This window comes from Podarcis filfolensis, assembly GCF_964270895.1.
Source record: "Podarcis filfolensis genome assembly, chromosome: 8".
Taxonomy (NCBI): Eukaryota; Metazoa; Chordata; class Lepidosauria; order Squamata; family Lacertidae; genus Podarcis; species Podarcis filfolensis.
In genome coordinates, this window is record NC_139611.1 from 81008177 (window position 1) to 81078836 (window position 70660).

The following is a 70660-nucleotide window of genomic DNA, read 5'->3' on the forward strand; positions in this document are numbered from 1 at the left end:
CCACAGTGCCTTTGAATCTGGCCTACTGCCTCCCATTCTCAACCCTGTCCCACCATGCAACAATAATTACGTTTAGATAAGAAGCTTCCATTTTCTGTTTTGCCAATTGCTTTCTGTGAAGTTCCTGTATTTTCTAAACAGTGAAAATGAAGGTGAACTTTTCATAATAAAACAAAAACTAAGCATTTCCCCCTTTTTGTTTTTGCATGGCAAGCATTTTCTTTGAACATGGCTGTGTACACATTGCCATACACAGTGGTACCTCAGGTTAAGTACTTAATTCGTTCCGGAGGTCCGTACTTAACCTGAAACTATTCTTAACCTGAAGCACCACTTTAGCTAATGGGGCCTCCCGCTGCCTCCACCACGCAATTTCTGTTCTCATCCTGAAGCAAAGTTCTTAACCTGAGGTACTATTTCTGGGTTAGCAGAGTCTGTAACCTGAAGCATATGTAACCTGAAGCGTATGTAACCCGAGGTACCACTGTACTCTGGCAATCCCACAGCTGGCATCTGAAGCCATGTACACACGATATCAGCAAAAACTGCAAGGTTTTTAGTGGGGGCAGTTAGAATAAGATCTATGATTTGATTATTGATGTAAACCCCCAAAATGTATTTTCCATAGTTAAGTTTTTAACTTCTATCTTCAGTACATTTTATTTTATTGCTATGGCTAGCCTCTGATGCAAATAAAGATTCTTCTGCTACATATTATCAGCCACAATCCATATCTATCATGTAGTTTCTTGATAAATGCTGCTGTTTGATGTGTCTTCCCTCATCCCAGCTTCCATCCAGTTTCAGGATGTAAGCCATGGTTAAGCTGAGGTGTGTACATTTGAGACAGCCATTGTACATGCACAGATGACAGCTTTATGAATGGGATTTGGAGGGATCACAGGCTCAGGAAAACCAAACAGATAATGCTCCTCAGGTGAAGACATCCCTGCCCCCTCTCTAGTGTGTACTGCCATGTGCAAAAGCAACTTGAAATGCAGTAGGTAGAAGGAATGAGCTCACTGTAGTTTAAGCTGCTAATGACCCCCAGCTTTAAGTCTGAACTTTACAATGACCTGGAGAACCAAAAGTTCTAAAGGTTTCTTTTCCTTTTGTTATTGCATGACAAAAAAAATTCAGGACAGTCCACTCTTGTTCGCGAGAAAGTTAAAATCTTGCTATATAAGGACAAGTTGGAAGGAGATGCTAGCAAAAAGGAAACAACAAGGAACTCTTGAACTTCCTCTCCAGGTCATGTGAAAGTGCAACTCTTGCAAGGAAAATGAAAGGTGAATTACAGTAACTATCCATGGCTCGTACAGTGGTACCTCTGGTTACATACGCTTCAGGTTACATACGCTTCAGGTTACAGACTCCGCTAACCCAGAAAAAGTGCTTCAGGTTAAGAACTTTGCTTCAGGATGAGAAGAGAAATCGTGCTCTGGTGGCGCGGCGGCAGCAGGAGGCCCCATTAGCTAAAGTGGTGCTTCAGGTTAAGAACAGTTTCAGGTTAATAAGAGACCTCCGGAACGAATTAAGTACTTAACCTGAGGTACCACTGTATTGGGTTATTTTGGAAATAACTGCAGCCCTATCTCCCTAAATCCAGAAGCAGTTGGGCTAATTGCCTAGCCAAAGTGGAGTTTCATGCACACAAATGCACACAAACACAATGGACAGTCTGTGATGATCACTTACAACAATCCTGCCAGATCCCTGGCAGTTTCATGTGGTCAGCAGACATCTGTCCTGAGTGACCTGGGTCCATAAAATCCTTAAACAGGATGCACCATCCATGGGCAAAAAACAGGGGCATGTGGTGGAGTCCCTCAGTAAAGGTAAAGGGACCCCTGACCATTAGGTCCAGTCGTGGCCGAACTCTGGGGTTGCGGCACTCATCTCGCTTTATTGGCCAAGGGAGCCGGCGTACAGCTTCCGGCTCATGTGGCGAGCATGACTAAGCCACTTCTGGCAAACTAGAGCAGCGCACGGAAACGCCGTTTACCTTCCCACCGGAGTGGTACCTATTTATCTACTTGCACTTTGATGTGCTTTTGAACTGCTAGGTTGGCAGGAGCAGGGACCGAGCAACAGGAGTTCACCCCGTCGCGGGGATTCGAACCGTCGACCTTCTGATCGGCAAGTCCTAGGCTCTGTGGTTTAACCCACAGCGCCACCCGCGTCCCGGAGTCCCTCAGTAGAGGACCCTTAATGCAAGAAGGTCTTCTGCAAGGAAGTGACCTTTCCTCTCAACCAGCAGTTTCCAATGGTGCAGCTATAAAATACAGCCAGAGATTAGGGGCCACTCTTGCAAGTCTGCAAATCTATCAGCTTTTGACAACTATATCTGCTCAGAATTCCCATAAATTTATTTATACTCCTAAATATTCCATTAGTTGTCTCATCTGAAATACAAAGTGGCAGAGACTAATACAGCATTTTATACAGAAGAAAAACCATAAAGGGCAGCTGCCAAAACTGTATTTAAAAAACCAAGCAGTGGATTATGGCAGCACCTAGCAGAAAGAGTTGTTATTAGGCAACAAAATTGTTTAAAAATGGTTTAAAGAAGATCCAATACTGGAGGGCAGAATAATTAATCATAACGAAAAAGCTTAAATATGTGTCAGGGAACTGCCATCGGAACTAGCGGAGGAAGCAAGGCTCCACAGCGATGCTGGAGAGGGGCCAAGCAGGGAGAGAGGCAGGTCTCCGGCTGGGGAAGAAAATCAGCGCAACACCAGGGGTAGAGGGGGGCCGATGGGGGAAGCAGAGAGGAGGCTCCAGGACTCTTCACAGGAGACCAGCGAGGAGAGCACAGGTCCTCCGCTGCCCACACCCACCCTGCGCAGAAGACTTCCGCGCAGGGAAAGTAGGCGGCGACTTGGCGTCAAAGAACTTCTTTGCTGGAAGAGGTTTAAGAAACGCCCACTGACGGATTCTGCCAGCGACTGAACAGCCACGGAGTGGATGGCTGTCCAGCGAGAAACGGTTTAACCAGCCAACCTAGCCCAGAGCGGCGGTAACTTACGCACAAGCAACCCCTAAAGCCATTACAATATGGTTTAAAGAAAACTACTGGGAACTTAAATTTGAAATTCTTCCCTTAGTATAAGAACCTAGTATGAAATTAAAGACAGAATATCCATGGGTCTGTCATCCTTAACTTCCCCATTTTATAATGAATTTCTAAATCTGGAATAAATGGTAGTTAAATACTTCAAGCAATGGGAAAATACTGGTTTAGAAAGCATAAAGATGTTGCGGGGTCATCATTCTGACAAGGTTGAGGAGGTTGTGAGTGCGATGAAATGAAGGAGACCTCCACTCTTCCAGTATTTCAAATTAGAGGTGTGGTCTCCTTTCTGATACAAAAACATGTGGAAGTCAGGAAAGAGAACAATTGTGAAACTCTATTATCTCTTAGTTGGATAAAGATGTAACTTCAAGACTGAATTTCAATTTTAAGACTGGTTAAACTTGGATCGGAATCAGATAGAGAAAACAGGTGCAAGATTTGGATCAAAGAATAACCAGGAAACAATGGAACTGGATTTGGAATAACTTCTAATATAATTTCAGCAGACCTAAAAGAGAACCAACGGTCCATCTAGCCAGTGTTCACCTCCTTGAGTTCCTTAGAGAAAAAAGGTGGGATATACAGTCAGTGGCGTAGCGTGGGTTGTCAGCACCCGGGGCAAGGCAAGTAATTTGCGCCCCTTAATCCGTGGATTTTAGCACTCGAGTGCGAGCGCGCCCCCCCCAGATGTTGCGGCCGGTGCGGCCGGCCCCCCCTGCACCCCCCACGCTACGCCACTGGGGCTGGGGGCGAGCGAAGGAGCCAAAGACCCCCCCAAAGGCTCAGCAGGAATTTATTAAATTTATTATTTGCGGAGCCCCCGCGGGCCGAGGCAGCCGAAGCCCCCTCCCCTCGGGCGCCTCCCCGCCCCCTCCTCTCCTTGGGCTGTAGGTGGAGTCCGCGCTCCGAGGCGCTCCAGATCCGGGCTTGGCGAGCGCCTCTCCTCCTCCCGGCCGGGTCCGGGGGCTTCCAGCCGAGCTCCGTCCTCGCCCCCCCTCCCCCGCGGCTGAGACTTGCGCTGAGAGCCGGAGCCAGCGGCGCCCCCTTCCGACGGGAGACCCTCGCCCGCCCGCCGGCTTCCTCTCGGAGGGTTTTGGGGAGGGCAGGGCGCGTCGAGGCCCCTCGGAGCTCTCCTCCCTCCCAGTCGGCAGAAGCAGCCGCTGCCTGTGGCTGGGCCGAGGGGATGGCGCCGGCGTCGGCATCGGGGTGCGGAGGCTGCCGGTGCCCGGCCAGGCGTCGGTGGCGGCGTCGGCGCTGCTGCAGCGGCTGCTCCTCCTGCGAGCAGTGAGTGGAGCGCAGCCGCAGCGGCGGCGGGGGGGGGGGCGCGCTAGGGCGCAAGGCTGGCGGCGGCGGCGGGGAGCCCGGCGGAGGAAGGAACTTGTCCCTTCCCTCTGGACTCGCGCCCCCCCCAGATGTTGCGCCCGGTGCGGCCGGCACCCCTGGCACCCCCCACGCTACGCCACTGTATACAGTGGTACCTCGGGTTAAGAACTTAATTCGTTCTGGAGGTCTGTTCTTAACCTGAAACTGTTCTTAACCTGAAGCACCACTTTAGCTAATGGGGCCTCCTGCTGCCGCCATGCTGCTGCCACACAATTTCTGTTCTCATTCTGAAGCGTCTGTAACTCGAGGTACCACTGTATTAGGTCCATAAACTACCATATAGCATACAGTCATACCTCTTGTTACGTTCGGTTCAGGTTACATCTTTTCAGGTTGCATCCCGCGGCGACCCACAAGGTACCAGAATGGGTCCCTTCTGGGTTCGCTGCTTGCGCAAGCGCAGACGCTCAAAATGATGTCACGCGCATGCGCAGAAGCAGCAAATTGCAACCCACGCATGTGCAGGCAGAGGTTGCGTTCTGCTCATGTTGCAAATGGGGCTCCGGAACGGATCCCGTTCGCAACCAGAGGTACCACTGTATATTCAACACAAAAAACAGCGACAATTTGTTGTTGACAAAGGACAGCTGGACATACAAAGGGCCCCATTACCAGTAGCTTAGAGCCTCATCAAACCTAAATCTGGCCCTGCATCTAGCCCAGCATCCTGTTTTCACTGCGGCTGAAGAGTTGCCTGCATGGGAAACCAGCAAGCACAAGAGCCCTCTTCCCCTCCAGCGGCTTCCTGCAACTGTGGTGCTTTGTTGTTGTTTAGTCGTGTCCAACTCTTCATGACCCCAGAACACGCCAGGCCCTCCTGTCTTCCACTGCCTCCCGCAGTTTGGTCAAACTCATGCTGGTAGCTTCGAGAACACTGTCCAACCATCTCGTCCTCTGTCATCCCCTTCTCCTTGTGCTCTCCATCTTCCCCAACATCAGGGTCTTTTCCAGGGAGTCTTCTCTTCTCATGAGGTGGCCAAAGCATTGGAGCCTCCGTTCCACATTTCCAAGAACTCTGATCGCTTAATGTGGCGGCCCCTGCCCTTTAGAACTCCCTGCCTATTGAGATCCAGAAGGCGCCTTCACCGCACTCCTTTCGGTGCCTGCTAAAAGCATTCCTGTTTAGGCAACGCTACCCAGATGCTTAGGGACGTGGGTGGCGCTGTGGGTTAAACAACAGAGCCTAGAACTTGCCGATCAGAAGGTTGGCGGTTCGAATCCCCATGATGGGGTGCGCTCCCGTTGCTCGGTCCCTGCTCCTGCCAATCTAGCAGTTTGAAAGCATGTCAAAGTGCAAGTAGATAAATTCTCCGGCGGGAAGGTAAACGGCGTTTCCATGCGCTGCTCTGGTTTCCCAGAAGCAGCTTAGTCATGCTGGCCACATGACCCAGAAGCTGTACGCCGGTTCCCTTGGCCAATAAAGCGAGATGAGCGCCGCAACCCCAGAGTCGGTCACGACTGGACCTAATGGTCAGGGGTCCCTTTACTTTTACCTTTACCCAGATCCTTAGGAAGGCATCGAGTCATAGACTTCTAAGAGCTGGAAGGCACCCCAAGGTCATCTCACCCAAACCCCTGCAATGCAGGAATCTTAACTAAAGCACCCATGCAAACTCTGCTTAAAAACCTTCAAGGAAGGAGAGTCCACAACTTCCGAAGACCATTCGAACGGCTCTTAATGTCAGAAAGTAAATCGACAAGGTCATTTTAATCTGTGCTAGCATGTTAACTTTGGCATGTTTTAAAGTAGAATTGTAGATTTTTGGTTTCTTTGTAATTCACTTTGAGGGTGACTGTTTATGATGAATCGGTGTATAAATTCTATGAAATTAAGTAAGTATGTAATGAATGATGCTTTACAGGGTTAAAGGAAAAATGGCGTTAAAAAAGTATAAAGATAGAAGTAATCTACATTAGACACAACAATTTAGAAGGAGTAAATTTTTTGAGGTCTTAGAACAAAGAAAGTCAATATGTGTATATGTATGTAATGACTAGATTAGAATGATACGGTTTTATTTGTAGATGCGTGCTTTTTTGTTTTCTTTTTTGTGTGTTCTGTTTTTCTTTCTTGTTTGTACAGTATTATTTTGGATTCAATGTTTGTAATTTTTGTTGTAACTCTGCATTGAAAATAAAAATAAAAATAAGGAATTAAGTGCGTCTTTTGGCTCAACCGTTGAGCTTTCCCTTCCCTTTCTCCCCCGCCCCGCCCTTTATAGCTCCACACACTTTGCTAGCGCTGAGGGAAACGCGCTCTGCACCAGCCGAGCGGCCCCTTTTATAGCCTCTCCTCAGCTCAAAACTTTTCGACGGTTGGGCTCGCGAAGGGAGGGAAGGCGAAGACGGCGAGGCGGAGGCGAGAAAGGATTGGCTGAGAGAAGAGGACGGCTCGCGCCAGCCTCCAGCCGCCAGCGCGCATGCGCTAAGTGCTGCTTTTTTTTTAACCTCCAAACATAAATCGAAGAGCTGCTGCGGCACGTGATCCGTCGGTGTCACGTGACCAGCTCAAAGGTGGAGACGCTTCTTCCTGATCGAAAGGTTGAGTTTGGAATTTTTTTGGAAGGGGGTATTCCGTACGTAAGGCAGGAGGAGCAGTATTAATAATAGCAGCAGCTGCATATATGTATCTATATAGACAGAGAGTAGCTGCAGTTTTGTGTGCATTTACTTCAGGATAAAGCTCCCTTGGAGTCAGTGGCGCTTACTTCCGAGTAGGCATCCGTTGGGTCAGGCAGTGAGAGAAAAAAGGGAGAGGAGAGGAGGGTGGGGAGGTGCTGCGGCTGGTTCTGCAAGGGGGTCTCATCTTTGCTTGAGCTGGGTTGGCAACGCATCCAGTTCAAAGACTCCTGCATTTTATGGGGCTGGACTAGATGACCCTTGGGTTCCTTTACAACTATACAGTTCTCTGATTCTATGAAGTGGGGTGTATGTATGTGTGTGTTGACGTTTCCTATCTGCATTTAGCACCTGGAGTACACACTGAGCAGCCACACAGGTAGCCTGGCCACAGTCTTTCTCGCTATTATTATTATTACTAATATTATTTCATCAGTTGCTTTATCATGCCCAAGGCAACCCAGAGCAACTTAAAACTATTTAAGTGAGACGTATGGTATCTCACCGCTGCGGTGAGATGCATTTCCATTTATGTTACAGTAGGTTTTTATAAGCAAACAGTTTAATAGATTTAAATTAGCAAATGCTACATAAATCTTGTTTGTGGTGGTGTGTTAAAAGTAACAACCCTGGGGTAACCCGTGTGAGAGGATTGGGTAATGGTATGCTATCGGGCTGCTGGCATTGTGAGTGTGGAGGAAGTTTCTGGGCGAACTTCCAGGAGCCATATTTCCACGGTGGGCAGAGTGAAAGTGAGAGGCATAAACAGAGTTTGAGGACACCTTCCAGCCGGACAAAAGGAAGATGCGAAGCTGTGATGTGAGAGGCTTGGAGGGGCACATTAGCCTCCCAAGTCTGAGGTTTCCTCACCTCTGTCTCCAACAGTGATTAGACAGCTGTTCCTGAGAAGATGACAGAGGGGATGATGGAGGGAGCCACCCCTCTTATCTTCTCTCATCTGTCAGTACATAGATGGAACTGGTCTCTGGACATGGAGGATTCGTGGAGCAGTTCCCTCATTTTTTGTATAGCCCCCCCCCCCATCAACCTCCCACATCAACAGCGCTGTCTGTACATCCTATTCTTAATTACTGCTCCATAATATGATATAATCAATTGGGGTTATCCTGGTAGGCTTAGCTCCGTCACAAATTCTCAAAATTGAAGTTGCTTTTGTTTCTTTAGGTAATGCAGACATGGCCACCCGGAGGTACAAAACTGTTGTTCAGGGAGAAGCCTCAGAGACTGATTCAGAGGAAGAGGTTTATCTGTCCTCCGTACCCCAGGCTTCATGTCCCAACCTTTCCGGCGTAAAAATTGCTGGGGAGGCCTCTGAAACAGATGAGGAGGAAGATGCAAGCCCCTGTAGGCCGAAAGCAGAGCCTAAATTGATCAGCACAGACTTGCCGCCACTGATTGTTTTCAGGAATGAGGATCTGGGGTCCCCCACAGCGGTTGAAGAGAAGCCTGCCCTTCGTATCAGACATCGCGGCCGCTACAGCACTTTGCTACAGCAGAAGCTGATTGAGAGCAATGCCCGCTTGTACTACGATGTCAGCAGCACCGTCAAGCAAGTGTACCAGACTGCTATCAAGGAGATTGGGACCATAACTGGACAGCTCAGTAACTCCCAAAACGGCATCATCAGCGCATCACACAACATCCGGCTTGTCCTGGAGGACTTGCGTGCTGTTGCAGAAAAGATAGACATCATCACCAGCTGCAACCTGCTGCCTGATATCCAGATAGAACTACCTCCAGTAAACACCTAGCTGGTTCTAGAACAATAGCTAGCCAATTAACTGCTTTTTGCAGGCAGTTAAAGGTGTTGAGAGAGAGAGACTGCTGCAACCCTGGCCATAAGGTGCAATAAGAAACTGGAATAGAAGCTTTTGACTCAAAACTTTTGATGCCTAGTGTTTCAATCACACTTGTATATCCTGTAATAATCTTGCCTAAATAGTCCAGCATGGTAGAGTCAAAGAAAATTAAACTGCTCTTGGTAAATCTTTTGTTGTGCTTCAATGTATATTGAATTTTTAAAGCTAATGCTTACCATATTTATACTCGCACCAGCACCCTAAAAGCTTCCATTTCATGTAAAGAAAAAACTAGTCGATGTCTGTCCACACATACCTCTGTTCATTTGTGACATGTGAATAGTCTGAGAAAGAGAGGGAAAGCCTGCCCACCTACAGACATATTTAATGTAGGTGATTAAGCAAGTGACTAGTACAGGGTGAGTCCTTTAAAAGAGGCCCTGCGGATACAGAGTTCACATGTTCCATGGGGCCTCTTTTAAAAGACAAGCTTGTGATCCATGATGATGGTGGTGGAACAGGACTGGTTTGAAATTAGTTGTGTCTTTATAAAACACAATCCTCTGAATACAGAAGGCTGAGTATTTGTGGAATTCAATGAGAGAGTTGTGTTACAACTTGTGTTAATTGTGTGAGCTTGTTTCGTTACTTCATACTTTTGCAGGTGGTTATGGAGTCTGCTCAGACAAAAATAGCACAACTATATGGAATACCATTGAATGCTGCAGTTTCAAGTATCATTCCATCTTTATCTTCATTGGCATTTATTTTTCATCAAGGAGGCATATGAGCATAATTTACATAACTGCAAAGTATGATTAAGGGTACAAGGGAAGAAGTAAATGGTTATCTGAATTTGAGACAAAAAAATTCTATCTGCTGTCCAGTTAGTAAAATCTCCATTCAACATCTTTATTCAACACCTGTATATTTGCATCAGTACCAGAAAAAGGGTTTTAACAGATTTCGCAAGTATGGCTTCCCTACCCACAGGTATCCCACAAGGTTACCACATTTTTTTCTGCAAGTGATCCTTTCAGACTATAATTCCCAGGGTTCCTTGTAGGGAAGCCATAATAGTAAACATTAGCCTTGCTGGTCAGGTATGCCTGACGTGGTTTGAAGCAGCGCTGATCCACAGGGGGGGAAAGGCACTACAGAAACGTATTTGCTTTTCTCTTTCAAGATAGCTTATTTAAAATGTTGTGTAAGAAGAAGAGAGACTCGTCAGTACTGCACACAGGAGAGGGTCACATCTCCAGCTATTTCCAGGTGGTCCACCTGTCCTGAAGGGATTCGATGGGTATAATTGAATATCACAATTCCATTCACAGTCACCTGATAGTTATTCTTTAGGTTGGTGATCTCCATCTAGTGGTAGAAAGTAAGAAATGTTTTATTTTGAGTTTTCAAACCATAATAATCGATGCACAACAAGAAGCATGGAGCAGGTTTTATCCATTATATCAGTTTCATTAGGGTTGCCATACTGTTGTTGAGGGGTTGGTTTTTTTGCAGAATCACTTCTGACATGGGTTGCTATACATCTGGATTTTCACAGACATCATGGTGATTTCTGCCCGGACACTGTTTCTGACTGCCAAATCCCGGCTATGTCTGGGAAATTCTGGATGTATGGCAACCCTAATTTTATACCAGTTTAATGATTTCCTAAAATGAAGCAGTTTGTTGAGAGTGCCAAGAATCCTGTCAGATGTATAGCACTACTTTATAAAAGTACAGTGGTACCTCAGGTTACATACGCTTCAAGTTACATGCACTTCAGGTTACAGACTCCGCTAACCCAGAAATATTGCTTCAGGTTAAGAACTTTGCTTCAGGATGAGAACAGAAATCGTGCTCTGGCGGTGCGGCAGCAGCAGGAGGCCCCATTAGCTAAAGTGGTGCTTCAGGTTAAGAACAGTTTCAGGTTAAGTACAGACCTCCGGAACGAATTAAGTACTTAACCCGAGGTACCCACTGTAACTTGAGGTACCCACTGTATAGCGCTCTGGTCCCAAGCAAAGTCCAGCCCCTTAGTCCCCATTAGGCTAATCTGGGGAGGGGGCAATCTCTCCCTTCTTAGCTGCTTAAACGGCATTGTTTGAGACAGAATGCTGGAATTGATGGTCTGATGTGGAAAGGCCAGTATAAGCCAGTAAAATGGCTGCAGGAATATAAACACTGCTTTCCTTGATCAGGCCAAAGGTCCTTCTTCATGTGTTTTCACCTGCACATGAGCAGGAGGAAGCGGCCAGTTCCTCTCTGCTAAAAGGGCAGGGGGCAAGGAAAGTGCTGGAAGGGTCTTTCCAAGATCAGCTGTTGAAACTAATAGCTGCCACAGAATTTCAGAAGCTTCTGTGTAAGCGTTTCAACCTAGGTTGGTATTGTTGATGAGGTGTGCCTTCTGACAAGGATCTGAAATGTAAACCAGTGCAAATGCTCATTCCCCAAAGGTATTTCTTACATGGAAGGCCTGGCCAGAGGAGAAAGGCATGGCAGTCAAGTGCCTCTCCTCAGAGCCCCAACTGCCGTGGATGAAGGTGTTCCGGACTATTGCTCCCTCCTTCAGTCGGGGGTTGATGTGCAGGGCGATGTTGCCGCTCATTGTGTTTTTCAGGTTCACATGGAATCTGGGAGGAAGGAGGCGACAATGCATATTCCTGGGGTCTCCAAAATGATACAACACGACTTTTAACCCAGCATAGATCTTAAGAGAACCAAGTCTTCCTGATCCTTTGCCAATTTAACTGCAAAAAACTGCAAAAATGACATGAAAAGAGCAGGAAAATGGCTAGCAATTCAGGAGCCTTTGCACAGACCTTTGAGGGCTGTGGAGAGTTAGGAGTTTGAGAAAGGAGGTTTGGAGGGAGCAATTGTGATGGAGTTTGGCAGATTCTTGGAGGAGTTTGGTTTTTAGATGGTGTTCCCCACTATATACAATTTCACGCATACCTGGAAATGTAACCCCTGCCTACAAGAACTTATAAAATGGGTGGGTGGAATAAATAACTTCTTCACAGCTTTGCAAATAAATCTACTAAAGTTACATGTCCACTAAAAATGTTTACTAGCCTGGCTGCTCCCAATATAAATATCTAATGCTATCCTCTTCTGTACACTTAATTTGGAGTGGGCTGCATTGAACTCACTGGGATTTAGTTCTGAGAAAATATGCATAGGATCTGTTAGTTGCATGTGGCCAGAAAGAAAAAGTTATTTTGATCATTTTTGTTCTTGCCATAGCCTTGAGGACTCTCCATTATTTGCCACAAGTGACTGGGTAAGTGACTATTTACAATCTGCTGTTTCTTCGAGAAATACACAAAACAAATGGGTATTTGAGAGTACTTACCTGATAAACATTCTTCTTGAGCCTGCCTTTCTCTGCTTCTTGCTCTACAGCCATCTTAAATAATTCACTCTTGCATCTGTTTGGCCTAAACTTCTTGATCTGGCTTTTATTTCACTCATGGCTCATCCAGACTACCTTTTATGCCACATTTCTAGGCACAGGTCTGGGATTTAAAGCGCAGTGTCCAAGCAGGTTTTCTTTTTCGTCCCGGTGACTTCCCTAGGGAAACCTGCGCTTTACTGCTGATTACGGCAATCAGGTTTTCTGCAGATTTTTATTTGCTCTGATTCAGCAGTAAAATGCGGATTTTCCCAGGGCAAGCACTGGGATAAAAAACAGAAACAACCAACATCACTCTGACACACAGCTTTAAATCCCAGATCTGTGCCTGAAAAGCGCAATGTAACAGAAAGTCTGGATAAGCCCATGATCTTTTTAGACCTGAGTCTGCCCTGGATCAGATTTGTATTACCACACTGGTACCATCCCTTTCCTCCAATATACAGTGGAACCTCGGGTTATGTACCATCCTCCTTATAAATGCTTCAGGTAATGAGCTCCACTTATCCTGGAAGTAGATGCCCCTAGTTGCAAACTTTGCCCTGGGATGCAAGCAGAAGTCGCGCGCCAGCAGCGTGGCGGCAGCAGGAGGCCCCATTAGCAAAAGTGCGTCTCATGTTAAGAACAGTTTCGGCTTAAGAACGGACCTCCGGAATGAATTAAGTTCGTAACCGGAGGTACCACTGTACTCAGGGTGGCATCTTTGAAGATTACTTTGCCTTACCCTCACAATAACCCTATGAGTCTCTGGCTCAACCTCATCCAGTGAGCTTCATGGCTGAACGAGGATTTGAACTCTCCAGCCGAACCACAGCGCTCACCACACTGCCTCTCGTTACTGTCCTCATTTGCAGAAAAGCAAACCTGCACCTAGGAGCCGCAGGTTGACCTAGAAGCTCAGCTTCTGCTGAATGTGTGAATGTTATGAAATCAGCCACCCTTCGTGACACTTGCATGTCGTTCCCAAACAACGTCATTGCCAATTGAGAAAGAAAATTACTCTGAAAGAAATAAATATTTTGGAAAAACCACACACAGCAAAGGTAAACGTAGTAAGAAGGCAGCAAAATAAGATTCAAATGTGATAGGGAAGCGAATTAGATTAGTTGTATCTCTGGAACCTGCAGACATAATTTGACAGATACCGTATATACTCGAGTATAAGCCGACGCAAATATAAGCCGAGGCACCTAATTTTACCACAAAAAACTGGGAAAACTTACTGACTTGAGTATAAGCCGGTTCACCACACCACAAACCTCCTGGTGGGCCAGAGTGCGTGTGCACATGCGCACACGGCAGAGGGGGCTTCTCTCTCCCCCCCAGCCCCTCCTGTCCCCCAGCCTACCTAGGGTGCTGCCAAGAGGCGGAGGCTGGTGGCGGCAGCAGCGGAGTGAGAACAAGCAGCCCAAAAGGGCTGCTTTCGGGCTGCTTGTTCCTCCGCCGCTGCCGACAGTGGCAAAGGCAGAGGAGGAAGGAGCAGCCTGAAAGGGACCCTCACTCAAGTATAAGCCGAGGGGGGCTTTTTCAGCATTAAAAAATGTGCTGAAAAAGTCAGCTTATACACAAGTATATACGGTACTTTCTGATTGGCTTCAACTTCATTTGATAATTGAATGTAGGAAGTTGGTGTATAATATTGCCCCCTCTGCTAACGCACCTGTTTGCGTGAAAAGGCACATTCCCCACAATTGTAATCTTGCGGAACTGAGTGAAATTCCCCGGGATGGCAATGTGGAATGGGACAGCCTGGAAAAAATAACAACAGGGATTCAGTCCTTCATCAAGAGAAGCAAGAAGACAAAGCAGAACTAAGACTCCCAGAAGCTGAAGCCACCCAGGAATCTGAAGAATGTTCCTGCATTCAGAAGTCAGCACAGGTGGATCTTGATCTATTATCAGAGGCTGAAATTGGGTAGGCTGGTTGCAACCAAAGGACACAATTTACAAGTCAGCTGTAATCACTCTTCCTTAGCCCTAAAATGCAAGTACATCTTGAGCTACTAGAACCTTCCCACACTGTATCTCTTTCCTCCAGCCCCTATTGAAGCAGGGAAAAGCAAGGTACGGTTTAGTGCCTCTGATTATGAGGCGCCTCTAGACACCAAAAAACGGACTAGTTTCTTAGTTTTTAGTTGCATCCTTGCCTTTGTGCCAATAAATATGCAAATATCAAACGTCATTATTTCTATTTTCCTTGTCTTTTCTGAAAGAATATACACATCTTCTTGGTAGTGCTATGGGATCTCTTTAACTTGTCATAGCTTATGTCTTAAGGGGAGAAGCTGCTGGCATGCAGAGCAAATCTCTTGATTATATTTGCAGCTTGGTTGCCTCTTGAACTTGCTTACTGAGCTTTTTCTTTCATTGTGCCCTGCCCAGACCCTCTTTGACTCCTGTCTGCTTTGCTGCCTCTTAACACTCAGCTTTCCCTAATCTAACTATGCAACCTATGTCTAGACTTGGCCTGATGCCTGTACAAGATCAGACCAATCAGTCTTCACTAAGCGTCCTGTCTCCCAAGAGTGGACAGATTCAGGAGCTTCAGGGGGAAAAAAATGCCACAAAAATACTTCATATAGCCAAAAGGAGATGCATCTGTTGTGTGGGTGTGTTGTAAATTATATTTGGGGCCTACAGGCTGCCAGTTTACCATCTTTAATCTATGTCAAAAACGAGCAGAAATTTCTAAATTTATCTATGATGGAGAACCAAAAGGCATAGAAAACAGAACACCAATATACTCACAGGATTGGACAAAGTTATTCCACTGTTACCCTGAGAAAAGATGAAGAAGAGAAAAAGTGAAAGGCCATGCAATAACAATACTGTATCGCAGAACCGAAAAGCATCAAAATTCAGTCTAGACCGAACCCCTGCAGTCCTGCTTTATCTAAACTAGGTAGACTACAATATTGCCCCAGATTTTAACCCACACACCTGGGCCGTCTTCTTCTTCCTTGTCTGCAAAGAATGAAAAGAAAACATTTAATTTATATAGAACTATTGTTTGTATTAATTTTTTTGTTTCAGGGAACACTTGTTGAACACAGTGAATAGGTGGAGCAATCAAATGTCTCCAGAGTTGTCCACTAACTAGAGAGAACGTTTCACTGACTAGTCTTGCCAGTGCTTTTTTTCTTAAAAAATGTTTAGGCGTATTCTCATTTTCCTACCCATATTGAAATACTGCCCCTTAGTGAGGCCAAAATTAGATTCACAAAATGTTTAGGGGTATGCGTACCCCTGTGTCCCCCCCAGAAAAAAGCTCTGAGTCTTGCTTTTTGATTAGTCAGTTTAAGTAACCCTCCCCCTTAATATAATTTTAAATGTTTTATTTGCAAGGGCCCTGCATGAAATATCAGAATCTATACTAAGAAAGAAAGGGAAAATCATCACTCTGGAATGTATGAATACTCCAGCTACTCATTTAACATCTCACCCTAATTCTTAACCCAATTCTTCTCCTAATCCTCACTTCCTCTCTGCAATCCTGACTTGCCAGTGGGTGGATCTATACGTAGCTCAGTGGGAGGGAACAAAACTCTTCCACAGTCTCATTATTTTGCAGGTAGCATTGAAAACGCATACCAGAAAATTTAGGTTTGCACAATCAAAGTGGATTAAAGCACGTGGATTAAACGGCGTTTCCGTGCGCTGCTCTGGTTCGCCAGAAGCGGCTTAGTCATGCTGGCCACATGACCCGGAAGCTGTACGCCGGCTCCCTCGGCCAATAAAGTGAGATGAGCGCCGCAGCCCCAGAGTAGGCCACGACTGGACCTAATGGTCAGGGGTCCCTTTACCTTTACTTTTACCATATGCATGGTTTGTTTTTCTGTTCTTTTTCTAATATTTCCCTACAACTGTTTTTCATGTTGTATATACATTGATTAAAAAACAAATGGAAGAAGAATTTCCCTACAACTGTTCTTCATGTTGTATATACATAGATTAAAAAAAATGGAAGAAGAAGAAAGTCCCACAGATTTCAACAGGACTTATTCCCAGCCAGGTAACTGAGTATAGGATTGCAACCTGTGGAACCTTCTGCCTGGAAAAGCATGTATCTTTCTCATGGAGCTATGCCCTGCTTCCACTGAGCTGTGGGCCTTCCCATTTGCCAACAGGATTGTGTTGTTGTGCGGCAACCACAAGTCACCATTTGTGAGTGAATCAGGGTGCCAGGTTGTGCCTTAGGCCTCCCATCCTTTAGCCCAGTAGTTTATAGGATCTGTGAAGTTTCCACGAAGCTACTCACAGAAAATGATGGCTGCACAAAGTTCGGCTGAGCAAACATACCACCAACCTGAAAAGAAAGAGATATATCATTAAGAGAGCATTAACTTTTGCACTGATAGAAGGATATTTAGCGTTTTGACTCTGTTAGCTCTGGGATGCAGTTTCAGCATTATTATTATTATTATTATTATTATTATTATTATTATTGCAGGCAGAGGTCACTTTAGTGCTGCTAACACAGCCATTTGACTTCATCCCCAGAGGCGCACTCTGTTGGTATGTTTAACCTTGAGGACTGAAGGGGGGATATGATAACACTGCTCAAATATCTGGAAAGCTGTCACAAAGAAGAGGGGAAAGACTCATTTGCTCCTGGGAATGAACTAGATGTTAAGTTACAGAAGGGTAGACTTCAGTTGAACGTTAGGATAAATTTCTTAATGGTCAGAGTGGTTTGACAAAGTGGTCTGCCTGTTCACTGTGCATTTGGACACCTCTTAAGATATCGTAGCAAAATTTTGCATGATGGTTCTTGAGATCAAGACACAGGGTTTTGTCTGTTTGCTTATAGCTAGATGTCATTTTGAGCCTTTCAAGACTGAACTGATTTAAACCACTGCTTTCAAAACTGAACTGATTTTTTTTTTTAGTTTCTGAGAATTTCCGAGCCACGCAGGGTATGAGACCACTGGTTACGTATATGGGGTCATAGGGCTCGTGCTTATTGGAGGTCTGCAAGTTGACGTTAGACAGCCTTGTTCTAGGAAGGCCTTAGTGCTGAACAGTGGAGAAGGTTGGCCCAGATGATCTGCACAACAGGTGTGGGGAACCTTTGGTCCTCCAGATGTTGCTGAACTATAACTTCCATAATTTCTGGCCACATTTGCTTGGGAGTTGCAGTTCAGCAATATCGGGGGGGGGGGCAGAGGTTCTCCTAGTCTACAAGGCTCCTCTAACAGTGATTCCGTGATTGGCTTCCAAGAATTAGGGAGGTAAAGGTTCAATGTGAACACAAACAGGATTCTCAGCTATTTTCCCCCAGTGAACCATGTGCTCAACAGTTATGTGGCTAGGTCTTCCGTGGGTGACCTTGAATAAGTCACTTATTTCTCCGTTCCAACCCGGAAAATGGGAAAACTAGTGGCCTACCTTGCAAGGAGTTATGAAGGTAAATGTAATACAGCGGTACCTCTAGTTACAAATGCCTCAGGTTACAAATGCCTCAGGTTACAAACTCCGCTAAATAGGAAGAGTTACCTCGAGTTGAGAACTTTGCCCCAGGATGAGAACAGAAATCATGTGCCAGCAGTGCAGTGGCAGCAAGAGGCCCCATTAGCAAAAGCACACTTCTAGTTAAGAACAGTTTCAGGTTAAGAACGGACCTCCGGAACGAATTAAGTTCGTAACGAGAGGTACCACTCTAGTGTACTTTGTACATTCAATGCACTTTGTACATTGAAACTGCTACATAAATAACTAGTACTAATCAATCCCCCCCCAGCCAGCCCCCCTTACTGCATTTGCAAAGCAAAGAGATGCAAACAAACTAAAGGTTTCTACTTACTGTGGTAGCTGTCACAACATTGTAAGCAGGAGGGGTGTATGGGGGTGGAGGCTGAAACACAATAAAAATACATTTGGAAATAACTATTTTTTTATTTAAAAAACAAAACAAACAACAACACAACTTGCCCTTCTGGCACTGTCTCTTTTCCCAATTTGATCCAAAAGCTATCAACTGCCACCTTAAAGTGATACATCCATTAGTAAATATATGAATGAGTAAATAACATTATTGGCTTCCAAAGCAAAAAAAAAATTTCTTTTTTATTTGTTTGCTTCCGAAGCAAGTTTGCATTTCTTATGCCCTCTTAAGATTAAGTATGAGCACACAAAGCCACTTTGTACTAGGTCAGATCACTTATGCAGCTTGGCCCATTCTGCTTACTCCAACTGGCAGCATCTTGGGTAACAGGGCCATGAGACTTCTGGTAGAATCCTCAGACATGTCTCTCACAGTTCTCTTACCTGATATTTGAAAATTTGAAACTTAACTTAGCCTTATTGGTGGTAGTACCTTATTTATGGAATGCCTTCTCTGAGAGGTCTGCCAGCTGCCCACTTTCTTGTACACATATCAGGCAGAGGCTAATCAAGAAGAATCTTAACCCTGCTGATCACCTTGTGATATAAAGCAAAATCTTCTGTTTCAAATATTTGTGTTTCAGTACGGGTACTGTGAAATCAATTTCAAGAACTGGCAAAGACGCACAGCAAGTACGTTTCAAAAAATAACTTACAGAACAATCCTAATGGGACACAGGGTGTGTGTGTGGAATTCTGTCAAATTCTGCCAAGGTCCCAAAGCTTATGCCAGGCAATGCAACTGAAGGTTTATTTGGGGTCACAAGGAGGCTTGGGGACACAAGAACTACCCACGCTGGAAGAGTGGCAGACGAAGGTGATAGACTATATGGGACTGGCTGAGATGACTGGCAGAATCCGCGACCAAGGGAAAGAGACGGTGGAAGAAGATTGGAAGAAATTTAAAGTTTATCTTAAGAACTGTTGTAAAATTAATGAGTGCTAAAATGTCATGGGTAATGTAAAACAGAATTGCAGTGACAAATAATTGGGTAAGAGAAAAAGGATTAAAGAAAGTGAATTATAAGTAATTGAAATTAGGGGTTGCTGGAAAAGTTTAAAACAGGGATGCAGAAAAGGGAGGTATGGGGAAGTCGTTGAAATAAGGTTTAAGAAAAAGAGGTTATGAAATTATACGTGTTTATATGTTTGTTTGTTTATGTGTTGTCAGTTGTATTGTGTTTTAATATATGTTGGAAAATCAATAAAAATTTATTTTAAAAAAAACACAAGGAGGCTTGGGATCCTGTACACCCACAGCCTCCTCTGACAGAGGCTTGGCATGCCCCTAACAGAGTTCATTGTTGGTCTTGCCACCGCTGGTGCAGCAATGGCAGAGCACAGCACCGATGGCACCTAAGTTTTCTGCCACCACGAGGAAGAAGAGTCTGTCTGCAAACCACCTTCTCTGGCATAGAGGAAGGTCTGCAGCATCCCTCCCCAGGATTGCTCCCCAAGAAGGGTAAGTTGTTCATACAAATTCACTGCATCTTGTTTCTAGTGTTCAAGCTCGCATGAGAACTGCAACCACAAATGTTTTGTCTCTTCCAACTCCTTATCTCACCAGTTGCCAGCACCTCATTTTAAAATTAGACTGGCGCATTTCTAAGTGTTCTCCTTTGATTTGCAAATGGCTCCTGCCCACATTACAAGGTACATGATCCACCACGGTAAGCTGAAATTGGGGGAGGTGTAAGAGGTGAAACTGTGCAACTCACATTAGTGCCAGCAAAGCTGATGCAGTTCAAAGAGACATCTCCATTGATCTGCAGTGTCTGGACCTCATGGAAAGGAAGGCGGTGTCTGTACTCCAGGAAGTGGTTGCCATTGACGGATACCTAGAATAATGGAAGGAGGAGGTGAGGTTAGTTCTTGGGAAACAAAAGGCAGAATTTGTGCTCCTAATCCGGGGGTGGAACTTGGAGGGACAACCTAGTTAAGGTGTTGGAGTCAGTGAGTTGAACTAGATTATAATCAGAGTAGACTCATCGAAATTAATGGAACTAAACTGACTATCATGCCCATTAATTTCAGTTGTCTACTCTGTGTAGAACTACAACTGGATATAAGTAACTCTTAGCATTTAACTTTATTGTTATGAGTTTGGAGGAGGTTGAGGAACTGGTTAGGCAAGTCCCTTTGAGAAGAGGCAAGATTTTGTGACATTTTGCCAAATCTCGCCGGAACCCACCGATGCTGCTGCCACTTCATGGGCAACCCAGGTAAAGGAGGAGGAAGAGGTGTAGCATGGCAGTGCAGCACATTCCCATTTCACCTCGGGTGACACAACGTGACACACTGCCCCTGCCCTCCCCACTATGACGAGATGGATGATATTTCCATTCAAATCATAGCAAAATGGCAGGTGCAAACGTTATGCAAATCTGTGTCTCCTTTTTTGGTGGTGCACACATGGCCCCCCTCCTCTTATGGTTTCAAGATTTAATAAATAGAAAGATTTAGAAAATCCACTGTCAAGTTTATTTCTTAAAGGTTGCTTGAATAAAATTATTATAAGTATAAATACATCCCCAAACACGATTATACAGACTACAGCAATCACCATAATGCCTTGGATTGATTGATGTCCTATGTTGGTTTGGGTTCTCTCTTGGCCTAGCTGCTTAAAGCTGAATGACAGCCCACAAGGAGACAGTTTGGTTCATTGTACTGGACGTCTCATATGATCTGTGGCAGTCTACCTTCTTCTTGGATTAGAATTCCACCCTTGTTCTACTTCACCCACTAGGTGGTAGCAGCTATCAAACAAACGGGACTTGTGAGGAAACCCATTCAGCAGAACTCACATATGAGTACAGTATTTTCAGAAGCCTGGCCCTCCTGAAATGGAAGGCTGTGCCCACACTTGTACAAGCGCCACACCCCTCAGCATGAAAGTATGCACAGAACCCCCTAAACACTTCACTTCCCAGCTACACGCTTACTGTGGTTAGGGATGGGCAAATAAAGCCATTCAAGTTTCTGCAGGTTTCTAATTCTTCCAGTCCTAAGTTCATTTCTCCACAATTTGCATATCAGTCTGTTCATTTCTGTTTTAATTCCTCATGAGAATTCATTGCAACATCAGGCCAGCTTGCACAGCTCTTATACAGCCTTTATATATTTCTTCTTCACTATCATCATCCCCTGCCAAAACGTTCTTGTCAGCCGAGCTGCATCTCTAACGGGAATGTGGCGGGAGGGGAAGGAATGGAGAATCATATCTCTTATAGAATCATATAACTGTAGAGTTGGAAGGGACCCCAAGGGTCATCTACTCCAACCCCCTGCAAAGCAAGAACTGCAACACGAGGCTCCCCATCCAATATGAAACCACCCCCTGCTTAGCTTTGCAAATGTGCTAGCAGCTCTATTGCTGCACCGCTATGGGGCCAGTCTTCTGCCGGCCTAAACATAAAGCCAAGTCGGAGTCGATGCTGGAGATAAATCTTGCACTTGCAAATTATCAAGTCCTCCCCCTGCGAGACACGAAGGGGTTGCATGGTAGACAGCGAGCTGGAGCAGCTTCTCCAGCCTCCTCACCTGATAGCAGTGGCTCTTGACGTTGATGATCATCTCAAAATAAATATTTGGCTGGAAAGGCATGTTGTAGGCCCGCTCCTCAGCTCCCCAGCGGCCGCCTTGCTGAGTGTTGCACACGACGACTCGGCCTTCGTCGAAACGGGGGTTGAAGTGGAAGGCGATGTTGCCGTTGCCGCACGCTAGATTGACCGAGAATCTGAAATATGAGGGGATGGTTGGGCTGAAGCTCAGTGGGAAGAGATGGGCAGGTGGGCTGGTGGACCATGACCACACCTGCAGGGAATGAACTGGAGAGATGAAATGGAGGGGAGAGTAGGGGAAAGGGGTGATTCGGAGAGAGCAGGAGCCATGAAGGTGCATAAAAGATTGTGTTGTTTAATGAGCTTTAGGCTGCGTACACACCTTCTCTTTAAAGCACAGTCCTCTCCCCCAAGAACATTGGGAGCTGTAGTTTACCCCTCAAGGACCTAGAATTCCCAGCACCCATAACAAACTACAGTTCCCCGGAGGTTCTTTGAGGGCACTTTAAATGTATGGTGGACCAAAAATAATAATAAATTTGAAGAGACTGGCAAAAAAATTGTATTCCTCAACTAGCATCATTGGCCATATTTGATAATCAAAATCCTGGTGTTCCTTACATTTTTAATGGTGGCGGCTCGACGGCTGATAAGTACTAGTAAAACTACTCTAGGACTAACATTATCCAGGTGGTATGCAAACATTTGGCAAACTGATTTAGTTGAAAAGTTAAAGGGAAGATTGAAGGCTATATTTTTTTTTTAATGACTGACATAGTTTTGTTTCATTTCATATGTTAACAGAGCTTAGTCACACGATAATTCCTCCATCAACCCATGGAGAGACTCTTTAAGTTAATCTACTGGACTTCACACAGAAGCACCATGCTTTTTAGGATAATGTTTGTTAATTGTATGTTCAGAAAGCCAGTCAATAAAAATATTTGCCAAAAAAACCCAAAAGTATGCCACTTCAAGCCACCCCTACCATTCTGAGTGAATAACAATATATATAGCCACATGCAAAATAAATTACAGGGCTTTGTTTTAATAACTGTGCATATGTTGTGTGATTTGTCATGCTTGGGTGAGAAAAGTTCCATATTCAATATACCTATTGAAGGTACAGGGACCCTGACCACTTTTGCTCCTGCCCACCCTATTTTGTTTGTTTGTTTGTGTGAAGTTCCTTTTGGCCTAGTGCAGACCCTCAACATGGCTCACAATATTAAAATAAAATAAGAATAAATTTTAAAATAGCCATTTAGGCTGGGATCCCCAAATAGCTACTTTTGACACACTTGAAGGGATGGGGAAGCTTAATGTGGTTTCTGCCTTTTTAATAGATCTTCTCCCCAAGCTGCCTCATGACATAAACCATTTCTGAGACTTCCTACAGTTTCAAAAGCGGCTCGTTGTGTGACAGGGTGCTATTCAAGAGACAAAGTCCTCTTTGGTACCAGGAACTAGTTTCCTGCTTCTTTAGATTAAAGTCATAAAACTTTGTTTAAAAAACAAACAAAAACCCAACAACAATCTCATTATATAATGCTGCAAAAGAAGCGTCTCAACAGCACCCTCAAATCAGTATCTCCCTCACACAAAACAAAAATTTTTTTTCCTTCCAGTAGCACCTTAAAGACCAACTAAGTTAGTTCTTGGTATGAGCTTTCGTGTGCATGCACACTTCTTCAGATACACTGAAACAGAAGTTGCCAGATCCTTCTATATAGTGAGAAGGTGGGGAGGGGTATTACTCAGAAGGGTGGTGGGAATGGGTGATTGGCAGATAGCTGTGATGAGCCTGTTGACGACTCTTAACGACTGCAATAGGTCTTACAGGAAAAAGCAAGGGGTGAGAAGGTGAAAAATGGCTTTGTCATGTATAATGAGATAAGAATCCAATGTCTTTGTTCAGACCAGGTCTCTCCATGGTTTTAAGTTTGGTAATGAGTTGCAATTCAGCAGCTTCTCTTTCCAGTCTATTTCTGAAATTCCTTTGTAGTAATACAGCTACTTTGAGATCTTGTATAGAATGTCCTGGGAGATTGAAGTGTTCTCCTACTGGTTTCTCTGTCTTGTGATTCTTGATGTCCGATTTATGTCCGTTTATTCTTTGGCGTAAGGTTTGGCCTGTTTGTCCAATATAGAGAGCTGAGGGACACTGTTGGCATTTGATGGCATATACAATGTTAGACGATGAGCAATTAAATAGTCCCGAGATGGTATGTGTGATGTTGTTGGGGCCAGTAATGGTGTTGTCCGGGTGTATGTGGCAGCAAAGTTGGCATCTGGGTTTATTGCAGGACATCTGTAACTATCTGTAACTAATCCCTCACACAAGAAAGGCTTTTTTGAATGATGCTTCCTTAAAAAAAAAACTTTACCATTTGCTTGAAAGCCAGTTGTGTGAGGTAAATTACCACAAAACACTTGAAGACCATTCAATGGTTGCTTATGGCAGCATCCCCACTCCCATTTACCACCAGTAATGGGCAAAGGTGTAGGTGGAGGAGCTGCCATATTGGCAGCCGAGGATTGTTCTTCAGGCGGTTTTCTGGTAATTTACCTCACATGTCTGTATAAGAACAGCACCCCATTACTAGGGGCTGGTTTTCAAGCAACTGGTAAATTGTTGCTTCTTTTAAAAATGAAATCCCTTACTATCAAAGGGATATAATTTCTCCACAGAAATTAGCGTCAAGTACCATGAGCTATGCTATATACAGAACCAGCACCAAACAAGATGGCCTATGGGTATTTTGAAGTGTTCACTGGAATGAGCCCTAAATCCTTAATCCTGCTGCTCTTCCAGCAGGTAGGATGCCCTTCTTAACAGAAGACAGTCCTCTGTTTGAAGGGATTTCTGGTCTAAATCCTGTTTAAAGGCCTTTTCAGTGATGGCTCCCCATTTGTGGAATGCTCTCCTCAGGGAGGCTCACCTGCTGCCATCATTACTTACTTTTAGGCACCAGGCAAAAAAACATTTCTTATCACCAGACCTGTGGCTTTGAATTACCCGTGGCCTAAAACATTAGATTAGAAGAATGCTTTAGCCATGCCTTTTTAAAATACTAATGAGTTTTAGCTTTTTCTGTTTTGCTTTATGCTGGTTTTAATGTATGTGTTATCTATTTATTTTTGTAAGCTGTCTGGGTTGTGTGTGTGTGTGTGTGCGCGCGCTACTAATAAGCTTAATTAATTAATCAATGATAAAAAACAGCCAGTAGGGAGACCTTGCAGGGGCCCATCAGCAATGAGCACCTGGGAGTACGTAGGCACATAGCTCACCTGCTCACAGTCTTCCCCACTACTGTATAATGAGAGCAGATGTATTGGTCTTTTTAAAATAAAATTATGGTACACAGATTTCTATAACTTAATTATACTCGGAGGAGACCCACTTAAAATAGTGAACCTACATTAGCCTTGTCCATTAGGTTTAATGAGTCTAACTCTGAGGAGGACTAGCATTAGGTACAACCCAAGATTTCTGCACATTTTGGGCAAATCTGTCTCCTCTTAATTGGGGTGACATCTAAGTGACCACCCTAGCTAAAGGAGAGAGGTAGATTAAAAACTGCACCACACTTTCAGAGGGAGGAAAATGTGGGTCCCTTGTGGGGAAAACTACATGTTCTTGCCTGGGCATTAGTACCTGGAACCAATCCCTTTTGTGGCTAAATACTGGTAAATTGTAATATTTCTACAGATATTCTTAAAATCAAGAATACTGGTAACAGGGTAGGGCTTGATGTAAAAGCCTCCAAGTTCGGGGGTAGACCACATCAGTATGGACGGTGAAGTCCACTGCAGAAGCAGCTTATTCACTTGTGGTGAACAGCTAAAAATAACGATAGTAAAGGCTGGATGGAGTTGTGGCTTTAATCGCTCTGGAAACTATTCCAAAAGGAAAACACTGCCCATGTTGTTTTTTCTCTTGGTTCCTTGTTCACACAAATATATTTTGTCCCCTGAGGCACAGTGCGAATGACACCTCCTCTAATGTCAACATGAAAGTTACCTAGGGCTGGGCAAGTTATTATGGCGCCTGAGGCAGGAAATCTCACATCTCCCCAGGAGTAAAAATCTCAATAAATATAAAAGTAAATAAGAGGTGATTTAATGCCTTGTCTTGACAACACCCAAAATTTCAGCCGCCTGAGGCAACCAACTTACTCTGCCCAATGCTAGGGCTGTTCCTGACAGAGCAACGTCACATTAAATGCAAAATGTGAGGCACTCTCTGAAATTTGGGAAAGCGGGGGAAAGTCAGTGAAGAGGAAGGAGATGGAGAGACTGCAGAAACAGAGAATCTAATTTGAGGAAAAGGTATTGATGAGGCGGGAGAGGCGCAAAGAGCTAAGTGGAAGCAGGACAAACCTTTTCACAGAAACCCGGACTTGCCCTTGGATTACAATCATCTTCCCCTCAGTCAGACCCCCAAAAATGGGGCCAGTAAAGGGAACGCTCTGTGGGGCAGAAAAAAGAAAAGAAAAAGATGGTCATCTGCTGGGTCCCTATTCCCCAAACTCAAGTATAATCTCCCCAGGCGTTACATATCTCTGAATATCATTGGTGTGATAAACAATGGAAATGGTCTTAAAAGTCCTGTTTTCAAAATACACATTTTTAGCTTAAGGCTCCAAACTTGGTGGTGGGGACATTCTGGGCAAAGATTTGACTCAAATTTGGTAGTGCACAAGGAGTGAGGGACCTCAGGGGCAACTTAGATTGCATTGACTGGAAGGCAGCAAAGAGTCACAACCACGTTAAATTTTGCCTTGCTTTTTTCTTACCATGCCTTTTGGTTGAGGTAACATAGCTAAGGTTATTCAGCATTTATCCTGATACACTTCCACAGAGCTAACACGAAGCTTAGGCGATGTCCGGTTTTTACCGAGCATTTGTTCCAATTTGTTTATACTACAATGAGCACCCATCCCAATTTGCTTGCGGGAAGCTTACATGTTTCTCGCTGCTACTTCGTTCATCGCATACTTTTCAACGCATTTCCAAACCACAAAAAGGGCTCTTCTTTGTTAAGCAGATTTATTGCACTAGGGTAACAGAGCCCTTCAGTCCACTTTAACTGTGCAAACCTAAAGTTCAGGTACGCACTTGAATCTCTCCCACAAAACAGTGTCAGTCCAGAGGAATCCAGAGAAATTGAGGAGCTGAGCTTTCCCATTACTTATCTCCCTGCCAAGAAAAGCCTTATCCGCTTCTGGTCTGCATTTTCTCTGGGGTTTTTCTGTAACTCAATTATCCTTACAGCAGCTCAATCCTAGCTGTAAGGATGCACATAGAAAGCTTGCTGTAAGGAGACATGGAAGGGCTAGTCAGATCTCCCGGCTAGTTCATCCTTAGGAGAGACACAACCTCTTAGAAAATGTCCATGCAGTCTTCCTGACCACCACCTTATCAAGCTTTCCCCTCTTACACACACTCTCCACACTCACCGGGTTTAAAATAGGCTGCAAAGCCATCTTGGAGCTTCCTGGATCTCAGCACCTGGTCTTTCTCTTTCTATGCCCTTCTGAAGGATAAGGAAAAGCGTGCTAAAGCAGAATTAAGTTTCGTTTCCTCAGAAAAGTAGGCGGGTACAAAACTGGCCACTGTTTGTTCTTTTATCAAATGGGAATAAAGCTATGATCAGGGACCCAAGAGATAGCAATGAACCTGCTCCAACAACACTGGTTACCGCATATTTTTCTGGCACGATACATTTTTTTACAACATGAAGGTGCAGCAAGGGGAGGAGAGAAGGGTTATCTGTTGAATTTTTGCCTCTTCTGCAGCCATTAAAGCACTCTGCACTGAAATACAGAAGCAGGCAAAGGTTTACTATCTGCTAGCTCAAATGAGAAAGTTCTGTTTAGGGATTGGGTGTGTGTAGAATTCTGTTTAGTTTGTATCTGAAGGTGAACTTCGTACTTTTTGAGTCAATACATGATCCGAAACACAGCCATCCTTTGAAATTTGGACTTCTCTGAATTTTGCAATGCAGTTCTCCAACCAAGTAATGTGCTAAAAAAATGCAGGTACTGATGTAAAGGTGCACATAAAATGCTCATCATAGGGACCATAACATACAAAATGCATTCTATTAGGGGAAACTGGTTTGTAAAAATATGTATCTTTTGCATAGAAAAAAAGGTGTGTATTCGGACTAAGCACTAAGATGTGGACGGATATTCATGAGGACTTTTTTTTAAAGTCACAAACTGATGTGGAAATGTCTGACTGGAAATGTGAGAAACTGAGAGAAATCAAAATTGACAGATTTGCCCATCCAAACGCCTGTGTGAGACAAATTGGGTCCTCCCTTAAAGAGGGCACGTATTGCGGTGAGACCTGGACAACCTGTGTTGTGGGTGGGTACAGTTGGTTAGCCACAACACCCGATTGGTAGGTCCCTCGAGGCTGGGTACAATGTGGCCAATGGGACGCAGTCTAAAAAGTTTGAGGGACCTATTTATGCCCATGCACGTGACCCAGAGCTTCCTCTTTCGGCGCGTGTATTCGGAACACCCACCCACCTCTCCTCTACTTTTGGGGCTTGTTGTGCTTGACCTTGCTGTGCCGTCGTGTGTCATCTGTCGTTGGGACAGGGGGACAAGCAGGAATTTTCCCCACCTGGCTGATTGACTGTTGCCATTTAGGTTTCGCCTGCCGCATAGCAAATCGTCACAACTTGTTAGGTTGCGGATAGGCTCTGGTTCAGGTGATAGGGATGGGAGAACGTGAATGTGAAAGGTATTCCGTTAAAGGAATCCAGGGACTCGATGGTTTGGTCAACCCCTGTGAGGGGGTTGTGCCCGTGCCTGAGTCCAGGGGGACATTTGGGGGGCGGAGTTAGCCTGTGCCCAGCTTTCTGCTTATCCAGGTGTTCATCCTTGGCTGACCAATGCTGGTACCCTGGGTCAGTGCTACCTGCATGGCAAGGAGCTAGTCGAACCAGAGCCTATGCAACCAGTTACCTATTGCAGTCGTTAAGAGTCATCAACAGGCTCATCACAGCTATCTGCCAATCACCCATTCCCACCACCCTTCTGAGTAATACCCCTCCCCACCTTCTCACTATATAGAAGGATCTGGCAACTTCTGTTTCAGTGTATCTGAAGAAGTGTGCATGCACACGAAAGCTCATACCAAGAACTAACTTAGTTGGTCTTTAAGGTGCTACTGGAAGGAAAAAAATTTTTTTGTTTTGACTATGGCAGACCAACACGGCTACCTATCTGTAACAGTTACTTTCTGTAATCAATAAAGTTGTGTCCTAAATTCTGCCAAAAACCAAATCAAAATTTTGAGTCAAGTGTGAATTTATTTAGGGGGGAGGTTTCTGGGTCTGAACACGCAAAAGTTACCACATGCTCACAGCTGATTATAACAGCAAGGTAAAATCTGCCTCTTCTAACGGATGACTGTTTTCAGCTCAAGGTGTGCGGACAGCAATTTGTCAGGCAAACATTAAGAATCTGTAAAGTCCAGTTCTTCAGCCTACAAATCCCTAGATCTTTATTTATATAAAATAATCCTTATCTTGTTCTGCCTCCCTAAGGAGATCAGAGTGGTATACACTCAATCCAGTATAACAATGTAAGCAAGTGATAGAAAACAACAGAACTCACAGCAGCCCAAATAAGTTTGAGGGCCAAAAGACCTGATTAAAAAGAAAAAAATTAAGCCAACCTCCTAAGGGCAAACAGTGAATGATCACCTTACGGGTAGAACATAACCATCAGAGTTGGTGGCCGCTGACAGCGTTATCTCAATGAATTTGCCTAATTCTCTTTTAAAGTCATTCAAGTTGGTGGCCATCAAAGGACTGAGGGGGGGCATAGGGGGCATAGGATTATATGGAGGGACAGAGGACTTAGTTATACAGCTGCAAATAAAACTTTTAAAGCAGGCATCCTCAAACTCAGCCCTCCTATGTTTTTTTGGGACTACAATTCCCATCATCCCTGACCACTGGTCCTGTTAGCTAGGGATGATGGGAGTTGTAGTCCCCAAAAAGCTGGAGGGCCGAGTTTGGGGATGCCTGTTTTAAAGTGTGTTGTAAAGTGCAATATACAGATGTGAAACCAGATGGCGACATTGAGCTATGGCAAATTCAATGTATTTTTCAGAAGATTTTTTAAAAAAAGCATTTTCACAGCCTTTTTTATATGTGTGTGTAGATTCCACCAGAGGGACGCAGGTGGCGCTGTGGGTTAAACCACAGAGCCTAGGACTTGCCAATCAGAAGGTCGGTGGTTCGAATCCCTGCGACGGGGTGAGCTCCCGTTGCTCGGTCCCTGCTCCTGCCAACCTAGCAATTCGAAAGCATGTCAAAAGTGCAAGTAGATAAATAGGTACCGCTCCGGCGGGAAGGTAAACAGCGTTTCCGTGTGCTGCTCTGGTTCGCCAGAAGCGGCTTAGTCATGCTGGCCACTTGACCCAGAAGCTGTATGCCGGCTCCCTCGGCCAATAAAGTGAGAAGAGCACCGCAACCCCAGAGTCAGTCACAACTGGACCTAATGGTCAGGGGTCCCTTTACCTTTACCTTAGATTCCACCAGAGTCCTCCAGGTTACCTGGCCCCCCAACCAATTTCAGGCTTTATGGGTCAAGGCAGGTTCACTGACCTGTACTTGGAAGCAGATAAGCAGCCAATGCAGCTGGGTGGGGGAGAGGAATAACAACAGCTGTATATTTTATTTTGCACTATATATTCATCAGTTTCTAGAATGCTTACTATAAAGCACCTCAAAGCACGTTGACTGGCATCCGTCTTTTTGGGAGACCATGGAGGAGTGCCTTTGGGGGTGAAGTCAAAGTGTTGGAAGGTTACAGTGCCTGCTCTGGCATGCAGGAGAGTCATGTTTTGTTGCAGCTGGGGCAGATGAAGCGCTTTGCAATAATAAGAATCAAAATGTTAAGACATACTGTTACACGCCACCCCAGCCTCCAAGCAGAGTGGGATTCCAGGGGTCCAGGCGCTTATCCGAGGTCTGTGTTTCCTTCGGAAATGAGGCACAGAGTCAACTGTTGTGGTGTCTTTATGACATATGGTTTATTTACACATATATACAACCTGAGCCTACGGTGGAGGAATTCAGAGCTTGACACCCCAAGCAGGTCCTGTTTCTCCCGTGGGTGCAAAGTTGGATTCAAACTGCTAGCCTGCATTGTGCTCTGACCCCGCTTTCTCCAGCTCGCAAAACATTTACAAAATGCAACTATTTTTCCTCCCACTTACAGCAGGCCAACTCCAATCCTGAAACTGCCCCCCCCCCAAAAAAAATCTGTCCTAAGTCTTTTGCTAACTACCCAGAGCACAGTGCAAGACTCAACCCATCTGCTGGCTGGCACACAGTTTTAGCTTTGCTGGTACCTTCCCTTCCTGTCTTTGTTGACTTAATGGCTCTGCCTATTCCCTTCCTTTGTTCTCCTTGATGGTTCCTTCACCAGGCGATTTCCTGCACACACAGAAAAACTGGTTTGGCCTGTATTTTAGCACTTTGCTAAATCCAGCGCCTGGCAACCTATTTCAATACTCCAAGCATTGATTAAATTATAACATCTACCGAACCCAGAAATTATGGGTGCCTGTTACCCACAAACTCATAACATCACCCACCCAGGAACCAAACATCTGTCCGAGATGCACCACACACAGCTCCCCTATGGAAAAGTAACAGAAGAGTTACAACAGGCATTTAGAACACACATCATCAAAAACATATTGTAACACAACATCACTTTTATCCCAACCTAACACAGCAACAGCTTATTCCCGTCCCTTGTGAACTCTTCAAGGCACCTTGTTCCCCATGGTGCACACTCCCAGTCACTTCTACGTCCCAGTCCAGCTTACCCAGTTACCCCACCTTGGCATGCACAAGATAATGGGTTTCCGACATGTTTAAGTCGGGATGTAAACCTCAGTGGCAGAGCTGTATCGCCCAAAGGCCTTTGTTCATTCTTGTAGCACACACACAGTTACCCAAACAATCATCACAATCATTTCTTTTCCCCTTGGGCGACTGCAGCACAAGGTGGCTTTTAAACACACACAGAGACACACACACGTTCTTGAAACCATTAAACAGTTCTCACCACTTAAAGGTAAAGGGACCCCTGACAATTAGGTCGTCGTGGCCGAATCTGGGGTTGTGGCACTCATCTCGCTTTATTGGCTGAGGGAGCCGGTGTACAGCTTCCGGGTCATGTGGCCAGCATGACTAAGCCACTTCTGGCACGGAAATGCTGTTTACCTTCCCGCCGGAGCGGTACCTATTTATCTACTTGCACTTTGACATGCTTTCGAATTGCTAGGTTGGCAGGAGCAGAGACCGAGCAACAGGAGCTCACCCCGTCACGGGGATTCGAACCACCGACCTTCCGATCGGCAAGTCCTAGGCTCTGTAGTTTAACCCACAGCGCCACCCACATCCCTTTCTCACCACTTAACAACCTGCAAAAAGCACAGATCAACAGCATTTTTGAACCACTGCTAAAACTTGCAGGAAAAATCCCTGTAGCAAAAGTAAACAGCCTCCCCCACCAAAAAAAATAAACTACAAACACACACACACACACATTAGGCAGCGGCCTACTGTATGTTGTTTTCATCTTGGGGTTTTCACAGAGTTCTCCGTTCCTGCAGATTAAGCAGCTACTTCAGGAAAAAGAAAAATCACAGGTTTAATCATTTTGGAGCCACCCCAGTTGTGGATCGGTCTCTGCAGCTGCTTCAAGACAAAACTCCACAATCCAATTTGCTTTCTCACTGGCACACTGGGGATCCTCTAAATCTTTTTTTCTCTTGGTCCAGTCCACTTCATCCCCCAATCCAAACTGCAACAACTGTTTGCTGACCAAGATGGGAATGTTTTGAAATGCCATAGTTTTTGACTTTGCAAGATGGAAGCCTGTGCCATAGAGCTTTTTTTTGCTGACGTCCAATAGGGCGATGGGCTTCACTATGGCGGCCAAATGTCTACTTTATTAGTAGCATGACAAATAAGTTAGTTTTGCAAACATTCTGTTCTGCTGTAATTAGTTGCTTTTTCTACATAGTCCACACACAATCTAGGTGCGTTGCATTTTTCCTTGCCCCGCTGAAAACCACTTATTGAGAAACTGGTTTCAATCCGAGAATAAAGCAGGTTGGTTCTGCATTACCCTGCAGTGCCATATAATCATACAATTGTAAAGTAGGAAATTGTGTCCGTTTGTAGATGGTTCCAGCAACTGAGGAGGGGGGTGTAACCACACCTGCCTAATCCCGTTGTGGGTGGACTAATAACCAAGACTGCAGTCACCACTTCCTCCATCATTCACCTGGGCCATGTGCAGGGAGGAAGAGGTTAATCCTATCACAAGGGGAGGGGTTTATAATGTGTTTCAACTAATCATACCCCACCCTTGTGCACGGCAGGATCTAGAATCAATTTTGATTGAAAGCAGCATGTTGAAGATGAGCATGAACAGTTCCGGATTGAGATGAACTATATTTTTGTGCTCCAAACAGGTTAGTGTGTCCGCAGCCTGACTATGCTATAGTTAATGACAGCCTACCTGGCAATAATCATTTGGCAGTGGGTGACTGAGCAGATCTTACTCTGTGCACAGGAAATACTCATTAGGGACCAGGCTCATCATTTTCTGCTGGTTATCTGGGCAGTCCAAGATCTTTCCTCATCCAAACCATCTGCTGCCTGTATCCAGAAGCTGGCTTTGATCACATCCACACTATAAATGTAAAACACTAATACAGTACCACTTTAACAGTCATGGCACTAAAACAAGAGTTTGTCATAAATATTTATCATATTCTGGTTGCCTAGGAAAAAGTACTGGTTGCAGCATTAGAAGTGCTCACGATGACTTGGGCTGACTGCTAGAAGTGTAAGTGGCTTAGGTTCATAGAGGAGCAACTAAATCTCTGTCACAAACCACTTTGGGGATGAATTCCAGAGAGGCAACTCCATTCGTCAAGGATCCTTTTTTTAAAAAAAAAAATGTTTATTCATTTTCCACAAAAGAAAAAAACAACAATTTTTTGTACAATCAATTCACATTTTATCACACATTCATCTCTTTTTTTGACTTCCCTCAGCTCCTCTGCCAATCTTTCGTTTACATCAATATTATTAACGCATTTCTTAACTTAGTATTGCCTTTAGATATCTCCTTCCCTCCTCTTATTTTCTTTTTAACAATATTCCTCTGTTTTTCACAGAGTCTCTTGAAAACCAACAAACGTTATCTGTTCATCACATATGCCTTTCAGATAACCTGTAAATCTTCCCCAGTCCTCGATGAACTTTTGGTCTCGTTGATACCGAATCTTCCCTGTTAGTTTGTCCAGTTCTGCATTCGTCAAGGATCCTTGTGGCACCTCAGTTACTAACAGTTTTATTCAATGAATTATTTACTTATGAGGAATATTTATAGCCCGTTCTTTAGCAGATGCCAGGATGGGGTGCAAAATACAGAACGCAGTAACATAAAACAAAAATACAAACCACTGAAAACCAGTTTAAACAATAAGAACACACAGACAACATTTCACAGACAATGAAAATGCCTTTGCAAATAAGTAAATCTCTTACTTATAAGAGCCAGTGTGGAGTAGTGGTTGGAGACCAGGGTTTGAATACCCCCCCGCCTTGGTCATGAAGGTCACTGGATGACCTTTGGGCCAGTCACTGCCTCTCAGCCTAACCTACCTCACAGGGTTGTTCTGGGGATTAAACAAGGAGGGGGAGGACCAGTGTTCGCCACCTTGAGTTCCTTAGAGAAAAAAGGTGGGATACACAGTGGTACCTCAGGTTAAGTACTTAATTCATTCTTGAAGTCTGTTCTTAACCTGAAACTGTTCTTAACCTGAAGCACCACTTTAGCTAACGGGGCCTCCTGCTGCTGCCGTGCCGCCAGAGCACAATTTCTGTTCTCATCCTGAAGCAAAGTTCTTAACCCGAGGTACTATTTCTGGGTTAGCGGAGTCTGTAACCTGAAGCGTATGTAACCTGAAGCGTATGTAACCCGAGGTACCACTGTACATGCAATAAATAAATGAATAAATAAAACTTGGCACCAAAATGATGGAAAGTGTCAGCAAAGCACCACTACAGAGAGGGCTCTTTCTTGCTTCATCACATAATGAGACTACCCCACACACAGTGGAATGCAAAGGAGAGCTTTCTCTCCACATCTTATAGCATGAGTAGGATGAAATGGTGAGAGGATCTCCTTACTATGCCAGAATCCATCCAGGTTAGTCTTTGCAACACCTGGGGGCTGTTTGTTGTTTACATCTTAGGGATGCAGTTCCTCTCCAGTTCTCCACCCCCTTAAGGATTCCACTGGTGCTTTGACTTCCTTTGAATTCCAAGCAGATAGGTTTGTTTTTATTCTGAACTGACGGGCCTGTGAAAGCATCATCACAATGATATGCAGAGTGTCACCATGTGGGTTAAAGCAATCACTTTTCCTGGGCCAACATCTCTTGGGAAGAAATACAAAGCAATTGTGGTAGGCTGGAGCGGCTTAAATTTGTGTTTTCAACTCATACCACCCATATTAATTAACAATGTACATATTCCAGTCTAGTGAGGTAGGCAACCAGTTAATAAGCCTTCGCCACATGAAAGAAGCATGCACAATAGTGCTGTGACTTTTTAAGAAAATATAAAACTGTTGCTGTCTATCTATTTTGCTCTGATGTGGTGATTCCTTTATCTTTTTTAAACACAAACTTTCCCCCCTCATAAACCACTTGAAAGTTGCTAAGCATCTTAGCAGATCACTAAATGACTTCTCGGCCTGCTGTAGCAACTGCTGTACTACATGGTGCATGATTATTAATTGCATTTTTTTTACAGGTACGCTGTGGACCAGCTGAATGAAGCTTGTGACCGGGATCTTGACTCTGCTATTAATGGTAGATGAATCTCAAGGGGTGTCCATTCCTGTTGTGTTGGGCGAGTTTTAGCTAGTAAAGCTCAAGAATGTGGACAAGCTGTCAGGGCAACTACTTGTATTCTGGACCCTTGCCCCTCTTGGCTGATACAAATTAGCAGAGAGGGGACAGCTGGCTGAACCAGGGAGGTGTTCAATATTGCCTTGCAAGAGGGGGGGGGTCCCTGCCCGCTTGAAGGAGCCTGTGGCAAAACCACTCCTCAAGCAGCCAATCTCCCCTTCCTCGGCAAGGTTCTTGAGCAGGTAGTCCTGGACCAAGTCTAGGGACTCTTGGAGGAAACAGATTTTCTAGATCCATTTCAATTGGGGTTTCGGCACAGAAACTGTTTTGGTCAGCCTGTATGATGAGCTCTTTTGGGAGAGAGACAGGGGAAATGTGCCGCTGTTAATTTTTTTATTTTTTATTTTATTTATACCCCCCCCCTTCCCGGTTCAGAAAACCGGGCTCAGGGCAGCTAACAACAAATTTAAAACACTTAATTGATGCAACAACAAAAAAAAGCATAAAATACAGTATAAAACGTGAATAACAATAAATTCAGAATTCAAAAATCAATTTTGGGGGAAAATCCATCCAATAAACATTAGATGATCACCAGGGCTAGCTGGCTAAATTAGTCCTATTTGGGCCAGCGAGGAGACCAGGGGAGAATTAGCTGTGGGATCCTAGAGCGGGTAATCTTCATAAAAAGGGGAGGGGGAGGGAAGGAAGGGGAATAAAAGATCAGGCTAAGTTCAAATTGAAAGCCAGGTGAATAGCTCTGTCTTACAAGCGCTGCAGAAAGAAGTTAAATCCTGCAGGGCTCTGGTCTCATTGGATAGAGCATTTCACCATTTCTTCCATTTCTTCCATTCCATTTCTTCAACCTCTCAGCAGCTTTTGATCCCATCAACCATGGTACCCTCTGGAACAGCTATCTGAATTGGTGAGCTTTGTGGTGGTTCTGGTCCTCCTTGGATGGCCATTCCAAGAGGACGATGCTTCAGAAGTGCTCTTCGGCCCTGTGGATCCTTCAGTGTGGGGTTCCTCAGCATTCAATTTTATCCCCTATACTGTTCAACATCTATATGAAATTGCTGAGTGGGGTTATCCAGAGTATGTTGTCAGCAATACGGTGATGACACACAGCTCTACTTCTCCTTTAAATCCACAGGTGGGGCAGTACTGGATTGATGTCTTGCCTCAGTAATGGACTGGATGAGAGCCAGCAAACTGAAGCTCAATCCAGATAAAACTGAGGCACTCTTAGTGGGTGGTTCCCTAGACCGGATGGATGAGAGGTTGCAAGCTCTTGAGGGGGTTACACTCCCTCTGAAGGAGTTGGCCAGGTGGTTTACCAGGACAAGATAGTTTGGACATATGACACCGATCCTGGTCTGACAGCACTGGCTGCCAATTAGTTTCCGGGCACAATTCAAAGTGCTTGTTTTGACCTATAAAGCCTTAAACGGCTCAGGACTGCAATTCCTTAAGGACCACCTCTCTCCATATGATCCAACCTGGACCATGAGATCATCATCTGAGCCCCTTCTTGGTGTGCCCCGTTCAGAGAGGTGCAGAGGGTGGCAGCACAAGAATGGGCCTTTTCTGTGGTGGCTCCTCAATTGTGGAATGCTTTACCAAGAGATGTGTGCCTGGCACCTTCATTATACATCTTTAGGCGCCGGCAAAAACGTTTCTGTTCAACCAGGCATTTGCATTGTGAACTGCCCTGTGATCTTCAGGTGAAGGGCAGTACAGTGGTACCTTGGTTTAAGAACAGCTTAGTTAATGAACAACTTGGATTAAGAACGCTGCAAACCCGGAAGTAGGTGTTTTGGTTTGGGAACTTTGCCTTGGAATAAGAACATGTTTCGCTTCCTGTTGAGTGTGTTCCATTTGTAAATTGAGTCCCCCACTGCTATGGGAAACCACGCCTTGGTTTAAAAATGCTTTGTTTAAGAACGGACTTCCGGAATGGATTAAGTTCATAAACCAAGGTACCACTGTACACAAATTTAATAAATAATAGCATAAAGTTCTTCCATTGCACTAGATTGACAGAGCACTTCAATCCTTTTTAATTTTGCAAACCTAAATTTCCAATATGTGCTTGATTCCCTCCTGCAAAATAGTGATAATCTGGAGGCATCCTTAGTTTATATATATATATATTTGTTTGTTGTCTTAAGATGATTTCTCTCTCTCTGAAAGGCAGGATATCATTTTTGTTAAATGAACAAAGCACTGTCAGGACTATGCATGATTAGCATTAATAAGATATTTGTCACACTCCTACTCGGAGCCGAGAACTGACAAAACATTTCCATGACTAGCATTGTCTGCAATCCTTGCAATGCCTTTTCTCCCTGGAACACTTCCCCTTTCCCTTTGCCACGTGTTTTCATTAGTTTAGTCAAGGTATGCATTTCATCATTCTGTATCAGAGTTTGTTGCATCTGTTAGCCTTCTTCGAACTCCTTGCCTTAGGCAGGTGCCTTTACTCTATAACTTTAGACGACTGCAGAAGACCGTTTTGTTTTTTTTCAGCAAGCCTGCCCACACATAAAATTCAGTTACGGTAACTATATTTGTTTTGTTTTATTAGAAGTTCTACTCATTTTATCTGCGTTTTATTAATAGTTTATGTTTATTTGGGTTTGTTTCTTTTAACAGCCATGGATTTTAGCCGTGTTCTGTGAACAATTCCATCATATACGCTGCTCAGAGAGCTTTGCGATTAAGAAGTCGACAAATATTTCTAATTAAGTGAGTTTTATTTAAGTATTTTGTTCCATTCATGAATCGTCGGCTACACTAGTACCTCATCTGCCGTTTTCGTCAATTATCAGGACTGGAGCTCAAAGCAGGATTTGAACTGACAGGGTCATGAGAAGGTCAAGCAGTGATTTAGCCTGTGCACTAGCGCCACTATTGAGCACCAGCCAAGTCAGGGATGTACTACAAGACAATTAAACACACAACAAAAAACCATTTTTAATTTCACAGGCCAGAGCAGGTCACATGAGAATCCATCAGGAAACCTGCTGTTGAACAAGCCCTATGCTCGGTGGTGGCCAAACTCTGTGGCAAGTGTGCCACAACAAGTCAAGCACAAAGCATGAGATTGTGCCACTCAAGGGCACGCTACGGTGTCCAGTCCTCTCTGGTGTCCTGTGTACACACTCCTGTTTACTCTTTGTGGAGAGATTAGATGACGCCAGCTATTTCAGAGGCATTTATGCTGACTTGTTTGCGGGGAGGTTAGACGATGTTGCACCAAGCATTGTCTCACACTTTCCAGTGCCATTTTCCAATCACTTTTCTTAGTAGAAAAAGTCCAATCTTTTGGAACAGCCCCAATTATCAGCTTTAATTGTGTAGCCTGAGTTCACCAGGATGTGATTGAATACCACCAAAAAATAGTGATACTCTGGAAGCTCCTTGAATGAATCAACTAGCCATTACACTTGGAGACCCATGAATCTGTTCTGAAAATTCATTTTATGAATAGGAACCTCGGAGGCTGCATTCAGGAGCAGTGAAAATGAAAGGTGAGGGGCTGCTTATCATTTCCACCATTTGTTCATGGACAATTATTCTTTCCTACACTACTTTTCTCTCAGCAGCTGGGGAGTGGTGGTGGTGATGATGAGATAAGGTGATTCTGAGTCTTTAAAATGTGAGGCAGCAGGTTCTGAGTGAAAAAATGCCAGAAAGGAAAATTGCTAAGCAGTCCCTCCAACCTATTCTGCAAACATGAAGGTTGTTATTCATTAAAAAAATTTAAAAAAGCAAACAAGACTGGAGTTTGATAAATACATCTCCTATGTAATGTCTAGTAGGGGGAAATATTTCTGGGTGCTTGAATTCCTTTGGTCAGGGAAGCTTTCCTATAAATTACATCAAGCAAACACAAAGTGAACATCAGCACTTCCTGACCCTCTCAAGTGTCCCTATTTTCCAGGGATTTCCCTGATTTAGAGAAGCTTGTCCTGGTTTCTGGTTTGATGCCAGAATGTCCTGCTTTTCCTTAAAGGTAAAGGTAAAGGAACCCCTGACCATTAGGTCCAGTCATGGCCCACTCTGGGGTTGCGGCGCTCATCTCGCTTTATTGGCCGAGGGAGCCGGCGTACAGCTTCCGGGTCATGCAGCCAGCATGACTAAGCCGCTTCTGGCAAACCAGAGCAGCGCACAGAAACCCCATTTACCTTCCCGCCATAGCAGTACCTATTTATCTACTTGCACTTTGACGTGCTTTCGAACTGCTAGGTTGGCAGGAGCAGACAGGAGCTCACCCTGTTGCGGGGATTCGAACCGCTGACCTTCTGATCAGCAAGTCCTAGGCTCTGTGATTTAACCCACAGCTTTTCCTTAGGACATTCCTATTTTCATCGGAAAAATCCTTGAGGGTATGCACTTCCTTATTGTGAAGTCCTATGAACCGCAGGTGGCCCTGATTATATAATATATGCAGGTGTTACAGACTGAATCACCTGCATATAATACACTCCACACACATCCTCATCTCTGACTGGGCACACCTCAGTCACTGCACTTGCAACACACTCTAATCTCCTGAGTAGAGCACACAGCTTATTTGTAAAGCAGAGATAAGGAACTGGGTCCAGCGACATATCGCCCAACAGCTGTGGGTCAATTTGGCAGGAGGTGGGACTCCCTACCTGTCAGTCACTGGCTGTTGCCCTGGTGTCAGGTGAAGTGTTTTCCTTTGCAGACCAGCTTGAAAAACCCTTCCTTTGCCCTTGATGTTTGAAATCAACAAGTGCAGCTGATAGGCGGCAGATGCTGCAGACCTCATGGTCTGTTTTCAAACTTCAAGAGCAAAGGAAGTGTTTCCCTTCACATTTCTCTTGCCCATGCTTCAGAACCAGATGATTCCAGCAGAGCTAGCTCCTTTGCAGTTGTGTCTTCACCTGCCCCACACCTGGTGTCACACATACCTGGTAATGGCAGGTATGGGAGCAGGCTGACACGGTTTGGGGGGAACTGCCTTGTGAGCCTAATTAGGATACCTGCCGGACTTAATTTGCCTTGCGGGGCGGGGGCTGGATGTTCCCCACCACTGTCGTAAAACCTATGTTTCGTACTCGGAAGTTTTAATTCCTGACAACTCCACCTGATAGATCTCTGTAACGAGGGTTGGAAAGTCTACCTGGGACAGTCATGCCAATCAGAGCACACAATACTATGCTAGACAGAACAATGGCCTGATTGGTGCAATGACAGCCCCTCTCCCAAGCAAGCAGCCTTATTTTCCCAGAGTTTGTGTGCTAAGAGGGCCTTGCAACCCCACCCCCACCCCGCAAACAAGGAAAAGAGTTTTTTAAGGTTTCTGCTTTGCTTTTCAGGTTCTGGGATGCTCCCATGAGAACTTGCAGAGTCATGCAAGTTCCTGCAAGAGCATCCCAGAGTCTGGCAAGCAAGGCAGACAGCTTAAAAGCTCCTTCCACACTGGGAAAACCCAGTGCCAAAAGAGCTTTTAAGATCTCCACCTTCTAGCATTTAAATTGTTTGCTTTCAACCCACCAGCCTCCAACCAGGTAATTTGAAAATGCACAAGTTAAATGCGGTTGTACAGTGGTACCTAGGGTTACATACGCTTCAGGTTACAGACTCCGCTAACCCATAAATAGTACCTCGGGTTAAGAACTTTGCTTCAGGATGAGAACAGAAATTATGCTCTGGCAGCATGGCAGCAGCAGGAGGCCCCATTAGCTAAAGTGGTGCTTCAGGTTAAGAACAGTTTCAGGTTAAGAACGGACCTCTAGAACGAATTAAGTACTTAACTCGAGGTACTACTGTACTGGATTGTTAATTTGCAAATAAGCAAGCCATGCTAGTATCCATCAGGATCAGTTCTCCCAGTCACTTGTAAAGCATTCTCCTTTGCTGGCCAAACAGTCAAAGCTAGAGTGGACAGATGCCAAAAAATGAACAGGGCTCCTGCACCTTTAATAGTGATATGGATGGGGCTCCTGCACCTTTAATTGTTGCATAGAAGAGATAATTTCATCCAGTGCAGCTCGTCATGCACTATATACCAGCTGGAATTCTCTCTTCTACATGACTAGTGAACATGTCCTCTTTTCTTTGTCACCTGGCCACCCTATTCAAAACCTCCTTAAGCTCTCCCCTACTTCTCCAGCCAGACGAGGCTCTCTCATTCATTGTAGTAGTCGCTACTGTAGATTTCTAAATGAATCAAATATTACAAAAACAGCATCCATCTCCACTTGTCTCTCCTCCATAGGAAGCCAAACCCAAGTAGTGTTTTCTCAGAACATATCACATCTCAGGAAAGTGGGGAGAGCACATAACAGTATTCAAATCCGACTGGGCCAAATCTGCAAGCAATTGCGATGCACCTCAGGAAAGGTAATTTGCTTAAAGACAATGGGTGATTCTAAGATTATAAGAACTGTTTGGAATTTTATTAGCATGATTTATGTTTCCATTGAAGGATGCATCAAGTGGGTGTGTCTGATGTTTGAACTCCTAAGTCAATTTTAAAAGATGAATTGCAGACTTGCCCTAAAGGAAACAATCTAATGAGCTGTGTTTTACTTAATTGGATTTACAGTACAGTCTTCCATGTGTGTACTCAGAAGCAAGCACCATCGAGTTCAATGGAGCTTATATCCAGGTATATATCGTTAGGATTACACCCTAATTCATATTAACTGAGGCAGTGATGAGGGACCTGTGTATACCCCACAAGTGTCCCGGAAGAAAGAGACATCCTATATTTTTTTTTTAATCATGGGAGAATGGTGGCCGTTTTGCTTGCTGTGACCTCGCTCAATTTCCACTCGAAAAAAAAAGGGAAATGAGCATGAGATCACAGCACCCCAAACTCTTGCGATAAAAAAGTTGAATCTGGCGTCCTGGATTTTGGCTTCTAAGTGTTGGAGGGTATGCCTGTGAACATCAGATACTTTTGGACCCAACTCCCATCAATCCCAGACAGCATGGCCAACAGCCAGGGAAGGTGGGAGTGGTTGTCCCACAATATCTGGAAGGCCACAGGTTTCCCCATCCCTGAGTTAAGAGACAGCCAAATCTCAAGAGTACAAAGGCCTGGAAGCTCTGTAATACTACATCCAGAATCAGAGGCAGTGTGAGTCTGAATACTGGTAGCTGAAGCTCACAAATAGGGGAGTGCTCTTGCTCTTGTGTCTCACTCCCCGCTAATTGTCTCTTGAGCCCACAGACTGCAGCAAACAGAGGCAGGATGTTGTGTGGCTCGGCACAGGTTATTCCCCAACTAACCCAGCAAGGAAATCATTTTTCTGGGAACCTTAAGTCACACACCACACAAGTCCCTCCAAGCTAGCCGCTGGTGTTCTTCAGCCTGAAAGCACACCCATTCCCGTGCAGGAACCCAAGGCTCTTTCTCAACCACCCAGTGACTCCCCAAGCCAACGTTATCCTGGTGTCTAAGAAATGGGCAGGTAGGAAGAGTATGCAAGAGGAAGGGAGAAGGTGACAAAGAGAGATTATGGGCACAGTAATTACACATAATAGCATTCCACACATTAGCATCAGGAAAATAAAGTAATTTTAAGAGATTAATTCCTGAATGATGCCTGAGCATCCTTTTATGAGCATCCTATCATCCTCGCTGCAGTGTTAACTGCTTCATTGCCCAGAGGACTGGCACATTTTAATTTTAAAGAAAATTAAGCTAGTCAGATGCAAGGTCTAAAAAGACAAAGTGGCTCCATGCTTATTTAGTACATGCCAAATGCTCACTTGTAATGTGGCTGTATGCAACATATCTTCTTCTTCTTCTTCTCCTTCTTCTTCTCCTTTCTTCTTCTTCTATTTATATACCGCCCTTTATCCAACAATCCCAGGGCGGTGTACAACATTTTAAAATCTAGGCATTTCATCTAGAGTAGTCCAGCAAACAGAAAGATGTATTTGAATTCAGTTTCTGTCTCAGCACTGCCACTGGCTCAAAATCTATGTGGCCTTGGTCAAGACATTCTGTAATAGTTCCCTGTATAAAATGGGGGGATCAGGCTTGCTCTACACACACAGCAGAACCAGTGAGGGCGGTGAATGTCCTGTGTGAGTGCCTGGTGGCTAACAGATTGAGGTTGAATCCTGACAAGACAGAAGTACTGTTTGGGGGGGGACAGGGGGCGAGTGGGTGTGGGGGACTCCCTGGTCCTGAATGGGGCAACTGTGCCCCTGAAGGACCAGGTGCACAGCCTAGGAGTCATTTTGGACTAACAGCTGTCCATGGAGGCGCAGGTTAATTCTGTGTCCAGGGCGGCTGTCTACCAGCTCCATCTGGTATGTAGGCTGTGATCCTACCTGCCCACGGACTGTCTCGCCAGAGTGGTGCATGCTCTAGTTATCTCCCGCTTGGACTACTGCAATGCGCTCTACGTGGGGCTACCTTTGAAGCTGACCCGGAAACTGCAATTAATCCAGAATGCGGCAGCTAGACTGGTGACTGGGAGTGGCCGCCAGGACCACATAACAGCGGTTCTGAGAGATCTGCATCGGCTCCCAGTATGTTTCTGTGCACAATTCAAAGTGTTGGTGCTGACCTTTAAAGCCCTAAACGGCCTTGGTCCTGTATATCTGAAGGAGCGTCTCCACCCCCATCGTTCAGCCCAGACACTGAGGTCCAGCACCGAGGGCCTTCTGGCGGTTCCCTCATTGCGAGAAGTGAAGTTACAGGGAACCAGTCAGAGGTTTGAAATGCTGTCCAGTTGTTTGCAAACATATGGAGGAAACCTGCTCCTTGATCTCAGGAACCATCATGCAATATTTGATTAAGATCAATGCAGTTTTGAGAGATTCAGTCTGCTATGTTGATAAATTGTGTCCAAACACAGGTGAAAACTAGCTCCTTAGTCGAGTGCAAAATTTAGTTATGATATCTTAACAGGTGTTTAAATTCATAGTAAGTGTTAAGTGTCAAAATTATCCAGAACTCTTAACCAGGCCACATGGTAAGCAAAATGGGGGCAGGAAGGAGTAAGAAAAAATGTTGATTATTGTTGGAGCCATTTTATTTATATGCTTATTTATATCCCACCATTTGTCTCCAAGAGACACAGAACCAGCATTTTGTCACAGTCTCCGTTCAGTGCTTTGCAGATTTCCAGTTGTGTCTATGAGAGTTCTGCACACTATTTCATAACGTTTTGTTTCGGCTAATAAAAGTTCCCCCCTAAAGCAGATTTTGGAATTTTCCAAATGATAACACCTTGAGGAGTGAGGAACCTGTCGTTTTTCCAGATGCTGTTGGACTAGAACTCATCCCTGACTACTGGCACTGCTGGCTGGGGCTGACAGGAGCAGGGAAGTGACAAGTTCCCCATCCATGACTAGACAAACTGTAAGTGGGTTTTGCAATCTCTGAATGGGACAAAGCAGCAACCCTGCAAGTTCTGGCTGAACTCTTCCACCCACTTTGACTGTTGTGTATCTCCACCCAAGGCAATAAGTTTGTGTACCCACTTACCTCTACGGCTTAATCGTTAAGACACATTAAGAAAACTTATTTGTTACATGAAGAGGTGTTAAAGCGGCAGTGCAAGGAATGGATGCCAAACGGTTTAAGAACAGTCCTGTTTAAGAACGATTCAGTTTACAAACTCCGCAAAACCGAAAATAGTGTGCCAGTTTGAGAACTTTACCTCGGTCTAAGAATGGAATCTGAACGGTGGCAGGGCACCGGCGGTGAGATGCCTCGTTAGAGAAAGCGCACCTCTAACTTAAGAACAGTTTCAGTTTAAGAATGGACTTCCGGAACGGATTAAGTTCGTAAACCACGGTACCACTGTACTAAAAATCAGTTAAATAATGGATTAAAGGTAAAGGGACCCCTGACCATTAGGTCCAGTCGTGACTGACTCTGGGGTTGCGGCGCTCATCTCGCTTTATTGGCCGAGGGAGCCGGCGTACAGCTTCCGGGTGATGTGGCCAGCATGACTAAGCCGCTTCTGGCGAACCAGAGCAGCGCACGGAAACACCGTTTACCTTCCCACCAGAGCAGTACCTATTTATCTACTTGCACTTTGACGTGCTTTCGAACTGCTAGGTTGGCAGGAGCAGGGACCGAGCAACAGGAGCGCACCCCGTCGCAGGGATTCGAACCGCTGACCTTCTGATTGGCAAGTCCTAGGCTCTGTGGTTTAACCCACAGCGCCACCTGCATCCCAAATAATGGATTACCTGACCCCAATTGACATTTTTCACATTCAGAACCTGTTCGTGACATTTCACTCTGATTCTAGTTTCTGTTTGAAAAGATTGTTCCGGAGATTTCTTGTGCCATAACTAAAAAGTATTTATCTGTTTGTTTGTTTGTTTGTTTTTGTTTGTTTGCTTGCTTGCTTGCTTGCTTGCTTGCCTGAAGCATTTCTAGGTAGTCTTTCAACAAAGTTCCCAGGGTGACTAACATGAGCAGAATATAAAATCATTACACACACACCACACATCACAGAATAAAAGCAGCAACAATCATAAAATGTCACCCGGAGTTACAGGGATACATATACACACCTGTAATTCAGGACGATATTTCATGCGAAGTAATCTGTAATCCATGAGAACTTTTGCCACACACAAAAACTGTTGGCCTTTAAGCTTCCACAGGACTCTGGTCTTTTTCAGAGGACAACTAGTTTATCGAGAATTAGTCTGGATTTGTTTGCACGTTTGGGAGAGGTTAGATGACATTGGCTGTTTAATGAGCATTCATCCTCATTTGTTTGTGGTGAGGTTAGGTGACGTCAAAACAGGTTATCCCACAAGTCCCAGTGCATTTCCCCATCACTTTCTCTGTTGCAAAAAGTCTGATCTTTTGAGGAAGGAGGTCTGTTGCACAAGAGTTCCAAATCGACTTCAGTTGTTCAGCCTGAATTTTCCAGTGTGTGAATGAATCCTACCCAGGGGGGTGGAAATGGCCTGGAAGCACCCTTTGTTGTTTTTAATGCAAAAAAATTAAAAGCACTGGACTGCGTGACCCTTGGGGTCCCTTCCAACTCTGCAGTTCTATGATTTTCTCTCAGCTGTCCATTCCATGAGTGTCTCTCAGGTACTATGGTCACCTTTGAGCCTCATTACCTTTGGGACGTGGGTGGTGCTGTGGACGCGGGTGGCACTGTGGGTTAAAGCACAGAGCCTAGGACTTGCCGATCAGAAGGTCAGTGGTTCGAATCCCCGCAACAGGGTGAGCACCTGTCTGCTCCTGCCAACCTAGCAATTCGAAAGCGTGTCAAAGTGCAAGTAGATAAATAGGTACCGCTCTGGCGGGAAGGTAAACGGCGTTTCCATGCAGAAGCGGCTTAGTCATGCTGGCCACATGATCCAGAAGTTGTCTGTGGACAAACGCCGGCTCCCTCGGCCTATAGAGCAAGATGAGCGCTGCAACCCCAGAGTCATCCGCAACTGGACCTAACGGTCAGGGGTACCTTTACCTTTACTAAAGACCTCGTTGGAAACAATTTGTTATGGGGGGGCAGGGATGCAAGCCCAGTGTGTTACCCCCCCCCCCCAAAAAAAACCCTTTCCTTCACTTCCCACATGTACCTCCCAAATCAATCCTCATTGCTCAGCACCATTTCAGGATGTTTTCAGGTCTCAGTGTGAAAGTGATCCTTGAAGGTTTCGTGGTCGAGATTTGGTGATATCACCTTTGCAGTCAGGAAATGGCAACTCGGGGAAGGGGCTGTAGCTCACCGCTAGGACGCAGGGCTGGCTCCAGACATTTTGCCACCTGAGGCAAAGGGCAAGATGGTGCACAAACTCAACTCATTTCACGTACAGATGCTGACTGGACTCGCACCTGAATCTTACTTCAACACGTGTGATGGGATGAAGAAATGGTTAACTGGAAGATTTATAAACACAACTGAGCTACTTTTGCCCAGATTTTTTTTTGTGTGTGTATGGGAGGAAAAAGCAGCTGGACGGGTCATGTTTTGGGTGAAAAAATATTTTTACAGCCTCTTCCCTACTCACCTTTCCTCCACTCCTGATTGTAGCCTCCAAGAGCTGCTTTCATTTTTAAAAAAAATCAAAGGAAAAATTACACAGAAATCTGGGTAATGTGTGGTTTGGCATCAAAGCACCTCTCTAAGCAGGCTTTTGAAGAGGGGTGAAGGTTTGAATTTATATCGCAACTCCTGGTTTTATTTGCGAATTGAACTCTCCATTTTTATGTTGTTTTAATGTTATTGATTAATGTTGGTTATATTGTGTATGTCTCCACCCTGGAACCTTTGGGTGAAGGGTGGATTAGGGATACTTCAAATAAAGCAAGCAAAGAAACAAACAAACAAGCTATGCTTCATACCAGGTGACTAGCGACCGGTCAGCTTGATGTTGATACCAGGAAAGGTCCTGGAACAGATAATTAAAAGGTCGGTGTGTGAGCACTTAGGAAAAGATGCTGTGATTACTAGGGCCCAGCTTGGGTTTCTCAAAAACAAGTCATGCTGGACGAATCTCTCTCTCTTTTTTACAAGTTTGGTGGATCAGGGGAGTGCTGGTGACAGGGACTGGCAGGGTGCTGGTGTGTGCGCAATGGGGGAAGCGAGGTTGGAATCTGACTTGGGAGAGGGGATACGTGATTTGTGAGGAACTGTACTGACCAGGAGGCAAAGGTCAGGAGCAGGGGCAGCTTAGGATCAGACAAGTGATGGGCCAGGTGCGTCCCCACTTTCTCCTGCACCATCGTCTCCCAGAACCAGGAGGGGTTTGAAAAGCGACGAGCAGAGGACGTTGCCTCGCAGGTGTAGTCTCTGGCTGTGTGCATGCAGTTCATCAGGGGAATGTACATAAACTGGTTGAGACGGAGTGGTCCCCTGTTTCTGCAACTGCTCCATAGAGTGTGGACCGGGGAATAGCTGCTAAGAGGCTTGACTAGCGTGGATAGGTATCTGGAGATGTAGAAATGACTGTTTTATCTTTGACAATAAAGAGCTAACTATCTGCTGTGTGCATTCCGTTGGCTGGGGAGCACTCTTGACAGCTGTGGTCTCTTGATTTCAGCAAGGCTTTTGACAAAGTCCCCCATGATATTCTTGTGGAGAAACTGATAAAGCTGGACGGGGCAACCGTTAGGTGGATTTGCAGCTGGTTGACTGACCGAACCCAAAGAAGAAGAGAAGAAAAGGAGTTTGAATTTGATATCCTGCTTTATCACTACCCGAAGGAGTCTCAAAGCAGCTAACATTCTCCTTTCCCTTCCTCCCCCACAACAAACACTCTGTGAGGTGAGTGAGGCTGAGAGACTTCAGAGAAGTGTGACTAGCCCAAGGTCACCCAGCAGCTGCATGTGGAGGAGCAGAGACATGAACCCGGTTCCCCAGATTAAGAGACTACCACTCTTAACTACTACACCACACTGGCTCTCCAAAGAGTGCTCACTATAGTTCTTCGTCATCCTAGAAAAAAAGTAACAAGTGGTGTGCCGCAGCGTTCTGTCCTAGGCCCGTTGTTCAACATTTTTATAAATGACTTGGATGAAGGAATTGAGGGGATGCTCATCAGATTTGCAGATGACACCAAACGGGGAGGGGTAGCTAATGCCACTCGGAAGATGGAGAAAGCGTGTTTTCTTTTGTGAAAGAAGACTTTTGCAAAACACTCCAAGTTTAGTCATCTGGAGAAGATCCTTCATGGTTACAGGTGAATAGGTGAGTAGCTACTTGCTACCCTAGATTCAAGACATTCACATTATTTCTGTATTAACCGATCACATGAAATACCTTTCAAGAATATATAGAAGCCTAGTGGTTAAAAATACCCCATGGTTGTCAACCCAAACATATTTACTTTGAATCAACTACCACTGAAACCAAGAGGATTTACATCTCGGTCAACACATTGACAGTGAAGTCTTAACCGTGTCTACTCAGTCCTAATGTGGCTTTCTCCTAGTGGGTTGAGAAATGCATCCTTAGCCTGCTAGTCAGTGTGGTCTAGCAGTTAGAGTGCTGGACTAGGACCTGGGAGACTAAGGCTAAAATCCCCACTCAGCCATGAAGCTCACTGGGTAGCCAGTTGCTGCCTCTCAGCCTAACCTACCTCACAGGGCTGTTGTGAGAACATAATCAAAAAGGGGGGAACAGAACCCTGCACTCCTCCTTGATTTCCTTTTCGATGCTTTTAGAGATTCTTGTTTTTATCTGTATGCAATCTTGAGTCCCGTCAGTAATAATAATACGCACCAGTTAGACACAACAGAAAGCTAATTGTTATTCCCACACAAGTCCATGTGCTTTTACCACATCCGCCTCCTACATATGGGCACATTCCAGGTGATTCCATGAGTCAAATCTGCAACTTCCCCCTTCTTTTGCCAATCCTGTAAGTCAGCAAGACAGGGCAGTTAGCAGAGGCACCTCAGCCCTCAAGTGTTGCTGCTGGAAAATGAGTGTTGGAGAGGCCTGGCTGTAGAGTTGTGTAACATAACTTTGGTTCTTTAATGCAATCTCCTTACTCCACCAACATGCTTTACATTCGCAAACCAAGAGTGCATAACTCAGGAGCGCTTAACAGTGAAAGCGTAACAACTCACCCGTTAAATGATTCTGAGCGATCTGTTGTTGCTTAAGGGTAAGGCTCAAGATCAAAGTCCCACCTTCTAAGAAATGACTTGCAAAAGGCCAAAAGCACTTCCAGAACGACACTCTTTTCAGGTGGGATTCAATCACATACCAGCAAATTGAGGCTACACGGTTATAGTTGCTTTGCTACTCGAGTGCAATAAACCCACTTCCTCAAAATATTGGGCTCTAATTCTGGTGCTGGAGGAGACTCTTGAGAGTCCCATGGACTGCAAGAAGATCAAACCGATCCATTCTGAAGGAAATCAGCCCTGAGTGCTCACTGGAAGGACAGATCCTGAAGCTGAGGCTCCAATACTTTGGCCACCTCATGAGAAGAGAAGACTCCCTGGAAAAGACCCTGATGTTGGGAAAGATGGAGGGCACAAGGAGAAGGGGATGACAGAGGACGAGATGGTTGGACAGTGTTCTCGAAGCTACCAGCATGAGTTTGACCAAACTGCGGGAGGCAGTGGAAGACAGGAGTGCCTGGCGTGCTCTGGTCCATGGGGTCATGAAGAGTCGGACACGACTAAACAACAACACCACCACCACCACCACCACACAATAAGGGAAGTGAGGGAGGAAACATGCTAGAAAGTGCAGGAAAAGTGTTGCCTGATGCAGATAGGTAGCCGTGTTGGTCTGCCATAGTAAAAAAAAAAAAAAAATTTTCCCCTTCCAGTAGCACCTTAGAGACCAACTAAGTTAGTTCTTGGTATGAGCTTTCGTGTGCATGCACACTTGTGTATCTGAAGAAGTGTGCATGCACACGAAAGCTCATACCAAGAACTAACTTAGTTGGTCTTTAAGGTGCTACTGGAAGGGAAAAAAATTTTTTTGTGTTGCCTGATGAAAAGTCTTGTAACCTCCTTGCAAACAAATCAGAATGGATGCTCAATAAGCAATGTTGTATAACAGGTGTTGGGAACCCTTTGCCTTCCAGACGTTGCAGAACTGGCTTGCTGGTGCTGATGGGAGTTGTAGTTCAGCAATGTCTGGAGGGCAAAGGGTTCCCAACACCTGTTGCATAATCTGCATGGAAACTTTGCACAAATTAGTGTGAATGCTCAAGGAGCAGGATGCCTGGGAGACCCTGAGAACCAAACACAAGCCTGCTGGATCTTTAAAGCCCTATGCAGCCTAGGACCCTCATACCTATGGGACCGGCTCTCCTGGTATGCCCCGCAGAGGACCTTAAGGTCCACAAATAACAACACTTTGGAGGTCCCAAGCCTCAAGGAGGTTAGATTGGTTTCAACTAGGGCCAGGGCCTTTTCAGCACTGGCCCCGACCTGGTGGAACGCTCTGTCACAAGAGACCATGCCCCTGCGGGACTTGACATCTTTCCACAGGGCCTGCAAGACAGAGCTGTTCCACCTGGCCTTTGGTTTGGACTCAGTCTGACCCATGTTTCCCTCCCCTTATGATTTATCAGCTACTTTAAAATGAGGCTGCATTTAAAATTGCATTTTAACCTGTATTTTAAATTGGGGGGGTTCCTCCCCCCTTTTTCTCCTATTATGTTTTTGCTGTGATTTTATTGGTGTTAGACGCCTTCAGCCTGGCTCTGGCTGGGGAGGGCAGGGTATAAATAGCATTTAATATTATTATTATCAGGTCAATGGCCCACATAGTCCAGCATCCTGTTCTCACAGAGGAAACCAAATGCATGTAGGAAACCCGCAAGCAGATGTCTGTAAAAACACACAGAGAGAGACGTGTTTGGTTTCCAGCATCTGATATTCAGAACCATTATTGCCTCTGGCCATGGAGGCAGGCCATAGCCATCCTGAAAACAACCAAAGACATGTTTTTAAAATCAAGAATGCTCCAACTCATGACAGTACAGTTTGAGGGAAACTTTGATTCAGAAAAGGGACATTTTTATGCTCAGGGAATATACCTGTGGACACTAGTTGTGGTCAGGGAGTCAGTGGCAGATTCCGTGTTTGTGCAACATTAAAATTGCCAGCTTTTTTTCCTGGCCTGCTCCTGTGCCGTTAGAAGCCATCTAGCATGCAGAAATGTAGCAGGTGTAGTTTTTCCTAGCATAAAGATAACGGGACAGGAAAAGCCTTGCCTGTTGCATTTCTGCAAGCCAGGCTATTGCTAAAGCGTATGGGAGAGAGTTGTAGTTAAAAGAAAAAAGTCTGGCAGCCCTAGGTGTCTTGCAGCTAAGGGGTGGGGCGGGGCACATTTAAAGTTGAACCTGCCTAATTCACACTTTCCACAATAACACACCAACTGAAACACAGTAATTTTGCAATGCAGTTCTTCGCATGCTGGAGTGACCTTGTTACCATCCTTTTACATTCAGGTAGGTAGCCATGTTCGTCTGACGCAGTCGAAATAGATATAAAAATAAAAAAATTGTCCAGTAGCGCCTTAGCTACAGTGGGGGGGGGGAGTATTTGATCCCCTGCTAAATTTGCCCATTTGCCCTCTGATGAAGAAACGACCAGTGCATAATTTTAATTGTAGCTGCGAGAGACGGAATAACAACAGGAAAACCCCCAGAAACTCAGAAGACAAAAGTCAGAGATTGATGTGCATTATAATGAGTGAAATAAGTATTTCATCCCTTTGCAAAAGATGACTTCATCAGAGGGCAAACGGGCAAATTTAGCAGGGGATCAAATACTTTCCCCACCACTGTAGATTCAGGTAGGTAGCCGTGTTGGTCTGACGCAGTTGAAATACATATATAAAAATAAAAAATTGTCCAGTAGCACCTTAGCTAGATTCTTGTTGCCATCTGTCTGTCTCAAGAGACAATGGAAGAGTGTGCTATCGGGGGCAAAGTCTAACCACTGGAGATTTACAGCGCCTGATGGGACTGTAAAGGCCAATATGGGAGAGACATGTTTTATTGCAGCTGGGGAAGAGGAAGGCGTAGGGTTTTGCTGCTACAGATGCACCATAGCATTTCTTTTCTCTCCCCTCCTCCCAGAGGTCACTTCTCCCCTGGTCACTGCTATGGGTGCATGAACTGTCTTGTCTCCAAGTGCTGCGGTTAATGCTGCCAACCTCCATGTTACATTTGCAGACATCTTTGTAACACAGAGTTCTGCCTGAAACCAGGCAGAGCCCATAAAGCACATCCTTGAGGATCCCATCTTCAATTCTGTGGACATGACTAAGCCAGCATAGGTGTTGCTGAGGCAGGAGTGTGCACACGCAAGGAATATGGGCATCTTTCTTTGTCCTGCCATAAAGGTAAAGGGACCCCTGACCAGTTGTGACCGACTCTGGGGTTGCGGTGCTCATCTTGCTTTATTGGCCGAGGGAGGCGGCGTACAGCTTCCAGGTCATGTGGCCAGCATGACTAAGCCGCTTCTGGAGAACCAGAGCAGCGCACGGAAATGCCGTTTACCTTCCCGCCGGAGCGGTACCTATTTATCTACTTGCACTTTGATGTGCTTTCGAACTGCTAGGTTGGCAGGAGCAGGGACCGAGCAACGGGAGCTTACCGCGTCGCAGGGATTCGAACCACCGACCTTCTGATCGGCAAGTCCTAGGCTCTGTGGTTTAACCCACAGCGCCACCCGCGTCCCTCTCTTGTCCTGCCATATGATGCCCCAATTCTTCCTGACACAGTGCATATGGAAGGCTTGGAGATGTCACTCCTGTTGTGTAGAAGCTGCCCACAATTCACTTCCATAAATGTGTGCTCAAGCCGCTTGGGCCTTGGTATTGGTCATCAGCATCACATTCTCCCATACAAATGCACGTACAGTGGAAATAGCGTCAAAATGCCCAGTACATTAGGGGAAATTGCTTTGCAAAATATGTAAATCAGGAGAAATTACCGTATTTTTCGCCCTATAGGACGCACTTTTCCCCCTCCAAAAATGAAGGGGAAATGTGTGTGCGTCCTATGGGGCGAATGCCGGCTTTCGCTGAAACCTGGAGAGTGAGAGAGGTCGGTGCGCACCAACCCCTCTCTCTCTCCAGGCTTCACGGACCTCTCCGCAAGCAGCGGGAGCCGGCGCTGGGCTCCCGCTGCTTGCGGAGAGTTGCCTGCATGCTGAAGCCTGCGCGTGCTGAGCTCAGCGCGTCCAGGCTTCGCACACCTCAGCAAGCAGCGGGAGCCGATGCTGGGCTCCCACGGCTTGCAGAGAGCTGCCTGTTTGGGGGCTGGGGTCGGGGGAAGCTCGGGCTTCCCCCGTCCCAGCACCGCGCCTGGGGGGGAAAATAATTTCCCCCCTTTATTTCCCCCCAAAAAAACTAGGTGCGCCTTATGGGACGGTGTGTACTATAGGGCAAAAAATACGGTACATAGAAACGTGCATACAGTATTTGGAGAAATTCACACTAATGAGCTGATGAATTTTCAGGCGTTCTGTTTTTGTCGTGCAAACTGATGCAAAAATAGGGAGAATGGGAAATGAGAAACAAACGTGGACAGCTCTGCACGTTCCTAGATTCAGCTCAGCCCATCAGGCGTCCACACATCCTGCTCACGGCTTTGAATGAGTCGCTCGTGGTCATTCCAGTGTTTCTTGCATCTACTCCTGGACATTGAGAGAAAAGAAGTATCCCTTATATTGTGAACTGCCCTGAGATGTCCGGATGAAGGGCAGTATCATACAAATTCAATAAACAAAACAATAATTTAATTCTTTGCTGGTATGACAAGGGAAAAAATATGGGAGTCTCCGAACTCTGAATCAGTGAAATAAATGTCTTCTTCCTGACTCACATTCCAAGGAAGGAAGGTGATCTCTTCCCCACCACAACCACCACCACCACCTCCTCCTGCTCCTCCTCCCTCTTCTGCAAGCGTCTAACTCCATCCCTCGCCGAGCTTGAATTTCTACTTGACACCAAGTAATTATTATTTTGATTGGAGAAGGTTCCACTTTTAACGCGGCTCAGGGTGTTACTCACAGCATTCCACCCCCTGCAAACTCATGGTAGCAACCGAAGGCATGTGAGGGATTAAATAAAGAAGCCAAATGGATGTCTGCACGTGTGTGTGTGTGAGCCAGCAGAGCAGGAGGACACAAGAAGAGCTGGGGAAGAGGGATCTTCCATGAGAACAGGAGAAGGACAGTGAGAGCAAGGATCAAGAGGTTTAAATGAATTCGGAGGGGAGGAAAACCCAGGCAGAGGAGATCACAAAGGTAGGAACATCCGCAACTTTTATCACAAAAGACCTTGGAACAGCCTTGGCCAATCTGGAGCCTTCCAGGTGTTTTGGACTGGCTGGGGCTGATGGGAGTTGTGGTCCAAAACATCTGGAAGACCCCAAATGTTTGGCAAAGGCTGCCAGAAGAAGGGCATTTTTCACGTTCTGTTCCAAGCCGCTGTGTTTTGAGCAATCATATCTCCTATCTGAGATATATCCTGCACTGGGAGCCATTGCTGAAAAGTAGGCTGTCCATTGCCAGGTGATGAATGAAACGCACATCTCAGCTTATGATAACCTTTAAACTTTATTTAGTTAATAGGGGGAAATTTGCAGGCTGCTAAGCCTTAGCAAAGGGACACAGGTGGCGTTGTGGTCCAAACTACTGAGCCTCTTGGGCTTGCCGATCAGAAGGTCGGTGGTTTGAATCCCCACGACGGGGTGAGCTCCCGTTGCTTGGTCCCAGCTCCTGACAACCTAGCAGTTCGAAAGCACACCAAAAAGTGCAAGTAGATAAATAGGTACTGCTCTGGCGGGAAGGTGAATGGCGTTTCCATGTGCTGCTCTGGTTTTGCCAGAAGCGACTTAGTCATGCTGGCCACATGACCCAGAAAAACTGTCTGCAGACAAAAGTCGGCAATAAATAAAACAGATTTTAAAAACCCAGAAATCTGATACTGAACAGTTTCAGGCTGTTTAGGGTTTAATATCCAGCATATTTAAAGAAAGAATGGGTTTATTCTACCAGATGCTTACAGGTGAAATATTCCTCCTAGCTCTATTAAAACTGATGGGCTTTGAATGACACTTGAGACTTCTGCATTGAATGAATGCTCCCATGCACTTTCTTCAGATTAACACAGCCCTAATATATCAGTACAAATTGTCCTTATTTATCAAGCGAAGACTCTGCATTGTATACAACGCTGCACAAGCTGAGTTTTGCTCTTACAACAGGACTGCTGTTTCTTCCCATCCCACTGTGTGCTACCCAAATCTGCTCTTTGTGTGTGGGTGGGTGTCCTCCAATCGCCTGGAGTGGATTTTGAGGGGCTGGAGGGGAGGGGAGTTGAAGAAGACGGTCTGTTGCATGAACATATGAAGCAGAGCTGCAGAATCGGATCAAACCCCTTGTGTTCTGATACCCACCTGTGCAAATAGTACTGTTATACCAGGGGTAGGGGGGCTTGTGGCTCCTCAGATGTTGCTGGACTCCCAGCTCCAACCACCCCTGACCACTGAATTGTTCTGTCTGGGGCTGGAAGGAGTTGATGGCAGCTGGGCCACCGGTTCCTCATCCCTACAATATATTGTTACGTCACTAGGTGGCACTGGACTACAGACAGTGGCCTCAAAGTTGGGCAGCTTTCAAAGGGGATGAGTCAAAATTCCTGGAGGAAAAACTTTCAGTGGCAACTAATCATGTAAGCCTCCTGAATCAGAGGTAGTTGTACAACTGTACAGTAAAAACCATTTTTAAAAGTTAAAAGCAGACATGAATCATGGTAGAAATACGTGTTCTTAATTGCCTGCATAGGCCTGGAGGAATAGAAAAGTTCCCAGCAGGCGTTTAGAAGTTGAAACATTTGAAACATTTATAAAAACCACCCTTTCTCCAAAGGTGTTTGGGGAGACTTAAAACAAATATATATAAATATCATAACACAAACAGTATAAGCAGGATGCCTCTGAATGTCGATAACTGGAGGGCAGCAGCAGGGGGCGCCGTTGTGCTCATACACTGCTTGGGGGATTCCTAGGGGAATCTGGTTGGTCACTACGGGAAATGGGATGTAGGGTCTAGGCAGGCCTTTTTTCTTATCTAGCTACAGGATCTCCTTTCTTTTTTTATATAACTGACCCCAAAAAAATGATGTTTTACAAAGGGACGCATGCTTTATCACTATATATGATTAACATTCCCCTCCCATCTTATGAGTTTGCTAATACGTATGATACTAATACTATTAAATTATTACAGACTGAATTTATATCCTGCCCTTCCTTGCGAAGGAGCCCAGGGCAGCTTTACTTATCGTACAAGCGTCCCCTCACTTACGCAGCCCCCACACGCATAAGTGAAATCACACCTAGTGGGGAGAACCCTCTAAACACCCTCTCTGTTGCTCTCTTCAATCTATACCAAAAATACTGTATCCAAAATTATCCGCAACTAGAATCAAAGCTCTGGGGCTGGCAGGAGGCCAGAGGGCGTGCGGGAAAGCGGCTGTGGTAGCTGTGCTACCCCGCACATCAGCTGTTAGGCAGGGAGGCTGAGCAGTGCAAACAAAGCCCTGCTGCACCTCTGGTCTCTTCGGGGCTTCCTCTGCCCTCACTGATGTCTTCTTCGGGCTCCAGGGAGGGTCTCCTCGCGAGCCACAAGGACTCTCCAGCTCTCTCCCGCCGTTTCCAGGCTTGGATCGAATTATTTCATTTCTTTCCCAGTACCCTGAGCATAAGCCGGCGTGTGTAAGCGCAGGGGGCGGGGGCCTGTAGTCACCAATGTATTTCTGATGGCTTGATGAACTTACTCACAACCCTGGTATTCAAAATAAAACCATAAAGCTTAAAAAAATATCTCAGCCCGTTCAGTGTTTCGGCCAAGGACACAGCCCCTTCGATTCTTCCTTTTGTGTCAGATGGCAAAGTAACAAGGAAGACTTCCGTAGATTAAGGCAGGGATGGGGAACTGGATTATGAGCTTTGATAGGTGTGGGTGTCGCTGGCCACCTATCAGTCACCTGATCTTACAATTACATCCGGTGACCTTTTTGACCTGCTGATGATCAGGGTCTTGTGAAGCCCCTTTCAAAGCCCTATCTTTGATCCCAGGCACCTCCAGGCAAGGGGCTGGAAGTTTTCCCTCTTTGGAAAGTCAGCCAGTGTGGACATTGCTGAGCAAGATGGAACAATGGTCTGACTCAGTGGAAGGCAGGTTCCTATGCTCCTATCTTGGCTTATAAAGCCAAGTTATGATTGTCCGGATGCGGCCGCTGCGAGAAGCCTTGAAAAATGAAGGCGCCATATGAGCTGCTCCTCAGATCAGCGGTGGAATGAGGCAGCCATTTCCACCCAGGAATGCGTTTGTCACAATCAGTTTTGCTACAGGTCAGCTTCCGCTAAAACCTAAATTATTCGTCTCGCTATCCACTGTGTCTGAAACTAGCATTATTTGTGTAATTAACCACTTCAGCGGAGGAGAAACATAAAAACCAATGCAGTAAATAATGTAATTATTTGCATAGCATTTGCGGACTAAAACAGCAACAACACCCAATTATACCATGCATATTCAATCGGGCAATTTCCAGTACTGACCTCCGTCAGTGGTTTGCAATTTGCATTCCTGTTTCCATTTCCCCTCATTCCGGGAATTTGAAAGTTGAAAAATTCAATGTGCCCCAAGTCTTACAGTCTGCTGTGGCAAAGTTACTAACTTATGAAAGTTCATGTAAGTTACGTTGACGTTTTGTTATTCCACCCCGTTCGTTTCAGCGCAAAGGAAACACAATGCATTTGGGGAAGGGGAATAAGCACAATCAGTTATGTATCATTTGCATACGATTTGCAAGTGCCAAATAGATTGATTTCTCTTTGGGACACCTGTTGGGGCGCCTGGGTCCACGCTACAAATTATAGGGAGGCCTAATGAAAAGGACACGGTGGCGCTGTGGGTTAAACCACAGAGCCTAGGACTCGCCGATCAGAAGGTTGCTCGGTCCCTGCTCCTGCCAACCTAGCAGTTCCAAAGCACGTCAAAGTGCAAGTAGATAAATAGGTACCACTCTGGCGGGAAGGTAAACTGCGTTTCCGTGTGCTGCTCTGGTTCGCCAGAAGCGGCTTAGTCATGCTGGCCACATGACCTGGGAGTTGTACGCCGGCTCCCTCGGCTAATAAAGCAAGATGAGCGCCGCAACCCCAGAGTCGTCCACAACTAGACCGAATGGTCAGGGGTCCCTTTACCTTTACCTTTAATGAAAACGAAAGCTTCTTCTTTAGAAAGACGTGTGTTAACACAGGAGACTGAAATAATCACAGAATTTGGCAGAGGCTGGTTTCCTGCCCTCGGGCACCACGGCACTCGCGTGAACCCCGTGTCCCTTACCGGCGAGGCCAAGTCCGCCCCCACATTCCCCCCGCCTGTTGCAACCCGGCCCATGAAAACAGGTCAGGGGAGGTTTGAGGGAGCTCCTGCAATCCTCAGCGCGCAGAAGAGGGGTGGAGGCTGCGAGGAAGGAATGTTCCCCAACTGCCTGCCTGCCTCCTCTTTAAGTACCAGGAAGGATCCTAAAGGGAATGAAGCACGATTCCCTCTCAGAGCTACGACGAGAGCATCTGGAGCAGCCTTCTCGGCACTTCCGAGTGCCGAGGCCACATGAGGATTTTTAGACCCTGAGAAAGTTTGGCTCTGCTGACATCCAAAGGCCCTTGATATGATCTAGGGTAAGTCTGGAGATGCTTCTGGGTTTGCGGCTGTCCGATGGGAAATTTGGTAGGACCTCAGATACACCTCGCCACATATGCCCTTTGGGCGAGTGAATGCAGCCGGCCATTTAAGCGAGGCGTCACCCTCGGAGGGCGAAAGGGCTGGTCATCCAATTTGGCAGAGTGGCGTGCCCACCCTCAGGCACAGTTTGTGGTGCTGTCCAGAAAGGCGTGAATAATCGGTTATTAAGGGCGTCCTATATTTTACCTAGGGATGCGGGTGGCGCTGTGGGTTAAACCACAGAGCCTAGGACTTGCCGATCAGAAGGTCAGCAGTTTGAATCCCCATGATGGGGTGAGCTCCTGTTGCTTGGTCCCCGCTCCTGCCAACCTAGCAGTTCGAAAGCACGTCAAAGTGCAAGTAGATAAATAGGTACCGCTCCGGTGGGAAGGTAAACGGCGTTTCCGTGCGCTGCTCTGGTTCGCCAGAAGCGGCTTAGTCATTCTGGCCACATGACCCGGAAGCTGTACACCGGCTCCCTCGGCCAATAAAGCGAGATGAGCGCCACAACCCCAGAGTCGGCCATGACTGGACCTAATGGTCACGGGCCCCTTTACCTTTACCTATATTTTACCACTGGAAGTGGATACACCACTCGGGCAGGAGGACTGTCACCAAAATGTAATGGAGAAGGGGCCCCTGGGTAAGGCGGTTGTTCACGCCACGCTGGCAAACAGAGAATTCAATTTTACCGCGCTCTAGCTGCTTCCTCACATTTCCGGCCAGGCGCCGAGAGGTGGTAGAATTCTGCCCACAAGACCAGAAACACGGAGTAGTAAATTCCCCTTGCTCTTTTCGGCAAGACAGCACAGGGCGACCAGATTACCACTGCATGGGAGTTACGATACAATACGATCATCTTTATTGTCATTGTCCCATACAGAACAACGAAATTGAAAATCTACATCAGACATTCAGAAACCAACAAGCCTGCTATCCCAGCTATCCCAGCCTGGTTAGCCCCCTAAAAACTCTGACACCCCGTAATTAAATACAATATACTCCCATAGAAACTACCTTACACTGGGTGTAAATGGTCATCTCTTTGCACCCAGCTGTGACCTTGGCTTGCAAGTTAGGCTGATGATGATGATGATGGCAAAATGGCTTTTTCTTTCCAGGTGTCCTCCACACCTCAGCCAGCCGCAGCTCCCATTAACTTGTGAGCAAGGTCATAGAATCGCAGAGTCAGAAGGGACCATGGTGGTCATCTAGTCCAACCCCCTGCAATCTTTCGCCCAAAGCGGGGCTCAAACTCACAACCCCTGGATTAAGAGCCTCATGCTCTACCAACTGAGCTAAATGAAATGAAGTTTCCCCAGCCAGTAACGTGGGGGGGGGGGAGACTTCACCTGCTGTATTTCTGCCTGTCCCACACCTGTTTAAAAGCACAGGCCAGCCTGAATAACGGCTAAGCCTGAGCCATTCGCCCGGTGCTTGTAGAGTCAGGTATGCAAATGTAAAGATATTTGTTATTTTTGTATTCTGAATGTTTCCTTGCTGCTTTTCAACCACACTAGCAGTAGAGGGCAGCAGAGGAGGATGAGAAAGCAGGAAATTCTCTCTTAATCGATAAGCTCTCGTCACTGGTAATTAAAATCCTGGCGTCCCATAATGGCCCTGAAAACTGGGACGCCTCCTCCGCAGCCTTAGTCATGCTCCATTCTTCCCAGCTGGAAAGGAAAGACAGCAGCTGAGGAGTGTGGCTGCCACACCTGATTTTCTGAGTGTTTTTCTGTCAGTCTGTAGCATTTCCAGCTGGTGCGGTTAATTACACCTTTGCATCCTTTTACATCACCCAGCTCTGATGAGGCCTGACCACTCTGAGCACTTAAAACTTCCTTTGCCTTTTCCCTTCTCCTTGCCCTTTTCCCTTATGCTCCTAACAGGAGCATAAGAACCGTACTTCATTAGACCAATGTCCCCATCAGTCCCTGTTTCCTGCTTCCAACAGCGGTCAGCTGGTTTTCTTTCTCTCTTTTTTCTCTAGTTTTGTTTACATATTTATTAGGGCTAACTGAGGAGAAATTGAACGTGTGTTTTAATCATCTTTGATGTCTCCTGATAGATTTCATTACAGAATAAGGCACCCTTTGGGCATTCCCAACAGAGATGGAAAAAAAAGTCCCTTTATCCCCACAGCCTCTCCAACTATTTGGTGATGTATTGCAAGCAATATAAGATAGTTGAATGGGTATACAATGTATAAGATTTAAGGAACATTCTCTCACATGTGCAGATACAGTGGTACCTCGATTTAAGAACAGTCCTGTTTACGAACAATTTGGTTTACGAACAGTTCAGTTTACGAACTCTGCAAAACCGGAAGTAGTGTCCCAGTTTGCAAACTTTACCTCAGTCTAAGAACAGAATCCAAATGGTGGAAGGGCACCAGAGGCAGGAGGCGTGCCTCGGTTTAAGAATGGTTTCGGTTTAAGAATGGACTTTCAGAACGGATTAAGTTCGTAAACCAAGGTACCACTGTCGTTAATTGTGTGGCTTATTATTTAAGTGGGTTTTTTAAAAAACAAAAATCTAGTCTTCTATTTGTTTTTTAAAGATCCTCAAGGTAGCATACAAGAAATTAAAAATCTACTATATTTTTTGGGAAAGTTGTTTCTCTGTTTGCTTTTGGACATGTCTTAAGATATTGTAACCAATTTTTGCACGATGGTTCCTGAGATCAAGGACTAGGTTTTCGTCTGTGGATGCCATTTTGATTCAAGATGGAGGACTGAACCTTTAGCCACTGGTTTCAAAACTGCACTGATATGTCGGTTTCTTAGAATTCCCAAGCCATGCCTATTACAATGTTGCTAGTACACAATACACAATAAAATGATAAGGTATAGACTAAAGCAGCAACACAGAATAAAACCAGCAAATGACGTAAAAGTCATGACAGTTAATGTCAAAGATCAGGAAATTTTTATTTTATTTTTGGGGGGCTGGAGCCTATATGACAATAGTAGTTGACAGAGGGGAAATGTCCCTCGGGAGGGAATTCCAAAGCCAGGGAGCTACCACAGAAAAGGTCCTGTCTCTCCTGTAGTCACCTGCCTAATCTCTGGTGACGAGGGAACTTGGGCAAGAGCCTCCATTGCTCAAAAGCCTACAAGGCAAGAGGCATCCCCATTGCTTGCTTTCAGCATCTGGTGTTTGCAGGTTAACTGCCTCTCCTCATGGAGGTTCCACATGGAGTGATCATTGCCAATGCAGCTGTTCAGTGGAACCTCCAGGGTGAGATGCAGTTTACCTGTCTGAGTTGGGGACAGTTGTCACCCACCCTGTTCTGTTTATGAGCTCTTGGGGGGGGGGACTTCACCAATTCAGCTGGACGCTATGTTACGTGGATCTTTGTCTGATCCAGCAAGGACTTCTTCTAGCCTCCGATGTTCCTCAAAAGGAAATAAAGCATTTCACAATCTGATCTTAGTGCCTCACGGGGCCTTGCCAGGCTATTCACAAACACATGACGGCCTCACCACTGCGTTACTCACGGCGCGATTGCTCCATGGCGTTTTTTCACTGCACAATAGAGAGTGCCAAGTCATTTGAATACCTAGTACAGCAAACTAATTGATTTAGGGCGCCAGCAGATTAAATACAAGCTTCAGAACACTCTTAAGCCTCGTAGTCGTTGCCAGGCAGTGAAGTCTGCACCCAGATAGATGTCTGGACTCGTATCAGGCAGTTTCCCATCTGCCTAACTGGCCAAGTCATTGCAATCTCTTCCTAACCCCAGGACTGAGCTGTGGGTGGCCAGCCGGACGCCGCAGCAGCAGGGAAATGACAGCCCAACTGACTTGTTTAATTCCACGTAGAAGAAAATGAAAAGCAGCCTCCAGCCTTTGTGGAAATGCATAAGATAAATGGTGTAGTCAGGATTCTCCTCAAGTGCCAATAATACAATTAAATAGCTTAACAAGGCTACCTGTATTTATGTTCAGGAAGTTCCCTGCTCCCTTAGGCACACTCAACACAAAATTTATGGATAACAGGCCTTAAACGGTTGCCTGAGATAGTGGGCTACTTCCTTCTCAGCTACCTGAGCTGAAAGAGGTGTAATATTATGCTTTAGGCAACCGGTTGCAGGGGGTGGGCCAGTGGTGTGGGGAAAGTGTGCATACGAGTGTCAGATCAGCTACAGTTACACAGTCCTTGAAAGGATGCTCACAGTAAGCGGTGGATGAAGGACAGTTTTGGTTTCTCTCCGTTTCTCATTTTCCCATCAGGGTGCACTAAAATAATAATAATAATAATAATAATAATAATAATAATAATAATAATAAAGCCCTAATGAGAACTCATCAACATTTTAGTGGGAATTTCTACTAATATACACATTTTTATGCAATCTTTACCAGATTAAATTAAATTAAATTAAAGCAACTTCCTCATATATAATACATTTCTGCACATCACTTTAACATATATATGAGCCAAAACTGAGAGGCAGCTTCTCCAGCTCCAGCCCTACTCTTGCACAGCTCCCATTCATTTCAGTGGGAACTTTTCAATGGACTGCGATGCGCAAGTCGGTGTTAGAAATGCGACAGCAGAGATCATTCTGCGTGCAATTTAAGGGTTAATTCTGTGGTACTCTCAACTAGCCAGGAGGGGGGCAGGAGGAGCTGTTGCTTAGCAACCAGTCAAAGTGGCATCATCTTTGTTGCAGTAGCACAGGCTCGGATTGGCTGTGTAGTTTTGAGGGAGATTGAGCTCTGCGTGCTTTGTTGAATGTCTCACTGCTTTGTACAAGGTCTAATGTAAGGAAAACAAAACCTCTCTGTCCTTTTACACCGGTGTTTTCTGTTTGTTTGTTTGTTTTCCAGTTCCCTCAGTAAAGTGTTATCAGGACTTCTTTTCTCTCTGGACCCCGCCGGCGTTATCTAAGTGACTTTGCTAACCGCCCGCGCTGCCTTTTCCCCAATCTGCCAGCGCCGCTCTTAATGACACCCAGTATCCCTTGCCTTAGCCAGAGGCAGCCCTCCTATATCTTAAGACCCCGGGATCCTTCTCCAGACGTTTGGAAAGGCCTCGCTGCCTTGAGAGATCTCAGAGCCTTTGCTCCTTTCTGCATCCTATCCATCCCTTCTCTTCGTCACAAAATAGAGCACACAAAAAAACCAGATCTCTGCAAAGCTCCGCAGGACTCCAAGGCCTGGGAACGAAGCCCATCCTAGGAAGAAGCATCCCATTTGGGGAAAAGAGAATTCCAGAAGTTTTCAGACTTGTCCATAACTTAGGCCAGGTTTTGGCTAACTTTGCCACATGCAATTCACGCCTTACACTATCAAATGTTTGCCCAGAGTCCAGGTACATCACGTCTTCTCAACCAATTTTTTTTTGTTTTAGGGTGGTGGGGTGCGGCAAAGCAATAAGAGAGTATCGTTTCTTCCCATGTTTGTTTTTAAACCATGTTCTCAAAATGTCATTACGGGAGGTATGGCTGGTACTTGATTTCTAAAAGGGCAAATTCCAGGCCTCAATTCTAAGTATGTTTTGGGAGTGGGGCCAGTGGCAGTTGTTGAAGGGTGAGAGAAAGGCTCTCTGTACATGCACGTGGGGACCTTTATTTATTATAGACCATTAATTGAAACATATCTCGTTAAATGGGGCTAAAATGGAATGGATGTGGCCTAAAGGAGGAGGCAAGGCTTCTAAGTCTGGTAGTACCTGGGAGAGTGATGGCTGCTTATATGGCTGGGTCGGACTCTGTCAGGCTCTTCTCGTTAAGTTTATATGTATAAGTTCCATTATTGTTAAGTTCCAATGTCTTGGTTCAAACCCAAATATGACAGATTCCATTGTGGCTCCGCTCCTCACCCAACTCAACTCCCTTCTGTCCCCAAGTCCTTCTCAAAGGGCCAGTATTTTTGAAATCAAAAGCCGAGCTGAGAGTAGCTATTTTGAAGAAAGGACGACCACCCACGGCAGTCTCCCTCAAAAAGGACATTGCAGCAAGCCCCTTTGCCATTTGCCAAAAGCTCTCTTCCTCTCAGACTTCATATTTTCTGTTGAAGGGCTCTCGATATTCACCAGCGGTGCTGGCTGCTAGTTCGAATCCTGGGCCAGATTTCGCTCGGCCTTTTGAGTTGGCGACTCCAGGCGGGTTCTTGTCCTTGGAGGACTGGATTTGGGCCCCAGGGTGTCCAGTTGCCGATTCTCTCCTTTAACGGGTTTGAATTTTTGCAAGCAGAGCATAATAAAACAAGAGAAATTCCCAAGGCACTCTGCCCCACCCACCCGGTAGAAAGGAGATGAAAGCAGGCAGCAAATGACATTCAACAAATATTTTGCTTGCTTTCCGTAATACATCGGCTCTCCTAAATGCAACAGCCTTTTTCCAACGTATTGTTTAAAAAGAAAAAGGCTCTCTCTAGTTGATATGAGAGCAGGGTTGTGTGGCCTTCCTTGACTCAGCCCTCCTCCGTCACATTCCCACCTCTTCAATAACCAGTCACCAACCATTTAATGCACTGTGGAGCCATTATCTTTCTCAGGTGACTGAGATATTTGTCTTGCTAATTTGTTTTGTTGGTATGCAAGGGCAGATTTCAGGATGCGTTCCAACTTTTTGCCACGCCTGCTGGATATTTCGTTCCGCTCGGTTTTTAACCTTGGGTAGACTGAGGAAACGCGTGCCGTCGTTTCTGTTCCGTCAGCTGTACCTGCCCGGACAGGTACATCGCTGGATTGCTTCCTTTGGGCTTTTTGACAGCAATTCCACCCCCCAAAAAACCCCCAAAAAATCTGGTGGGGAAGAGGGAGAGAATTACAGCCGCATCGGGACACTGACACAACTGCCTGAAATACAGTTTTGGAAAAGAAGTTTAGCTGCCAAAGGCAACTGCTGAGACTGGTCTCTTTCTCTCTTGCAGGGTCCCAACTATCTGGGGACTCTGGTGAGTTTGCCTCCTGCAGCTCCACCACCTCCACTTCCACCTCCAGCTCCAGCTCCTGCTCCATCTCCACCTCCTGCTCCTACTTCTGCTCCAGCTCCAGCTCTAGATCTAGCTCTAGCTCCAGCTCCACCGATGAGCTGCTGCAACGACGAGATCACGAGGTTGCATCGCTGCGAAGATCACCATGACGGAGGCTGCCCATGCTCTGGCGAGGGCTCGCATTGCTCGAACGCAGAATGCCACAGCCGGAAAGGTAAGCCCTTTCCTGAGTCACGGCAGCTGGGTTTGGGTGTAGTATGGGAGAGAGAGGGTCAGGTAATTCTGTTTATTTATTGTTGCGTTCGTACCCCGCCTGTCCTCCAAGGTACGTGTTGAGTTCAGGTGGCTGTGGTTCTCCCTTGCCTGGTTTTATTATCACAACGACCCTGCGTGGTAGGTTTGGCTGAGAGGAGGTGACTGGCCCAAGGCCACTCGGTGAGCTTCGTGGCGGAGAGGGGGTTTCAAACTAGGTACCCCAGGTTTAAATCCCATTGGCTCCCCATTAAAAGGTGTGTTAAAAGAAACAATATACCGTACTTGTCGCTGTATAAGACGCACCAGACCATAAGACGCACCTAGTTTTTGGAGGAGGAAAACAAGAAAAAAAATATTCTGAATCTCAGAAACCAGAACAACAAGAGGGATCGCTGCACAGTGAAAGCAGCAATCCCTCTTGCTGTTCTGGCTTCTGGGATAGCTGCGCAGCCTGCATTCGCTCCATAAGACGCACACACATTTCCCCTTACTTTTGAGGAGGGAAAAAGTGAGTCTTATAGAGCAAAAAATACGGTACTCTAAAAATTGGAATGGTAGGAATTGTTTTCGAATTTCATCTTCCAGTTGTTTAATCTGAGCACCAACAGGACTTCTGTTCTCCGTATTTTGGAACAAAACGTGTATCTCTTTAGCACTTTCTTCAGATCTCCAACAATAGTTTTCTTAAACAGAAACTGAAAAAAGCTGTTTATACAGTAGGCTTCCCACTCACCACCTGAATTAAAAAAAAAAACAATTCTCAGAAGGTTAACTGCCAATTATAATTTGTGTTTTGTTGCAGCGAACAGTTCCTGTAAGTAGGAAGTTAATTAGCGCTTACCTCCGAAACATATTTGAATAGTTATTTCATTAATTAGCACAATACGTCAAGCCTTCAGTTGCTTAACAACTTCTCCTTCTTTTTCAAATACTTTGCAACAAGCATTAGGGCTGCCATTCAGAAGTTATGAATTAATTGCTAGATTTTGCTTCCTGATGTGGCGCTTCAGGTTATGTCAGAAACAAACTCAGATAAGTTACTGAACCCAACTGCCATCATTTTAACAGCTCAACAATTCTCTTTGCAGATTTCCTAAGAACACTTTTTCTATCTTAATTACCTTCAACAATTCCCCATCACATAAGGAAAAAAAAGTCCTTGCATCTAGCATGGATGCGATACCCTTGGGAGTAATATCTTTTAAGGAATATTAATAAAGCAGCCCCATTTTTATAAAATTGATGCCATGCTTACAGTTAAAACTCTTGTTCTTAGATCTATTTCTTTTTATATTTATTTTCACAAGATCCTCAGTAAGAATTTTTTTTCCAAAAAAAAGAAGCCCTTCGTCATTTGAATTCATAGCTGTAATTACTGTATTCATTTGTGATCCACTTCCTAGTCAGTTAGCCCCTTCTTTGAAGCCTATACCTCAAATCCCTAATGTGAAAGAAAGGTTGATGTTCCTGCACTTGAATTTGCATTATTTCTGCTTGATTAAAAAAAAAAAACCAGCAGAAACTGATGCCCAGTTCCAACACCGTCATGGGTTATGCTACTTCAGACTACAGACAGGGGCACATATAAATAAATGCACTACATGGGGGAAAAATCCTTGCACAAAAAACCTAGCCTAAGCTTCCCCTGACATTCTAATTTTGTGTGTGGAGGGAATTATTCCTATGGAAGAGCATTCAATAGTGTGAATCTTTTCCTGCCGTTTAGAATGGTACAGTCCAGACTCCATACACAGACTTGACTTTAGCCAGTTCTTATGCACTAAAGTTCCTATTTCTTTGAGGAACAACAGGCTCCATCTGGAAAAAAACGCTGGAGGAAATTGGCGATTGTGGAGCATTGCACTTTATTTTGACAACAGCCCTGTGAGGTATGTTAGGCCGAGGCGTGGTGCATGGCCTGAGGCCACCAGTGAGAATCATGACCGGATGAGGGGTAGGATTTGAACTCAAGATCTCTCCTGTCAAAGTCCAGCACTCTGTTAATTTAGGGTCCGTCTTAATACATGCCTTGGTCTGAAAGAACATGGGACAGCCGCTTTGTTGAAGCTAAGCAGTTTTGGGTCTGGATGGAAAGCCTTCCTTGCTATTTTATTATTTTCATCATGAAAGTGAGACAGAATATATTGGTGTTTTCCACCGGTTTGGAGCGGCAGCTCTTTTTCTGAGGGGGGGTGTCGCTGTTAATTTTTGCACGCCTGTTTGCAGAGCGTTAAGGAAATTCTGGAATGTAGGTCACACCTGAATAGTAGCAATGTAATTTATGTCTTTTAAACCATTACAGTGGGTGGCGTGTGCGGAAGGAAGGCCTGGATGTTACAGGAACACCCAGGGGAGGAAGTGGTGTTGTGCATCTTGGCATTCTGCGGACAAGAGATGCATTTCACTCCCGCCAGGGCGTACTCTGTTGGTGCTTTACTACCCAGTGCCAACCCTCAAGTATGCAAAATTAGGCTTGGATGCACGTGGACTATTGCTCTAGGGCGGTTCATAAAAAACTTTTTTTAAAAAAATGCCTGCTCCAAAGGTCTTATCTTACTACACCAGGGATTATATAGCTATATCTGAAATTTCACACTGTACTTAACTGGTCTTCTAGAGTTGATCATTATTTTCACTCCAGACAAATTCAATTCCTTTTGCAACATTTTGCATGAAGCGAGTTTTACCTTGATGTTGCATGAGCAGGATGCTTCATTTTTGGTAAACAAGGAGTCAGACTGTAAAATGATTGTTGCTGCAGGATTGTTCGCTCTATAAGACGCACCAGACCATAAGACGCACCTAGTTTTTGGAGGAGGAAAACAAGAAAAAATAATATTCTGAATCTCAGAAGCCAGAACAGCAAGAGGGATCGCTGCACAGTGAAAGCAGCGATCCCTCTTGCTGTTCTGGCTTCTGGGATAGCTGTGCAGCCTGCATTCACTCCATAAGACGCACACACATTTCCCCTTACTTTTTGGGAGGGGAAAAGTGAGTCTTACAGAGCAAAAAATATGGTAACTGGTCTTCTAGAGTTCATCATTATTTTCACTCCAGACATATCTGAAATTTCATACATATCAGTTAATATCTTGACCCTCCTCCACGAAAATAGCTGTTTACTTGGCCGTTTTCCTATGTCGTGAAGGCTGAAATTTCAATTCAGTGGAGCAGGGTCAAGATATTAACTGATATGCATGAAATTTCAGATATAGCTACATAATCCCTAGTGTAGTAAGATAAGACCTTTGGAGCAGGCATTTTCTAAAATATATATATTTATGAACCGCCCTACTATTGCTCTGTGGTACAGCAGGTACTTTATGTACAGAAAGCCCCAGGTATGACCCCGAGGTAGAATTGGGAAAGATTCCTGCCTGAAACCTCAGCACAGATAATTCTAAGCTAGATGCAACCGAGCTGGTGTCAAAACATATTGCTCTGATATAGTCATTTGGACAGCCCTGGACCTCTATGTACACTATCCAGGCTTGCAGCCCAAGGTGGTCACTGC

At 45.3% G+C, this 70660-nt stretch overlaps 3 protein-coding genes and 2 long non-coding RNA genes across 13 annotated transcripts in view; 3 read left to right on the top strand and 2 right to left on the bottom strand.

The window, feature by feature from the left end:
• Window positions 1-6892: 6892 nt before the first annotated feature.
• Window positions 6893-9093, top strand: BLOC1S3 (biogenesis of lysosomal organelles complex 1 subunit 3). Its single transcript, XM_083628135.1, has 2 exons — window positions 6893-7003; window positions 8267-9093. Exon 2 carries the CDS (start codon window positions 8278-8280, stop codon window positions 8851-8853), a length of 576 nt encoding a protein of 191 aa, XP_083484261.1. The 5' UTR covers window positions 6893-7003; window positions 8267-8277; the 3' UTR covers window positions 8854-9093.
• A 548-nt stretch (window positions 9094-9641) lies between these two features.
• On the bottom strand, window positions 9642-27576 carry LOC310768889 (galectin-4-like). 2 transcript variants are annotated; one of them, XM_083627785.1, is made up of 11 exons: window positions 27225-27573; window positions 26146-26234; window positions 21743-21938; window positions 19918-20037; window positions 18120-18170; window positions 16575-16622; window positions 15257-15280; window positions 15065-15094; window positions 13977-14065; window positions 11369-11534; window positions 9642-10272 (listed from the first exon to the last, which is right to left on the bottom strand). In XM_083627785.1, exons 1-11 carry the CDS (start codon window positions 27249-27251, stop codon window positions 10129-10131), a joined length of 984 nt encoding a protein of 327 aa, XP_083483911.1. In that variant the 5' UTR covers window positions 27252-27573; the 3' UTR covers window positions 9642-10128. The 2 variants fall into 2 exon arrangements, with proteins under 2 accessions (XP_083483911.1, XP_083483912.1); XM_083627786.1 differs by lacking the exon at window positions 15257-15280 and having other exon boundaries at window positions 27225-27576.
• A 5224-nt stretch (window positions 27577-32800) lies between these two features.
• On the top strand, window positions 32801-45281 carry LOC310769183. Of its 4 annotated transcripts, none has more exons than XR_014551495.1 (6): window positions 32801-33288; window positions 35645-35743; window positions 38398-38490; window positions 41996-42388; window positions 42949-43196; window positions 44945-45281. It is a non-coding gene; the product is annotated as an uncharacterized lncRNA (long non-coding RNA). The 4 variants fall into 4 exon arrangements; XR_014551496.1 differs by having other exon boundaries at window positions 35645-35703; XR_014551497.1 differs by having other exon boundaries at window positions 35645-35703; window positions 45004-45281.
• A 9893-nt stretch (window positions 45282-55174) lies between these two features.
• NKPD1 (NTPase KAP family P-loop domain containing 1) overlaps window positions 55175-70660 on the top strand; it is a 22935-nt gene continuing 7449 nt past the window's right edge. Inside the window, exons 1-3 of one of the 5 annotated variants that reach the window (XM_083627085.1) lie at window positions 55175-55453; window positions 64780-65263; window positions 66829-67105. In XM_083627085.1, coding sequence (XP_083483211.1) covers window positions 65219-65263; window positions 66829-67105 — 322 coding nt within the window. In that variant the 5' untranslated portion in view covers window positions 55175-55453; window positions 64780-65218. Of the gene's footprint in view, window positions 55454-59471; window positions 59902-64263; window positions 65264-65341; window positions 66631-66828; window positions 67106-70660 lie in introns of those variants that run through there. The other 4 variants (XM_083627083.1, XM_083627082.1, XM_083627084.1 and 1 more) reach the window with 4 other exon arrangements.
• LOC310769174 overlaps window positions 70099-70660 on the bottom strand; it is a 10887-nt gene continuing 10325 nt past the window's right edge. The window contains exon 3 of the long non-coding RNA XR_014551485.1: window positions 70099-70115. This is a non-coding gene — a long non-coding RNA (uncharacterized lncRNA). The remainder of the gene's footprint in view (window positions 70116-70660) is intronic.

Coding starts and splice junctions, on each gene's coding strand:
- BLOC1S3 (XM_083628135.1), top strand. CDS start 8,278: ATGGCCACCCGGAGGTACAAAACTGTTGTTCAGGGAGAAGCCTCAGAG.
- LOC310768889 (XM_083627785.1), bottom strand. CDS start 27,251: ATGGCTTTGCAGCCTATTTTAAACCCG. Junction 26,235..27,224: donor TGCAGCCTATTTTAAACCCG/GTGAGTGTGGAG, acceptor TCTGCCCCACAG/AGCGTTCCCTTTACTGGCCC. Junction 21,939..26,145: donor GTCCGGGTTTCTGTGAAAAG/GTTTGTCCTGCT, acceptor CTCATATTTCAG/ATTCTCGGTCAATCTAGCGT.